Raw genomic sequence first — 69,509 nt, 5'->3', positions numbered from 1 at the left:
GGACTCAGGTTCAAAGCCAGTCTGGACAGAAAAGTCCATGAGACTCTTAGGGCCAGCTAGCCACCCCCAACACTGGAAGCGGAGCTGTGCTCAAGTGGTAAGTGGGTGAGAAAGCTCAGGGATAGGGCCTAGGTGCTGAGTTTAAGCCCCAGGACTGGCGCGTGCGCGCACGCACACACACACAGCATGAGATGGGGCCCTCTGGTCAGTCACGCTGAGGTAAGGCTCTTCGATTTGGCTTTCCGAGGTCATCCTGGACCTGCTTCCCCAGCCTCTGCTCCGGGAGCTTTTGCTTTCTCCCTCACGACCCAGTCGCTCTGTTAGGCCACTGCTCAGGGTCTCCAGCTTGAAGCCCACCTGTCCCCTGGTCCCCCACCATCTTCAAGACCCAGCTCCCTCCTGTGGAGGCGTTCTAGGACTGTCCAGCAGAGGGCGCCATTGCCCACAGCGCCTCTGCAGGGGTCCAGGCTTCCACCCCCTGGCTGCCTAATGCAGCAGTTAGAGGGGGCAGATAGGGAGCTGGGGGGGGGGCGGGGAGGGGGCTAGCCAGGACACTCTTGCAGGATCCGCTGACAGGTGACAATTGCCTGGACAATGCTGGGCTGGTGAAATGGAGACACTGATGTGTTTGAACTTCCTGATGGGATGACCAAGGAAACATGGAAGGAAGTTTCTAGCTGGGGGAAGTGTGGGGGGGGGGGGGGCTCTACCAGCACCAAACCTAAACTAGAGGCTCTGAGGTCCATGTGACTTCCTGGAAGACTTCAGTCCCTGCTGTTATAAATGGGGCGATTCTGATGCGGATTGTGTGAGAGGGAGTCACCACCTGGCCATTTTCAACAAGTCACCGCAGTTGTTGATGATGTCTGGTGAACAGATGGGCCGACACGGCAGAGAGGCCTCCCTGCCCCAGGCAGGACCCCCCTGCTTTTCACCTCTGTACCTCCAGAGTCTAGTACAGTGCCTGGCTACAGTAGCTGCTCACTAAATGTTTCTTGGCTCAGTGAGGGAACCATTTACCAGTTGCTTTCTCTACCTCTTCTGCCCACAGAGGCAGGATTGGGTCTTTGAAGGTATTCAAGCCCCTCCCTCTTCCCTTCCAGCTCTCTTCACCCACCCCAGCCCACTCCACCTAGACCAGCCCCGGACCCGTGCCTACCTTCATCTCCATCACCCAGTTGCTCGGCGATCTTAGAGTAGTCAGAGCCGCCCACCACACCAATCTGCACCCTACTTCGTAGCTTCTGCAGGAAGGCTGACACCTCAGGATCAATTTTCTGGGGGAAGAAAAGCACTCAGAGAGTGCTGCACGGGGCTCCGAATCCAGGGAGCCCTTGTTCAACCTGGAACTGTGGCAGGAATGGCCCACCGTCCAGTCTAAAAATCAGAAATGCAACCTCAAAAGCTTTCTGAACACTGACCCAAGGCTCCACAAATGGGAAATAACATATTTGACTCCATGGGATGGGATGTAATCAAAACAGACCTACAGGACTGGAGGTGTGGCTTCAATGGGAGAGTGTTTGCCTACCAAGGGTCCCAGCAAGAGTTCAAAACCCTGGTGCCACAAAACGAAACAAAACCACCGCACTCAGGGCATAGTCGGTCATACTTGTAACCCCAGTACTTGGGAGGCTGATGTAAGAGGATCAGAGTTTGAGGCCAGCCCCAGCTACACAGCAAAATCCTGTCTCAAACCGTCATAACAACCAGGTGCTAGTGGCTCATGCCTGTAATCCTAGCTACTTCAGGAGGCTGAGATCTGAAGAGTGAGGTTTGAAACCAGCCCATGCAGGAAAATCCATGAGACTCCTAGCTGCAATTTCATACCAAGAAATCTGCAGACAGAGCTGTGGTTCAATTGGGAGAGAACCAGCCTTGCATAAAAAAAGCTAAGGAACAGTGCCCAGGCCCTGAGTTTAAACCCCAGGACTGGCGCACATGCCAATCTACACAGGGTGTAGATTGATACTGCTGTTTTGAAGATCATTTGGTGAGATCCACTAAAACTTAAAATGCGAAGCCTTGAGTTGCTTCTCTTGCTTGGGCACATGGGAGGTTGTCTGGAGCTTCGGAACAGTGGGAAACTGCATGCCACTTCCCTGCTGTCAATGGCAGAATGATACCACCTTCCCTTCAGGCTCCCAAGACATGCTGTTTAACTGTCAAAAACGAGCTGCAGCGCTGGGAATGTGGCTTAGGGGTAGAGTGCTCGCCTAGCATGCATGAAGCCCTGGGTTCAATTCCTCAGTACCACAGAAACAGAAAAAGTTCGAAGTGGGGCTGGGAATATGGCCTAGTGGCAAGAGTGCTTGCATCCTATACATGAAGTCCTGAGTTCGATTCCTCAGCACCACATAGACAGAAAATGGCCAGAGGTGGCACTGTGGCTCAAGTGGTAGAGTGCTAGCCTTGAGCAAAAAGAAGCCAAGGACAGTGCTCAGGCCCTGAGTTTAAGCCCCAGGACTGGCCAAAACAAAACAAAACAAAAAAAACGCAAAACAAACAAACAAAAAGCTGGAAGTGGCACTGTGGCTCAAGTAGTAGAGTGCTAGCCTCGAGCAAAAAGAAACCAGGGACAGTGCTCAGGCCCTGAGTCTACGCCCCAGGACTGGCAACAGAAACAAAACAAACAGAAATAACCTCACAAAACAATGCCTCATATTCCCTTTGGTTAGACAGATCCGGATAAGTGGCTGGAAGGAAGCCACTCTATATAGGTGACCCCATTACTTGGGGAGGGGCTGGGCTTAGGAGCGCAAGGTGGCCAGAAAGGACTTTAGTCTGCTCTATTAAATGTTGCTTTTTTTTAAATAGAAATAACGGGCTCATGAACACTTATGTAATTAAAAATTAACTTTGAAAAGCCCTAGGCGCAGGGTCTGATGGTGGAAAGTTAACGGGGCATGGCAATTCAGCAGTGCAGTCACAGGAGGCCGCAGGCCATATAAAGCCATCAAAATTATTTGCTATATAACAAGACCAAGCTAGACAGTGGTGGTTCATGCCTGTGTCTAGCTACTCAGGAGGCTGAGATCTGAGGACGACAACTCAAAGCCGGCTTGTCTGGAAAGCCCACGACTCATCTCCAATTAACAACCAAAAAGCTGGAAGTGGAGCTGTAGCTCAAGTGGTACAACACCAGCTTTGAGTGAAAGCTAAGAGAGTGCCCGGGCTCTGAGTTCAAGCCCTAGTACTGGCATGTACGCGAACACACACACACACACACACAGAAGGAAAACAAGACACACACATGCTTCTTGTGGGCCATCCTCTGTCTGTCTGCCTCTATTGACAATTATGTACAGCTCTTGAATACTGTTATAAATACACAACCATATGGCTCTTGGAAGGAAAAAGGCTCCCTAACTGGGCACCCCCCTCTCTCCAGTTCTGTGGGCACTCCCAGGGTGGCTGCTCCTTTCCTGCTAAGGTAGGGCTCAAGATTGAGCAACTTCATCTTAGCAGAGGGGAGCGGCCCCCAGACGCTGAGACCTGGCTCCCATTCGCCTCTGCCGGGGAACCCAGCCCCACAGCCTCTGCTCTGGGGTGATCCTTGTGGCTCCCACACTGGAGTGTGTTACCCCACGGGATGTCCACGCACACGCACGAGGCCTGCCTGCTGATTCATGCACCCTGCTGGTGAGGGTGGGTGTGGGGCAGAGGTTTGGAGGTCCAGCCCTGGAAGGACCCTACACCCCCACTCTGGCTGTGCTTGGGTGTCTCCATCTTAAGCAGGCTAGGCCCGTGGGCCCTCTCCTCCAGGTGGGTGGAACCCCCAAACTCCTTAGAAACGGAGCTCTCCCCGCAGGGCCTTGTTGCCCCCAGCAGAGGGCGACTCGAACCCTCGGGTCGCGTCGAGCCCGCCGGGCGCCCACTTCGGACGCCAGCTCCGGACGACGGGTGCATCCCGGGGCTGACCGGGGGGTGGGAGCCCCGGCCGGCCGGCGAGGCGGGGGGCGTCACGGGGTGCGGCTCCGGGCCTCCATCACGCCTGGCGGCGGGGGTGGGGGGGGCTGCAGATGCCAGGACCCGTGCCGCTGCACCCCACGCCGGGCCCGGAGGCGGCCCCAACGCTTGCCCTGGGGTGACACTTCCGGCGAAAGCCTCGGAACGTCGGGGCCTTACCTGGCGAGCCGGCGTGAGGGTCCCGTCCACGTCGAACAGGCAGAGGATGCGCTCCTTCCTGCGGGCGCCCTCGGCGGTGACAGCCATGGCTGCAGCGCCGCGCGCCGGGCGGAGTCACGGGGGCGGCCGCCTGGCTCGCGCGGGATGCAGGCTGGGCGGGGCGGGGCCAGCTGCGCGCTACTTGGAGGGGGCGGGGCCACCTGCCCCAGAGGGGATAGGGATTGGTCCCCACGGGGAGGGGCGGGGGCGGGGCCTGGGCCGGCGTGGAAAGAGGATTCTGATTGGTTCTGACGGGAAGGGGCGTGGCGAAGGGCGGGGCCGAGCCCCGTGCGCTCGGTGGGTGCGCTGGGAACCAGACCCGGGGCCTGGCAGGCATGGAGGCGCCCGGCACGCCCGTCTCCGGCCGGTTGATCGGGATTGCAATCCCACGAGGGGGGGGGGGTGGGGTAGGGGGACGGGACGGGGCGGGGCGGGGACGCGACGAGGCCTCGCGCGCCCCGCAGGGCCGGGCAAGGTCAGGGCTCAGCCCAGCCGCGTCGGGCAATCCCTTTGCCCTACAATCTGGAGCTTTCCGAAAGCTCCTGCCGGCCTCTGCGCAGGCTTTGGACCTGGCCGGCCCGTCTTCCTTGACTCCTTCACTGCCGAGCTCACCCCGCCACCCTAGAACACCCAGCTCGGCAGTGGGTGCTGGCCTCGGGTGTGCCAAAGCCCCGGCTTCAGTCACCAGCACGGCAGAGCGCAAACAAACAAAAGTAAAGAGAAAAAAAAAGGTGCCTGTCATCCCGGGAGGTCTAAGCCAGCAGGATCGCAGTTTGAAGCCAAGCCTGGGCAGAAAATTTCCTGGGACTCCCTCCATCTTCACTTAATTAGGAAAACATCGAGCTGGAGGCATGCCCCAAGTGGTAGAGTGACTTCAGCCAGCAAGCCGGGTGTGAGTAGGAGGCCCTGAGTTCAAGCCCTGGTACTAAAAAAAAAAAAAAAAAAAAAAACTCTTCCCAGAGCTTGTGTTAAAGATTGACTTTGGAGTCAGTTTGGGTTGCCTCCACACCTCCTTCATTCTGCCGTCTTAGATCAGGTCGCCTCTCTGAAATGTGTGTCTCCATCTAGACGATGTGAAGAGTGTCACCTGATGTGTAGGGTTGCTTTGCACGTGAAAATAAATGCTAACTAGAGAAGAGCTCATGTAACAATCAGTGGGACAGGCCCACACCAAAGGAGAATCTAAGGATGGGCTGGAAGTTGCTGAAGCATAAACGTGGATTACTTGTGTTAAAAGCTTTATATTCAGATTCTTTGCGCCGGCTTCAACTTTTACAAAACAGGGAAAGATAAAATAGTAATTGAGTCCGGTGCGGGCAGATCACGCCTGTCATCCTAGCTATTCAGGAGGCTGTTTAAAGCCAGCTCAGATAGGGAAGTCTGTGGGACTCTTACCTCCAATTAATCACCAGAAAACTGGAAGTGGAGCCGTGGCTCGAAGTGGTAGAGCTCTAGCCTTGAGTGAAAAAGTTCAAGCACAGTGTCCAGGTCCTGAGTTCAAGCCCCACAACTGACTGAAAAAAATAAAAATTGGTTAATTTTTTATTTTATTATTTTGATTTTTTGGTTTGTTTTTAATTTTTGTCAACTTTTTAAATTTATTTTGAGACAAGAGTCTCTCTACAGAGCCCAAGCTGACTTCAATCTCAAGATCCTTCTGCCATACACTGGAGTATAGGTGTGTACCACAGTGCTTTGTGAAGTTTTTGTGTGTTCCAGTACTGGGACTTGAACTCAGGTTCTGGTCACTGTTCCTTAGGTTTTTTTCACTCTACCACTTGAACCATGCCTCTACCTTTTGCCTTTTTTATTTACTTGGAGGTAAGAATCTCTCAGACGGGTCTACCTGGGCTGGTACTGAACCTCAGTCCTCAGATCTCGGTCTCCTGAGTATCTTGGATTAAAGGTGTGAACCACAGGTATACAGCTTCCTGTAAAATTTCTAACGTCTGTCTATAATATGAAATACCATGAAGCCATGAAACTCTGCGTGGGAGCATGAACATGCAGAAGGCGCATGGTTCGTGTGTGTGTGTGTGTGTGTGTGTGTGTGTGTGTGTGTGTGTGTTGGACCTGGGGGCTTCAACTCAGGGTCTGAGTGCTATTCCTAAGCTTTTGTACACAAGGCTAGTGACCATTTGAGCCACAGTCCCCGTTCTGGCTTTTTGATGGTTAACTGGAGATAAGAATCTCACGGACTTTCTTGCCTGGGCTGGCTTAGAACCAGGATCCTCCGACCTCAGCCTCTTGAGTAGCGAGGACTACAGGTGGGAGCCACTAGTTCCCAGCAAGGGGCCCATTTTTGTAATCGAAAAGTAGCAGAATGTCTCAGGTTTCTTGGAATGGGGAGTTTCAAAGCTTCCCCCCCCGCCCCCCGCCTTGAAATGTGCCAGCTACAGCTTAGTCTCCATTTCTGCCTCCATGCGGGCCGAAGGCAAAGACCCTCCTTTGCTCCTGGCTCTCGGGTATTGCCCTTACCTGGGTGAGCCTTTTTGCTGTTTCTACCCTCCTAGCTTTTGACACTGTAAGGTCCTCTCCCTGAGGGCTACATGCAGATGCCCCCACCCATTAAGTCTCCACCCAGTAACCTGGGTAACCAGCAGACCTGGAGGCAGTTACCTCCCCCTTCCCTGAGGTCACATCCTGGCCACACCTCCCCATCTCTGCCCTACATAAGGCATCCCCCCCCCCACCCCCGTGGCTCGCTCTCTTGCCTACCTCATCCACCTTGAACTTGGAAGCAGGTCAATAGAATAAACTTTTCTCTCCTGCCTGAAGACCGCGTGGCGTTCTCACCTAACAGACACCTATGATGCACTTTGGCGATGTGAAATAAACATTCCGGAGAGCATGGTTTTGGACTAAGCCCCAGCAGGCCATGCTAAAGCTTGAAGGCTCAGAATGTAGGCCGGTGGTAGACTGCTTGCCTAACATGTACAAGGTCTCGGGTTCAATCCCCAGCATTGCAAAGCAATCAGTCAAAAGGGAATCACTCATCTTGGTTTCAGGTCACCAACATAAAACTAAAGTATTCATCAAAGCTTCCAAGAAGTGAAGATTAGAGAGATAAAAGCCAAATTTCCCAAATAGGTCAGTTTCAATTGGCATGAATAGAAAGAATAACCTGAAAAATAGTCTGATGTTAACCACTCCACTGTCTTTTATTCTGTCTCTCTGTCCCAATCTTTCAGGGAAACTTTGAAATGACTAACCTGTTTTTTGTTAGTTTTGTGTGTGTGTGAGTGTGTGTGTGTGTGTGTGTGTGTGTGTCTGTGTCCGTGTGTGCCTGTACTGGGGCTTGAATTCAAGGCTTGGCCTGCTGTCCTTGAACTGTCTTTGGGCCTTTTCTGCTTAAGGCTGGTGGTCTACCACTGGAACCACAGCTCTACTTCCAGCTTTTTGCAGGTTAAGTGGAGATAAGACTTCCCCTCTGGGGCTGACTTTGAATTGTGATAATCAGATCTCATCTTTCTGAGTAGCTTTCTTTGGTCCTTTCCTTTTTCCTTTCTTTCTTCCCCTCCCCTCCTTTCCCCTCCCCTCCTTTCCCCTCCCCTCCTCCCTTCCTTCCTCACTTTCTTTTTGTCCTGGGGTTTGGACTCGGGGCCTGAGCACTGTCCCTGAGCTTTTTGCTCAAGGCTAGCACTCTGCCACTTGAGCCACAGCGCCACTTCTGGCTTTTTCTGTGTATGTGGTGCTGAGGAATCGAACCCAGCATGCTTCCTGCATGCTAGGCAAGCACTGTACCGCCAAGCCACATTCCCAGCCCTCTTCTACCCTTTTCTGTCTCTAAAATAAACTTCCTGGAATCTATCTTGGGAGGGTAAGAGAGGCTGCAGGTTCCATTTCGAAGCAGATCTGAGCCTGCCTTAGACGCCATCAGCAAAGCTCACCAGCCCAAGCTAATAGCAAGTATGAAGACCTGGGGTGTAGCTCAGGAGCGAGCACTGGCCCGGCATGTGCCAGGCTCTGGATTTGATCTCTAGCACCACAAAAACAACAACAAAAATGAGGGTCTAGAAAGCAGCTCATGTGGCAAAGTACCTGCTTAGCAAACATGAGACCTTGAGTTCAAACCCCAGTGTCACCGGAAGTAGGTCCAAGAAAAATCTATGGAAAAGAAGTTATCCTTGAAATCAAAGGGTGGCAGACATGGCCAAGAAACAGTGAGCATTTGGTCTCTTTGTGAATCTTGTGATGGAAGAAGGAAAGGGGGAGATGGCATCTATGGGCAAGCATCTAGAACAACCCTGGAATGTGTAATATGGAGGTCAGATCTGGCCAGGGCCATCATTGGCTGTTGAGGGGTGTCAGATTGACTCCATCTCCGATTAGTTAAAGAGAGCAGAAGCCGACTCCATCTTCACTAAGATCTCCCCCGCCCTATCCAGGGAAGTTCCCCTTCCCTGGGAGAAGATTGTGTAAACTGGGCTGGGAATCTGGCCTAGTGGTAAAGTACTTGCCCCATATACATGAAGCCCTGGGTTCGATTCCTTAACACCACATATATAGAAAAGGCCAGAAGCGGGGCTGTGGCTCAAGTGGCAGAGTGCTAGCCTTGAGCAAAAAGAAGCCAGGGACAGTGCTCAGGCCCTGAGTCCAAGGCCCAGGACTGGCAAAAAAAAAAAAAAAAAAAAGATTGTGTCAGCTGCTAGACCACCTGAGTAGTGGAAGGTTCAAGGTTAAACCTGTGCCCTCCCGTGAGTAGGCGTATCCACCTGCATCATGGGAGCCCCGCCAAATCCATGCGCCAAGTCTAACTAGAATGATAGGTTGGTTCAAACAGTTGCTATGAAGCAGACTGTAACTCCATTGGCCACCTGCGTGTGACCTGGCGTGCGCTGTAAGTGTGGTAACCTCATTGGCCATCTGTGTGTGGCGGCTTCCCGAGTCTGGGCTGTGGTCCCGGCTGGCCAGCCTCCTTTTTACAGTTGGGGTTCCAGATCCCAAGTCTGGGCCGTGACCCTGGCCGGTCAGCATACTTTTTACTTCCCCAATAAATCCATCCTTTTATCATCTTTTTGCTGGAGACTGTCTCTGAGTGGTGGGCTTTTGGAGGGATGGGGGATCCCCCCCTCGGATCCCATTACATTGTGGTCCCCTCCCTTGGGGGGACCCCATTACAGAATGGTGGTAAGAGGAGGAAATAGGTAGAGTGCTGGTAATTCACACCTGCAATCCCAGCAATCCTAGCTGCTTAGGAAACTGAGATCTGAAGAAGAGCAGTTCAAAGCAGCTCAGGCATAACAATCTGAGAGGTTCTTATCTCTAGGTGAACAGCAAAAAATTAGAAGTAGAGGTGTGGTGGTAAAATGCCAATCTTGAGCAAAAAAGCCAAGCAAGAGAGCAAGGACCTGAATTCAAGCTCCAGTATCGGCACAAAAAGAAAAAAAAAAGGAAATAGTATCATCATGTTAGAAACCTTGGCACAAATTTAAATAATGGCTAGTAAGCGCAGAATTCTGTATCCCCTCTCCAAAGGGCTTGTTTTACTAATGAAATAAAAATAAGGTCATGTACATTTTCATATTAAACTTTTTGTTAAATAAAGAAAAATGTCCTCTGCTCAGCTCAGTGGAGCACTTGTTCTATTTTATGGAATGAAATGCTGCTCAATTCTAGAATAAAAATAAAGCCGATTAAGATCATTAAACTAAATTGCTGTAATTTTGTCCTCTGAACAGTTTTGGTCATGCAAGGACACACGGATCTATCTGCCTGTGGTGCTGCTCTGGCACACAATTCTTTTTATACTGTGCATAATCCTGGTTTTGTGAATATGAGGTGTTTTTTTTTTGTTGTTGTTAGTAATTGGGTCTAAATTCAGGGCTTCAAGTCTGTTAAGCAGGTGCTCTACTTCTGAGCCACATCTCCAGTCCCCCCCCCCCACCGTGTGTGTGTGTGTGTGTGTGTGTGTGTGTGTGTGTGTGTGTGTTAGTACATGAACTCAGGTCCTCACACTCTTGCTTAGCTTTTTTTTTTTTGGCCAGTCCTGGGGCTTGGACTCAGGGCCTGAGCACTGTCCCTGGCTTCTTTTTTGCTCAAGGCTAGCACTCTGCCACTTGAGCCACAGCGCCACTTCTGGCTGTTTTCTGTATATGTGGTGCCGGGGAATCGAACCCAGGGCCTCATGTATACGAGGCAAGCTCTCTTGCCACTAGGCCATATTCCCAGCCCCTTGCTTAGCTTTTTTTTCTGCTCAAGGCTGTCATTCTACCACTTGAGCCACACATTCTACCACCACCACTTCTTTGTCTTCATCTCCTCCTCCTCCTCCTCCTCCTCCTCCCCCTCCTCCCCCTCCTCCCCCTCCTCCTCCTCCTCCTCCTCCTCCTCCTCCTCCTCCTCCTCCTCCTCCTCCTCCTCCTCCTCCTCTCCTTTCTTTCTCCTTCTTTGCTCGTTTTTGCTAGTTGGAGATAAGAACTGGGATCCTCAGATCCCAGCCTCCTCAGTAGCTAGGATTGTGCGAGCACCAGCCACCATCACTTGGGTTGTGTGTAGGATTTTTTTGAGATAGCGTCTGACCATGAAGCCAGGGTATCCTCAAACTCACTATGTAGTCGAGGTTGGCTTTGGCCTCTCAATCCTCCTTTTTTTTTTGCCAGTCCTAGGACTTGAACTCAAGGCCTGAGCACTGTTACTGGCTTCTTTTTGATCAAGGCTACCACTCTACCACTTGAGGCACAGCGCCACTTCTGGCCTTTTCTATATATGTGGTGCTGAGGAATCGAACCCAGGGCTTCAGGTATAGGAGGCGAGCACCCTCAGCCCCCAGCCCCCTCTCAATCCTCTTACGCAGGTATTCTGAGTTTGAGGAATAGAGGTGTGTACCACCAGGCTCTCTGCACAATCCTTTCGATTGGCTTGCTTTTGTCTCTGACTAGGTAGCCATGGTGTCCTGAGACGATCACTGGAGAACTGCAGTGTGGGTCTGGCTAAGAAGGACACAGACAGGCCATCTTTCCTTGTTGGGCCTCAGTTGCACCATCTGTATAATGGGGATATAGGCTCACTTGATAAATATATGAAAAAGGTCTCAGTTCAAAGCCAGCCTACGCAGAAAAGTCTGAGAAACTCTTATCTCTTATCTTAATTAACAAAATGCTGGAATAGAGATGTGGCTCAAGTGGTAGAGCACCAGGCATGAGTAAGAAAGCTGAGTTAAGACAGGCAACAACAAATGCTGGCGGGGGTGCGGGGAAAGAGGAACCCTTCTCCATAGTTGGTGGGAGTGCAAATTAGTACAACCACGTTGGAGAACAGTATGGAGGCTTCTCAAAAAGCTCAGTATAGACCTACCCTATGACCCAGCCATACCACTCCTAGGCATCTATCCTGAACAGCAGGTCCCAAGATATTAAAAAGACATTTGTACTTCCATGTTCATCGCGGCACAATTCACAATAGCCAAAATATGGAAACAACCCAGATGCCCCTCCACAGATGAATGGATCCAAAAAATATGGTACCTATACACAATGGAATACTACATAGCGATTAGGAATGGTGAAATATTGGTATTCACAGGGAAATGGTCAAAACTTGAACAAATAATGTTGAGCGAGACAAGCATAGAACACAGAAAACAAAGGGGCATGATCTCCCTGATATATGACTGTTAAGATGGGGTGACGGAGAGACAGTAGAGACCAGGTCTGTGAAACCAAAAACTGCTTGTCAAATGGTATTTCCCACAGGATTGGGTCAGCGACCCAACATTATGTAACTAAAACCAAACAACTACTCAACATAGAAAGGTCAAAAATTGACCTCTCAGTGGATCACAATAGCTCAAAAGCTATGTATGTACGTTCATATAAGACTCCTGTCGACATTACATTTAAAGCCCTAGGTGAATTTTCTTGGGCTTGGCCACGTGGCTACTGTATATGTTTTTGGTACACTGTATATTGTATATATGTCTACCTGACCTAGGGAAGGGAAAGAAAAACAGGGTGTAAGATATCACAAGAAATGTACACAGGGCTGGGAATATGGCCTAGTGGCAAGAGTGCATGCCTTGTATACATGAAGCCCTGGGTTCGATTCCTCAGGACCACATATATAGAAAAAGCCAGAAGTGGCGCTGTGGCTCAAGAGGTAGAGTGCTAGCCTTGAGCAAAAAGAAGCCAGGAATAGTGCTCAGGCCCTGAGTTCAAGCCCCAGAACTGGCAAAAAAAAAAAAAAGGAAAAAAGAAATGTACACACTGCCCTACTATGTAACTGTACCCTTTTTGCACAACACCTTGTCAAAAAATTTGTGTTTAATAAATAAATTACAAAAGAGAGAAAAAATAGAATTATCAAGTTATCCTTTTTTATATTTTATCATCAAATGTATTCTGAGACTTAACCATGTTGTTTATTTTTCTTTGTCCCCCCCATGTTCTTTGATGTATCAAAAAATGTGGTTCTTTAAATTTCTGTATAAACATAAATTTATAAATTAAAAAAAAGAAAGCTGAGTTAGAGCTCTAGTTCCAGAGTTCTAGCCCTAGTACCAGCAGAAAGAGTATAAAGAAGGAGATAGTAATACCTGATATTTACTGATCCCTTCTTAGTGTGTAGCCAACGTACTGATCATGTGACCAAATACTTTCACACTTAGCAGTTGTGAGTGGTGCTAATATCTCTCCTTCCCTTACTGAAGAAAGGGAAAGGAATGTGCCTAGTATTTCTGGTTGGTTTTTTTTTTTTTTTTTTTTGCCAGTCCTGGGCCTTGAACTCAGGGCCTGAGCATTGTCCCTGGCTTCTTTTTGCTCAAGGCTAGCACTCTGCCACTTGAGCCACAGCACCACTTCTGGCCGTTTTCTATATATGTGGTGCTGAGGAATCGGACCCAGGACTTCATGTATACGAGAGGAGAGCAATTTACCACTTGGTTGAGACCAAGGTGAGCCACACAAAGTCGAAAGGCAAAGATAAGCTCCCTAGCCTGCAGCCAGTACACCCCTGCCTTAGACCTGCAGGAAACTGGCCTTACAAATACGAGGCCTACATCCTTCCCCAACCTGCCCAGAGACACAGCTAGGTGGGGCTGGCCCCAGTGTGTCCCTTTAAGACAAAGTCTGGTTCTAGGCAACGGTGGTGAAGAAAGAGACTCTGGAAAAGCCCTAGGGAAAGAAAGGATCCAGACTGGGGGAGGGGAGGCGTGGCCAGAGGGTGCATTTGAGATTCCCAGAGCCACCAGGTCCAAAGGCTGAGCCTGGCTGGGTCCTACCAGAAAGAGGACCTGGGCCACAAACAAGACAGACTGCCCATCATGTTCACTCTGCATGCTGTAGCTCCTGCCTCGGGCACGCTTTTGGCTTTTCCAGTCAAGTCTTTGAGGTGAGTACCCTTACCCTTGATTTCTAGAGCTCGGGGCCACGGAAGTGTGGTGATTCCGTTAGGGTTGGGCACACAGCCCCGTGAGCAGTGACAATTCCCACTCCATCCTGTTTCCCCTAATCCAAGGCTTTCTCTCATCGCCTCGCACGTCCCGGTGCTATCCACAGCATAGAGCGGCCAGCCACCTTCTCTAACGCGGAGTTGGCCTCTTTCATGGGACAGGATAGGTTTAAGGAGCAGCCTCCGTGTGGTGAGGTCCAGTGAGGCTGACAGTTCCTGGTGATGCTCTTTCATTGTATTTTATTTTTACTGGTCTTAGGGCTTAACCTCAGGTCCTGAGCACTGTCCCTAAACCTTTTTTATTTTTATTTTTATTTGCCAGTCCTGGGCCTTGGACTCAGGGCCTGAGCACTGTCCCTGGCTTCCTTTTGCTCAAGGCTCACACTCTGCCACTTGAGCCACAGGGCCACTTCCGGCCTTTTCTATGTATGTGGTGCTGAGGAATCGAACCCAGGGCTTCATGCATGCTAGGCAAGTAATCTACCTAGGCCACATTCCCAGCCCCCCCCCACCCCCAGCCTCTTTTTGATCAAGGCTCTCTATCATTTATCTCTGTCTATCCACCTCTGACTTTTTGGTGGTTTATTGGGAGATAAGATGTCTAGTGGACTTTGCTGCCCAGGCTGGTATCAAACCGTAGCCTCCTGAGTAGCTAGGATTCCAGGTGTGAGCCACCAGCACCAGGCTTCCTGGGGCTACTCTTTTTCCATCCCACCTAGATGTCCTTCATCTACAGACATCAGCACTGTCAGCTCCTAGCTATCAGGAAGATGGGAGGGACGGGAGAGGAGGTTTGTTTAATAAAGGAGAGGAGGTATGTTTAATAAAGAGGCCCTGTACAGGGGAAGGGAGGAGGCACACACCAGTGGAGGTTCCAAGCTTGTTTTCCTTTCAAAATCTCTGCAGTGATTACATTGTTTCACAATAAACAACTCCACTAATTTAAACAAGTCACTTCATGCCAAGTGCGCATGCTCAAAGACCATGTTTGTTGGCAGGTAGTAGAGGTTGTTTGGCTGACCTGGGTCTCCTTGGGGGCCTCCCTCAGCCAGTGGGGACAGATCCGAGATCTCTGGGGATTTGGGCTCCTCTCCAACCACTGGAAGAACTTGAGCACTGTTCCAGCCAGAGGACGGTATTGGGAGAGATCTGAGATCCATATTCACTTTTTTTTTTGGCCAGTCCTGGGGCTTGAATTCAGGGCCTGAGCACTGTCCCTGGCTTCTTTTTGCTCAAAGCTAGCACTCTGCCACTTGAGCCACAGCGCCACTTCTGGCCGTTTTCTGTCTATGTGGTGCTGGGGAATCGAACCCATGGCCTCATGTATATGAGGCAAGCACTCTTGCCACCAGGCCATATCCCCAGCCCCCCATATTCACTTTGCAGATGAAGAAAATGAGGTCGTGAGAGGGGAAGGCCCTGATCCAAGGTCTCAAAGTTAGAGGCTCACTCCAGGAGATCAGAATTCAGGTTCAGAGATTATTATTATTTGTCTAGTCCCAGGGACTGAACTCAGGGCCTGGGTGCTGTCCCTGAGCTTCTTTTGCTCAAGGCGAGCACTCTACCACTTGAGCCACTGTGTTCTTTCTGGCTTTTTCTGTGTCTGTGGTGATGAGGAATTGAACCCAGGGTGTCATGCATGCTAGGCAAGCGCTCTTCCACTAAGCCACCTTCCCAGCCCCGGTTGAGAGCTTTTATAAACCACTTACTCCAGCTGTGGTGCCTGGGGAGGGGTTCTGGCTTGGTGGGAAGATGGGGGGGGCACTCTCAGGAGCAAAGGCAGCAATTGGGGCCCCTAGTGTTGAGTGAAAGGCAGGATGGGAATCCAGCTAGTGGAGACATGAGCTGAGGGGTGCAGGTGGTAAAAACATCAGAGTGAAAAAGATGACACTAGATTTACAACATGGTGTGGGAGCTGGACCCAAGCGTCCAGGGACAAGTTAGAGAGGGCCTTTAGTGTGTGTGTTGGGGGGGGGGGTGTCCTGAGTCTTGAACTCAGGGCCTGAGTGCTGCCCTTGAGCTTTTGTGCTCAAGGCTAGCGTTCTACCACATAAGCCATAGCTCCACTTCTAAGAGGCTCACGGACTTTCCTGCAGGGCTGGCTTTGAACCGGGATCCTCAGCTCAGCCTCTGAGTAGCTAGGATTACAGGCGGAAGCCCCCAGCCTGGGCTCACTCCTGGAGAGTCTCAGGCCTTTCCTGCCCTGGCTGGCTTTGAGACAGAATCCTCAGATCTCAGCCTCTTGAGTAGCCAGGACTGCAGATGCATTAGCGCCAAGGCTGGCTGGAGAAGGAACTTTGCGTGTGAGGACAAGGATCCTGACTGTCACCCGTGGGTTGCGGTGGCCATGCAGTGACTGCGGTACCACGTTTGGAGGTGGACAGGGCCGTGGACATGCAGGTCCCCAGCACCGTCTGGTGCCCATGCCCCCGCAGGGTCCTTGGCTCGGTGGAGGGGACTGGCCCACGGTTTCTGCATGGTGCTGCCTCGCAGGTCTCCCCAGCACTGTGCCGGGTGCCTGGCACAGCACTTGACCTTCATTCTTTGTCACCACCCCGTGAGGTGGCCCCACTGACTTCCCATCTGGGCTGGCTTCAAACTGTGATCCTCAAACTCAGCCTCCTGACTAGCTAGGATGACAGGTGTGAGCCACTGGGGCCCAGCTAAAACAGGGTGTCAGTGATGGGGACTCAGAGGTGTGGCCTACATGCAAGGGGGACATCCCCGTAATTTGTGCCGTGTGAAATGGGAGCGATCCTGTCTCCTCAGTTGTGTGTGAATGCATCAGCCAGGTCAGCCCCAGGAAGGTGCTCACTGCACAGTCCCAGCCTGGCTGGCACATCAGAAGTAGAGGGAACCCTCAGAGAGCTGACCCCAGTCACTATTTCATGAGGCAACTGTAGCACGATAGAGCTGGGACTATCGGGCCAACTTACTGCCCGAGTGGAAGCTAGGTGAAGTCAGACAGCCTCCATGGCCGAGTTCTTCTCAGGGAAGACTTTAGAATCTGAAGCCATCTCACCACCAGGAGGTTAGCTGGAGCAAAAAGTATTCTCTCTGGGCCTTCCCTCCTATTTATATTATTAGTTTTGTCTGTCATGGGGCTTGAACTCAGAGCCTAGGCACCGTCCTTGAGCTTTCTTGTACAAGGCAAATGCTCTACCACTTTGAGCCGCAGTGCCATTTCTGTGGTTAATTAGCCATAAGATCTCACGGACTTTCCTACATGGGCTTGCTCTCAACCGTCCTCCTCAGATCTCAGCTTCCTGAGTAGTTAGGATTATAGGCGTGAGCTGCCAGTGCCAAGCTCCTTTCCTCATATTTCCAGGCCAATCGTGAAAGCCATGCATTCTTCCTTGCTGCCACCCTTGTCCACAAGGCTTTGCAAGCAAGCAGAGGCAGTGTGCTTCTAGATGCAGCAAGGCCAAGTTCAGAGGGAGACAAGATGGAGAAGCCTGGAAACAATCCTACCTGAGATTAAGCACCACACCAATGCAGCAGGCAGACATGAGTTTATTGCATTAGAAAAAAACACCAACCGAAACCAGCAAAGATCTCCATACACAATTATTAGTTTGACTTGAAGGACATCAAAGAATCTCAGAGGTTCAAGCTCTATGTCTTCTGGGGCCGAGTAAGCGGCCCCTCCTCCCCCGTCCCTCTAAACCAATGGGCATCTCCGCAGAGCCTCCCTTCCCACTCTGCTCGGCTCCGCACGCTCACGTGGAGTGCCCTGGTCACAAGCATGCTCCTGAGCTTCGGGACAGACAGAGGGAGGACGGGGCGGGGGCTCCGGGCCTGGGCACCCTGCATGGGGGAGGACAGCTTGCCTTTCTGCAGAGTTCGGGGGGAGACTTTGCCATGCTTCCGGGTCCCCACCAGCCCGAGGGCCCAGGCGTTGGCATGGACGGTTTGCTGGGTGTGAATAATAGTGACTCAACATCTCTCAGGGGAGTCACGCAGGTAAACATCTCGGAAGAGCCCTGGGGTTGAGGGCCACTGCTGGGAGGGCAAAAACCAGCTGAGCCTGGAGGGGGAAGCCCAGCACCTCTGGACCAAGATGAGAGGGAAAGCAGGGTGTAGGCCTGGACCAAGCTGTGTGCTCGTGGAGGAAACCCAGCCACTGACACCCATTCTCCAGGGCCCCAGTTGTGCCAGTCGGTCAGCAGCAACAGCCCCTGCTGGTTTCAGCTCTCATGTCTCATCGCCACACCCAGCAGTAAGCCAGGGCACCTTGAGAAGAATGAAAGCGTACAATCTTCTGCCCCTTGACCTCCCACCTAGACGTGCCTCTGGCTTGGCCCTGGGCACACACTTAGTCAGAATGACCTCTCTCCTCCAGTGGGACCCTGCTAATGCCAACCACCATGGCAAAGACAGCAGCAAAGGGGGCCAGGGCGAGCAGCGGGTTTTCAGGGAGGAAAAGTCCCTGTCCCAGGAAAGAGCAACTGAACTCAAGTTTTAGAAGAATCGGGGAGCCATGGCATGAGGGGTGGGGTGGGAGGCAGAGCTGAGACTCAGGCACCGGCAGCTCTGGGTCCCTTCTCCACATTCAACTCCTCAAAATAAATGCACAGGAGGTGAGCGTGAAAAAGGAATCAGAGACATCCTGTCTGCTCCCTGTCTGTGAACCCCTAGCAGCAAGTGATTAAGAAAATACCCACTCGTGCCCAACCACACCTAACGGAGATAATGGGTGCCCTCAAGGCATTTGGCATAAGACACAGTTCCTAGAGGAAACAACTCAATTTTCTTGTCACCTGGATTCTGCATCGCTGTTCTTTCCACATCAGGGCTATTTTCCTTGAGAAGATAGAACCTTGTCCTTAGCTGAGTAAGGTAAACCGTTGGCTGGTTCTACGGTGATAAACAACCTACATTGTTATTGTGGACAGGAGGCCTGGTCTGCGCCACTCCAGCCGGGACCTTCACCGCCTGTGACAGGCCAGCCGCACGGAGGAAGAGCAGCCTCATGGGCACGAAGCAAGGTGGGTTTTCCCAACATAATGGTGAAGGATTGGCAATCAGTCTCAGTAGAAAGAGGGATGGATGGCTTTATCCTGGTTTCTCTGGCCCGATCCTTGGCATCCCTCTCTGTGGGTCCTGAGGCTCAGCTGCTCCAGCCCTGGCCCCAGGGTCTCGCTTGTGAAATTGGGGGGAAGATGAGATAGGTGTGGCTAAGGAGTTCACTTAGGTTGGGGTTAGTCAGCCTATAACTGGTCCCGCGTGCACCAAATCCTTTGGTTCAGTGAATACTAGAAAGTAACGGCTTCCAGGTCCTGGGTGCTGTACGGCTCACCTGGGTCCCACAGGTGGGGTAAAACGGGCAGAGCGTGGGTGTTCCCTGCGAAGAGCTTCTAGGTTGGGGCTTCTCCAAATGGTGCCTCTTGCTTTCTGCTTAAACAAACCCCCCTCCCTTTCTCCAATGGAGGACGCTTAGGAAACAGCGTCAAAAGTGAACTCACAGACAAGACAGCCTTAATAAATTAGTATAATACTATTAGAAGGGATGGCATTTTGTTTCGTTTCTTAGCAGCATTGTCCTACATGCAGCCTGACGAGCTCCTTCCCTGGGAAATTTAAAAAGCCGTCCCTGGTTGTTAGCTCTGATGTAAAATTATAAAATAGAAATCTGGTAGGGTTTGTTTTGTTTAAAAAGGAAAAGCCCTGATGGAGAGGCAGGTGGGTTGGTGCCGTCCTGTTAGCTCTGGCCATTGGGTCTGCCCACGGTGCTCCCTCCAGGAGGCTGGATCTGGATGGAGTCCAGGAGGGGCCGAAGGGCCTGTCCGAAGGGCCTGTGGGGAAACACACGTGAGCGAGGAGAGCTCGTGCGTCTGGCCTGCCCACAGATGGCCAGCGGACACAGACCTGCCCATGGCAGTGCTCTACCGGGAAGGAAGATCCCCGTACCTTCCTTTTCTTATAGCCTCACACATCGGTATTTTTAGGGGGGCTATGGATGGCTTAAGTGTTCTCTAAAGCCCTGTGTGTTACAGACTCGATCCCCAGGCCGTGAACATTAGGGAGGTGGTAGAACCACTAAGGGGGTGGGGCTTGTGGGAGTCATTTGGTTACTGGGGGATCATAGGACCCCGGCACCTCTTCTGCCTCTGCTTCCTGGCCACCCTGTCCTAAGCAGTCCCGCTTCACTGTGCGCTCCCGGCCACAGGCCCAACCAAAGGTGACAGGGCCATGTGACCACGGACCAAAGCTTCTTAGTCACCATGAGCCACAATCAACTCTTCCTCTTTAGACACTGATATTCCTAGGTGTTTGGTACAGCTACAGAGCACCCCAACTAGCCTGTTCTGTCTTCACTCTCAGGGTCCACCCGCTGTGGATGCAACTTTCTTGTGGCTGACAACTCTGAGGCCCCATTTGCTGTGGCTTGGACACGCTAGCTACCTGCAGGGACATGAGCTTTCTGTATGCAGTGTGCTTCTTTTGTTCTTTAAGGTTACAGTGAGGAAGCTGAGGCAAAAGGAAAAGAGTATTATCACGTCAGGAGGTTGTGCACAGCTAGATTCACATAAGAAACCGAAGTCTTTCAGGCAGTATAGAGAATATTCAGCAAAAATAGTCCATGCCAGGTTTGTTAGAAGGTGTTAATGCCACTATGTAACTTAGCTGGGAAAATAACTACAAATACTGAAGTCTTGAGACTTTGCAAGATTAAAGCCCCCTTTAAGAAAGTGTCAGCAGGGGCTGGGGATATAGCCTAGTGGCAAGAGTGCCTGCCTCGGATACACGAGGCCCTAGGTTCGATTCCCCAGCACCACATATACAGAAAACGGCCAGAAGCGGCGCTGTGGCTCAAGTGGCAGAGTGCTAGCCTTGAGCGGGAAGAAGCCAGGGACAGTGCTCAGGCCCTGAGTCCAAGGCCCACTACTGGCCAAAAAAAAAAAAAAAAAAAAAAAAAAAAAAAAAAAGAAAGTGTCAGCAACACTTGTCAGGTGCGACCTTCTTTGGTGCATACTGGCAGCTTTGAAAATGATTCCTCACTTAAGGGATGAAGGACTCCAAAATGAAAACAGATGAAACCTAGACTCCAATTCAGACACGTCTAGGAACTCACCTATAAAACAGGTTGAGTTTGCTCACTGTTTCCTCACACAGACGCCTTTGGTAGGACTCTGACCTTTTTCTTTTTTTGGTGCTCATGCTTGTGCTTTAACTCAGGTCCTGGGTGCTATTCCTAAGTGTGCGTGCATGTGCACGCGCTCATGTGTGTGTGTGTTGATCCTGGGGCTTGAACTCAAGGGCTTGGGCACTGTACTTGAGCTTTTTCACTCAAGCTAGTATTCTGCCACCTCACCCACAGCTCTACTTTTGGCTTTTTGCCGGTTAATTGGAGATAAGAGCACTTCTGGAAATGATGTGCTTCATGCACCAGGCGCCAGGATGCTATGCAAACACTGAAGCCAGTGGAAAAGTGTCGAGTGGGTTTCTAGAAAGTTCTACAGTGGTACTCAGGCCAGGGTAAAGTTGGTCCAGCTCCGAGACAGGCGGTGGTCACCTGGGTACACACCAGTGGGTGGGGACCCGCCACCAGGACGGGTCCTCCTGGTCAGAAGTGTCCTGCTGCCATCAGGGCAGGAAGATGTTGGCCATGGGGGAGACACAGAGGATGAATGGGAATTTTCAAGGCTGACCAAGGCTGGGGCGGAGAGGGGGAACTTACGTGGAGAGAACTTCGGAGGGCAGGTCGGTGATGTAAGACGGGATCTTCCGCCCAGTCAGGAACTGAGCCACTTCATTGCTGAAGGTGTTACAGTTGTGTTCAAATAGGTTGTAGGCTTCACCTCTGTACATGCAACAAAAGGTTTAGAAACTAGATCCTACGTGGTAAGACTCTCACCAGGCAGGAGTGGGAGGGTGAGCATGGCAGGATGGGAGACTGCCACCCAGCCTTAGACACACCGGAGTGCTGGGTATGCCGTGCTTCACAAAAGGTGGACTGGAATGACAATAGATGGATCTAGAAATTCCTAAAGCAGAGCTATAGGGTTAGAGTGAAATCCACTGAAGTGTCCTTTGTGCCAGTCCTGGGGCAACTTGGACTTAGGGCCTGGGCCTTTTCACACAAGGCTAGCACTCTACCACTTTGAGCCACAGTGCTACTGCCAGCTTTTTCTGTTTATGTGGTACTGAGGAATGGAACCCAAGGCTTCATGTGTGCTAGGCAAGTACTCTATGTCTGGCTTTTTTGGGTAGTCAACTGGAAATAAATATTTCATGACTAAGTTACAGTAATACCTTTAAATATTGTGTCATCTATAAAAATAGAATAGTTGGGGGCTGGGAATGTGGCCTAGCGGTAGAGTGCTTGCCTAGCACACATGAAGCCCTGGGTTTGATTCCTCAGTACCACATACACAGAAAAGGCCAGAAGTGGCGCTGTGGCTCAAGTGATGAGTGCTAGCCTTGAGCAAAAAGAAGCCAGGGACAGTGTTCAGGCCCTGAGTTCAAGCCCTAGGACTGGCAAAAAAAAAAAAAAAAAAAAAAAAAAAAGAAAGAAAGAAAAGAAAAAAGAATAGTTGATATTAAATATTAAAAGTTGATTTTTTTGTTTTATTTTGCCAGTCCTGGGGCTTGGACTCAGGGCCTGGGCACTGTTCCTGGCTTCTTTTTGCTCAAGGCTAGCACTCTGCCACTTGAGCCACAGCGCCCCTTCTGGTTTTTTCTATATATGTGGTGCTGAGGAATCGAACCTAGGACTTCATGTATACAAGGCAAGCACTTTACCACTAGGTGATAATCCCAGCCCCAAAAGTTGATTTTTTGATTTTTTTTAATTGTAAAAAGAGTTTTATGAACTTTTCTGCCCAGGCTGGCTTCCAGCTGAGATCTGAGGATCACTGTGATCCTCAGATCTCAGCCTCCTGATTCGGTAGGATTACTGGCATGAGCCACCAAGTGTCTGGCTGATGTAAGCTCCTTAAGAGAAATCTGCCCAAGTTTGCATTTTATCCAAACCTGCCTTTGATGATCATGAGAAAGCACTGGGCCAGTAGAGGCTGCCTTTGCTGATTTTAATCGGAGGGAATGAATAGCTCTTCCCTGCTCTCAAATTGTCAGCAGAAAGCATGCTGGGATGGACTGTCTGCTGGGACAACTCTGGGCTCTCTGTAGCGTGGTGCCTTCTCTTTGTGTCCATTCAGCAAAGGCTAGGCCAGCTGAGTGCTCCAGGGACGGAACCTGTGCCGCCCTCCAAGGGTGAGCAGCTAGCCAGGGAGACAGACACAACCAGCCAACAGCTCTGTCCCCACTCACCGGAACAGAGACTCCCCCAGGGAGGAGAGGTACTCCAGAAAGATTTCTTCTGTGACTTCTGTGCTCCCCACATCAACCACAGAGTCTGGGGGTCCAAGCAGTGTTCCTCCCTAAAAAAAAGACAATCCAAGGAAGTCACTGAGTCACTGTCTCCACCGAACCCTTTGTTGTTGTTGTTGTTGTTCTTGTGCTGGGGATCAAACTCAGGGCCTCACTAATGAACTATACCTCCAGCCCCTCATTAATTTTTTTTTTTTGCCAGTCCTGAGACTTGAAGTCAGGGCCTGAGCACTGTCCCTGGCTTCCTTTTGCTCAAGGATAGCACTCTACCTCTTGAGCCACAGCGCTACTTCTGGCTTTTTCTGTTTAAGCGGTACTGAGGAATCCAAACCAGGGAGGGCTTCACGCATATTAGGCAAGGGCTCTACCACTAAGCCACATTCTCAGCCCCTCCCCTCATTAATTTTTTAATGTGTCACTCCACACAAGGCCAAAAATGCTCTGAACTTCATTTTTAACCTTCAGAGCACCCTGAGGAGATTCCTGTTTATAAGGTTTATAACTTCCAGGGGGACCTTCCACTGCCACAAGTCAGCAGCATATCTAAGAAGTTGCTGCTGGCAGGTTCAGAAAGCGGATTCTCTTGCAGGTCCAACTCCTCATGCTGCCTACTCCCCTTCAGCTGAGGAAAAGGTAGAAACCCAGATCCTGGTATCCCCTTTGGTCCAGAGCAGAAATAACCTGTGTTCAGGAGGCATGCCGCCAGTTTTGATTGTGATACTCTCGGTATCATTGGTAACAGAAAAGTGTGAAGGACCAGGAGACATCTGGCAGACTTAGCAAATTATTTCTAGAACTCAGGGCGTTTATTTTTCCTTTTTGTGCCAGTCCTGGGGCTTGAACTCAGGGCCTGATTGCTGTCCCTGAGCTTCTGAGCTAAAGGCTAGCACTTCACCACATGAACCACAGCCCTACTTCTGATTTTTTTGGTAGTTAATTGGAGATAAAGGTCTCGTAGACTTTCCTGCCTGGGCTGGCTTTGAACCATGATCCTCAGATGTCAGCCTCCTGAGTAGCTAGGATTAAAGGTGTGAGCCACTGGCTTAATTCAGTGCATTTTTGATCAGGGAGGCTAATCTACTGAAGGTGATAGGGCAGAGGAGCTGTTGGCCTGAGATGCCTACTTCAGTAAACCCAGGGCCATAGGCTGATAGATACCAGAGGAAACTAAAGGAGAGACCCAGTGTGGACACCCCTAAAGGAGCAGCAGCAGGAATGCGGAGCATGGCAGATGTGGGAACTCAAGATGTGAACTCAAGAGCAGAGCCGGCCACAGAGTACCTAGGTGGCGGACACTGTTGGAGGCATTGGGGACAGCATGGTGAGCAAGACAGGTTAGTATAACACACAGGAGACAAAGATCACCGTTGGAGCCTCACTATTCACTCATATGACAGGTATTTATTGAGAACTTACTATGTGCCGTGCCGTATGGTAGGCACTGGGGGTACGGTGTGCACAAAACAGATGAGATTCTTGCCCTCATGGAACTTAAAGTCTGGCAGGGAAGGCAGACAAAAAAAAAAAAATCTCATCAACCAAAGTGTAATCACAAGCTGCAATCAAAGTTGTGCTGCTGCCGGGTGCTAGGGGCTCATGCCTGCAATCTCAGGAAGTCCAGGGAGGCACGGAAGTTAGCCTGGCGGGAAAGTCCTTGAGACGCAGCATCAATTAATTACCAAAAAGCCAGAAATGGAGCTGTAGCTCAAGTGGTAGAGCACTAGCCTTGAGTAGAAAAAGCTAAGGGACAGTGCCCAGGTTCCTGAGTTCAAGTGTCAGAACTGGAACAAAACCAACCAAGTATATGGAAAAGAAAGATCATGCTGGAAAAGTAAAAAAAAAAAAAAAAGCCATTAGTGAAGGATAAAGGAGGTATATTGAGGTCAGAGTTCAGGGTTAACTGAGGTGTGCTCAAGGAATGAGGAGAGGAATGAGGTAGGGGTAGGTACAGCCTGAAAAGAGGTCAGCTTGAGAGGGAGACAGAGGCCAGATCAGAGGGGACATTAGAAGTCATGCTAAGAATTCTAGGTTTGTTCCGCCCACCCATCCATCCATCCATCCATCCATCCATCCATCCATCCACCCACCCACCCATCCATCCATCCATCCATCCATCCATCCATCCATCCATCCATCCATCCATCCATCCATCCATCCACCCATCCACCCATCCATCCATCCACCCACCCACCCACCCACCCACCCATCCATCCATCCATCCATCCATCCATCCATCCATCCACCCATCCATCCATCCATCCACCCACCCATCTATCCATCCATCCATCCATCCATCCACCCATCCACCCATCCATCCATCCACCCATCCATTCATCCATCCATCCACCCACCCACCCATCCATCTATCCATCCATCCATCCACCCATCCATCCATCTATCCATCTTTGTTGTGGTATTGGAGCTTGAACTTCCGGCCTTGCTCTCTCCTTTAGCGTTTTCCACTCAAGGCTGGTGCTTTACCACGTGAGCCACAGCTCCACTTTTAGCTTTCTACGAGTTACCTGGGAACGAGTTTCTTGGATTTGTCTACCCAGGCTGGCTTCAACTGCAGTCTTTAGATTTCAACCTCCTGAGTAGCTAGGATTACAGGGGTGCGCCATCAATACTTGGCTGCCTTCTGGGTTTTATTCCAAAAACAGTGGGGAAATCTTTTCAAAAGATCACTTTGCCTGCTGTGTGAAGGACAGAGGAGAAAGACCAGGCGGCCACTGTCCCAGGTGCAGGTTAGACATGAGGTGGTGTGGACCAAGGTGAGAGGTCTGGAGGAGTAGGAAGAGATGAGGGAGGGAGACCAATGACACATTTACAGGTAGAACTAACGAGGCTTAATGTGAAGGATTTGTCTCCCAATGGGCGAGGAAGAAATAAAAAAAATTCTTTCCCACATATGGCTCTGAAAATGGTTGCTTGGTCTTTGTGCACCTCCCATTACAACCTTTAGGTAGCTCTGACAGTAATGTTCTGGGAGCTGGGTATTGGTGGCTCATGCCTGTAATCCCAGCTACTCAGGAGGCTGAGATCTGAGGATCAAGGTTTGAAGCTAGCCTGGGCAGGAAAGTCCATGAGACTCGTATCTCCAATTAACCACCAGAAAACCAGAAGTGGCACTGTGGCTCAAGTGTTAGAGTGCTAGCCTTGAACTAAAGAGCTAAGTCCAGAGTTCAAGCCCCACAACTGACCAAAAGAAAAAAAAAATGTTCTGGAAGAGGACATGGCTTTAGAGTCGCAGAGACCGGAGTCTTAGGACTAATCCAGTCTCGGATGATGTAATTTTGAGCAACTCAGTCGTAGCTTGCAAGAAGCTTAGGCTCCACTCACTGTGGATTTACGCCACCATGCCCTGCTTAGTGTTGACACAGAGGGACCCGCAGGTGCACGGGAGCCAGAGACACTGGCTGGGTGTCTGGGAAAGGTGTACTTTTTTTTTTGGTGGTACTGCAGTTTGAACTCAGGGTATTGCATCTGCTGCACTGATGCTCTTGTGACACACCTCCAGCCCAACTTTTAGCCAGTTGTTTTGGAGATGGAGGCCATCGACCTAGGCTGGCCTTGATCTGTGACCCAGATCTCAGCCTCCTGAGTAGGTATGATTATAGGTCTTCGTCACTGATGTCTAGCTAGCGAGGTGTTCTTGAACGATTTTTCTTTTTTTATTGAAGGTGAGAGGATGTGGAGAATAGAACCCAGGAAATTAAACATGCCAGCACTCTATCACACCTGTAGCTCTCTTAAATGAATCAGTTTTTGTGGGTTTTTTTTTGGTCCAAGACTGGGACTCAAACTCTGTCCTTGACACTTTGGCGCATTGGTGTTCTACCAATTAAGCCATACTCTAACCCCAGGGCTGTTTTTTTTTTTTTTTTTTTTAATAAATCTTAAAAGTATTTATGAGGAACTATGTTATAGGCCTCTATATACCGGGCCAGAAGCCAGAGGCACACACAGAAGCAAAGATATTGGTCTAGAGAGGCCCAGGAAGCTGAGGTTGGGTGTAGGGGAGACACTTACCGGGGGACAGCTGGAGATGCCACCACTGCCAAAGAAGAACTCATCCTTGTGCACAACTATGGAGGTGTGCCTGCCACACAGAGAGACACAGTGAGCCAGAGATTAACACCGTTCCATGAAAACCAAACATCACAACGCAAATATGGAACCATGGCGCCCAGTCTTGGAATAACCAAATAAGGCCATGTAGCCATTCCTCAAATGGGGTGGGGTGGGGGGAATGGAGTGCTTCTAGATAACCCAAGAGATATTCAAATCTGCAGATGACCAAGTCTGTTATGAAATGGTATATAGTATTGGGGCTGGGAATATGGCCTAGTGGCAAGAGTGCTCACCTCGTGTACATGAAGCCCTGGGTTTGATTCCTCAGCACTACATATAAAGGCCAGAAATGGTGCTGTGGCTCAAGTGGCAGAGTGCTAGCCTTGAGCAAAAAGAAGCCAGGGACAGTGCTCAGGCCCTGAGTCCAAGCCCCAGGAATCCAGAAAAAAAGTATAGTATTTGCATAGAATCTATGCAATCTCCACGTACATTTTAAGTCACTTCAATACCCAAAATGACCTAAATGCTGTATAAATGATTGTTACACTCTATTGTTAAGCAAACAATGGTTGAGTCTGTTTGTTCATGTTCAATACAACTAATGTTTTTCCAAATTTTTTTGTGTGTGCTAGTCCTAGGGCTTGAACTCATGGCTTGGGAGCTGTCCCTTAGCTCTTTTACTCTACTACCTGAGCCACAGCTTCACTTTCAGCTTTTCAGTGGTTTATTGGAGATTAGTCCCATGGACTTTTCTGCTTGGGCTGGTTTCCAACCATGATCCTCAGATCTCAGCCTCCCAAAAGTAGCTAGGATTATAGGAGTGAGCCACTGAGCCTGGCTTCTGAATATTTTCATCACCTTGCATGATTGTACTCATGGATGTGGCACTAGTGATGTTCTTTTTTTCCCTCTGGTCCTGGGGCTTGAACTCAGGACCTGGGCTCTGTCCCTGAGCCTCACTGTGCTCAAGGCTAGCACTCTACTACACTTGAGCCATAGCGCCACTACCAGTCTCCGGTTTATGTGGTGCTGAGGAATTGAACCCAGGGCTTCATGCATGCTAGGCAAGCGCTCTACCACTAAGCTACATTTCCAGACACTAGTGATGTTCTTTGTAGATAGTCATTTGTGTGGGAGGCTATCCTGTGCATTATGGGATGTTGAGCAGCATCCCTAGCTGCCAGTAGCATCCTCCCACTGGTGGTAAGACATGTCTGTGGGCCGGCCAATCCCAAGATGGGGTGGAGGGACAAAAGGAGAGTGGTGAGGGCTGCTTTAGTACTTAGAGATCAGTAACAATGAGGCTCTGAGCTCAGATACACAGACTGCAGCGGAATTGTGTGGTGTTGCCTTATTTCATAAAGCAGTGAATGAAGAGTCCCAGCCCCACTTACCAGATGCCTTCCAGTTGTTTCCCTGTGGAGAGAAGAAGAGATTTAGCTACTGGGGATGAGACTAAGTGGCCCTCATCCTGAGTAGATTTAGAACATCACTCAAACCTCTTGGAGAACTGTACTCCAGAGATGCAGCTCTCCTCACGCAGGTAATAAGGGGGCATTATGTGAAGTTGAAAAGTAATCAGGAGGCAGGATAAAAACACTGGCGCAAATACACTGTGGGTATATGCCTGCTTCATTTCCCTTTGGTGTCTAATTAACTCTGCCTTTAAAAGTTTCTGTATAGAAGACTAGAGCTAAATGGTGAAAGCTGTTACTCATTTCTTCATTGAGGTGAAATCCCTCAAAAACAATAGAGATCTGCGAATGCTATAAAGTGCGTGTGTGTGTGTGTGTGTGTGTGTGTGTGTTACTGGTGGTACTAGGGCTCGACCTCAGGGCCTGGGTGCTGTCCTTGAGCTTTTTTTGCTTAAGGCTAGTGCTCTAACACTGAGCCGCAGCTCCACTTCAGGTTTTCTGGTGGTTAGTTGGACCTAAGAGTCTCATGGGCTTTCCTGCCTGGGCTGGCTTTGAACAGTGATCCTAAGACCTCAGTTTCCTGAGTAAGTAGGATTACAAGTGTGAGCCACCGGTGCCTGGCAGTTTTGTTTTTTTCTTTTTCTTTTTTTTTTTTTTTTGCCAGTCCTGGGCCTTGGACTCAGGGCCTGAGCACTGTCCCTGGCTTCTTCCCGCTCAAGGCTAGCACTCTGCAGCTTGAGCCACAGCACCGCTTCTGGCCGTTTTCTGTATATGTGGTGCTGGGGAATCGAACCTAGGGCCTCATGTATCCGAGGCAGGCACTCTTGCCACTAGGCCATATCCCCAGCCCGCAGTTTTGTTTTTTTGAGTCAGGGTTTCTCTATGCAGCCTGGGGTGGCTTCACACTGGAAAGCCTTCTGCTTCTTCCTTTGAAGTGCTGGGATTACAGGTGTTAACGTGTGGCCAGATAGTAGTTTTTTCACTTGCTCGAGGAGATCTTGGGTGAGTTTACCTCTCTAAAGCCTCGGTTTCTCTAATATGGATTTATGGCCAATAATCATGTTTATAAAACACCACAGTATGGAATGCATAAAGGTTTGAGAAACAGAGGGTATTATCAGGCCTAATGCTCTGTTTGTGGGGTTGTGGGGTTTTTTGCCAGTCCTGGGGCTTGTACTCAGGGCCTGAGCACTATATCCCTGGCTTCTTTTGCTCAAGGCTAGCACTCTGTTACTTGAGCCACAGCACCCCTTCTGGCCATTTTCTGTATAGGTGGTGCTGGGGAATTGAACCCATGGCTTTGTGTATATGAGGCAAGCACTCTTGCCACTATGCCATATCCCCAGCCCCCCGAATGCTCTGTATTTAAAAGGTAAAAAGTGGCAAATAAAATAAATTTTACTTCAGAATGGGTGGCTAAATCTAAGAACAGATTTCAGAATCTAGGGAATGATTCTGAAATGCTTAGACTAAATGATCAGACTAAATGAAATGAGAGAAAAATGAAATGCAGCAGAGTTCTTTCTGCTGTCTTCTGCCTCCCAAGGCCAGCTTCCCTTTCTCTAAGACACACGTTGCTCTGGCCCACAAGATCACAGGTGGAAGAGAGACGCTGGCTGGGGGCTTCTGGTGAAGGCCCCTAGGGAAGGAGCAGCTGACTTTGCCTTTATCCAAATTGAGCTGAAATCTGGAGGATGATCAGACCCAGACTGAATGCTGGTATGTGTGTGTGTAATCCATTTAGAATTTGTATCTTCAGTTGCTGGCTCTACCTGTTTCTATGATCAATGGAGCTGCAGTTGGCCGTCTTCCTAACTCTGGAAACAGCAGGAAGTTTCCTGTTTAGAGGGAAGACTAACACTGTTTTATCTTTCCTGGTGCTAGGGATCAAACCCACATGCCAAGCAAGTATCCTACTAGTTTTAACAGTAAGGCACATCCCCCGCTCTAATGCAATGTTTAAATAGAGCTGGTGTATGCTCCCAGGCTGCTTTCATAAAAATAGATGCTCTCTAAATGGCAGTGCTTTATTTCTTTAAAGACATAAAATGATTTGTGAAAGTGAGCAGATGAGGAATACTTGCTTTCTTTCTCCTGCCTGTTCATTCCAAGTGAAGCTTCTCTCACTCACGTTGGGGGAAAAAAAAAAAAAAGGAAGTGGCACTGTGGCTCAACTGGTAGAGCACTAGCTTTGAATTGAAGAGCTCAGGGAGAGCTTCCAGGCCCAGAGTTCAAGCCCCATGACCACCACCACCACCACCAACAAAAGCTTTCACTTTGGAAAAACACTACACTACACTCACTAAGAGAAAGAGCATAATGAGTAAAAATGTGGGTTCTGGTGAAGGCTGGCCAGTTATAAATTCTATTAGTTTAATCAGTGAGACAGTGACTGTTATATTTTAGATATTGATTTTGGCCCTAGGAATACATCAGTTAACAAGGAGACGAAACTCCTTTCATGATACAGGGTGAGGGGAGGGGATCATCGATAATATTGATAACAATAACAGTAACAGTGTCAAAGCATGTAACAACAATGAAGGGGCAGAAAAAAAACAAGAGCAGGTAAGGGAAGTTGGGAGTTTAGGAAGGGGCAGGATGGACAGGCCTGTTTGCACAGGTGACATTGAGCAAAGGCTTGAAGGGGTTAAGAACCCTGGACGGGTGGAGCCTGTAGGAGGTATTGAAGGAACTAGAAAGAAGCCAGAGTGGCTAGAGGAAAAGTGGGGACTAGCAGAGGTAATGGTCAGACCACATAGAGCATTGTGGAGGCTGACAACCAAAGTCCGCCTGAGCTAGCTAGGAGAGTAGTCATCACAACTAAATTCAATAAATTCAGCCTAATTGCATTTCAAGTTCCTCAGAGGCCTGTGTAGGTAGTGCCTACTGAGTCTAGAACAATTTCCATTACTGTAGATACTTCTATTGGGCAGTGCTGTTGAAACCTTATTTCCCCATTTTTTTTTAAGACACAATAATGATGCCTGCTTTCCAATATTACTATGGTTAAAAGAGAGACATAGGCTGGGAATATGGCTTAGTGGTAGAGTGCTCACCTAGCATGCATGAAGCCCTGTGTTCGATTCCCCAGCACCAAATACACAGAAAAAGCTGGAAGTGGTGCTATGGCTCAAGTAGTAGAGTGTTAGTTAGCCTTGAGAAAAGAAGCCAGGGAAGGTGCTCAGGCCCTGAGTCCAAGCCCCAGGACTGGCAAAAGAAAAAAAAAAGAAAGAGATGGGCTGGGGATATGGCCTAGTGGCAAGAGTGCTTGCCTCGTATACATGAGGCCCTGGGTTCGATTCCCCAGCACCACATATACAGAAAACGGCCGGAAGTGGCGCTGTGGCTCAAGTGGCAGAGTGCTAGCCTTGAGCAAAAGGAAGCCAGGGACAGTGCTCAGGCCCTGAGTCCAAGGCCCAGGACTGGCCAAAAAAAAAAAAAGAAAGAGATGACGTGTGGCCAAGCAAGAACTTGGCAAAGCTGGAGGTCACAAGACAGCCAGAAGACTTTGGGCTGAAGGCCACGACAAATTTGAAGATAAGTCTCAGGCCCTGCCTGACCAATATTATGCATATACACACATATAATCACAGAATATTTATAAGCACACATGGAACCATATGAAAATACATATTATATATTTCTCTCGATATTTCTATAAGATATATTACAATATGTAATATAACATAAATATAGGAATATTTCTATAGTAAATATTCAGCATGTATGTAGACTATAATATAGAAGTAGATATATATGTATATATTATATATGACAGAAGTTTGAAGTTTTCTCATGTACATATGTAGCTCTATTTAGCAAGTTGGGTACTGAAATGTTGAGTAGAGAGGCGGCCATTCAGACACCTCATTAAGTAACTATCTTCACATACAAGTACAACATATATTTCTAATAAATAATCATAAAACTATATTGGTTTACTAACATATATATTTTAAATGCTTTATTTAGTAAAACCTTGTGTGGGTAGTGAATGGACAAAAATTGTGCAAGGTTAAAAGGTGAGGTGGGTGGTGGGGAGTTTATATCACAAGTGGGACCTGACTCAGAGAAGGGTTGTGGTAACTAACCAGATTTGGGAGTCAGGGGTGGATAGTTCTTTGGTAATTTATTATCTGTCCTTCCAGGCCTGAGGAGAGGCCTGATCAGAAGGGTGAGGCCATCCCTACAAGGTTAGGGAAGCCAGAAGTGGCAGCTGCAGCGGGAACTGCTGGGACGGGCCCAGCTGGTGACTGCAAAGGCAGAGCTATATGCGGCCTTTGCATTGGGCCCACAGCTAGCTCCAGCTTGGAGATGGCCACGGTGAAGAAAGATCCAGAAACTCAAAGCACCATTTGGCTCCATTAAAACAGGTGAGCAAGGCCAACAGTAGAATGTATTGGGGTGGGGTGGGGCAGGGAGTCTCTACCATCTTGGTCCAATTGTCAAGTGGGTTTAGAAAGATTATCCTTCCCCATAAGAGCAGACAAAAGCAAACCCAAACCCAAAGTGTATTAAGAGCCAGCATGCAAGGTGCTAAGAGAGTCATCTCTTGGTGTCTCTGGCTCAGAGGCCAGTGGAGCTCTCTCACTCCTCCATTCTGGTCAGACGTAATTCTTGGTGGGATACTCAGAGGGCCGGCGAGGTGGGGAGTGTGGGCCCGATGTAGAATAGCGGGCCATGTAATGGCTGGAACCTCGGGACCCGCCAGAGGGGCAAGTGCAGCACAGGAGCCCCCTACTAACATATAGTTAAACATATGAAATGACAGGAGAAATATAGCCTGGCATCTACTACATGCCCAATAAAGGCCGTGTGTGTGTGTGTGTGTGTGTGTGTGTGTTAGAACTCAGAGCCTTGCACTAGATGAAAGCCCCACCACTTGAGCCATGACCTGAGCTTTTTGTTTTAGTTATTTTTCAGCTAGGGTCTTATGCTTTTTTTTTTTTTTTTTACGGATGTGCACCACCATGCCTAACTTGTTCTTTGAAACAAAGCCACTTGTAGCATTCACTCTCCAGTCTGGTATTGGTAGTTATTTTGGAAATGGAGTCTCAAGGACTTTTCTGCTAAGGCTGGCTTCAAATAGAGATCCTCCAGACCTCAGCCTCCTAAATAGTGGGATTACAGCAGTTTCTTAGACACCTCTGTAACTCCAGCAGCCATGAGAGTACCTGGGTCAGATGCAGTGTGAACATCTGTTGAGATCTATTTGTTTAGTCAGTCCTGTTGCTTGACACAAAGAGCTACTGAGGTCAAAGTTCTTACTCCTAATCTCACTTTCCTTCCCTGATTACTCAAGTGATTGCAATCCTGGCATACGGGGATCTGCCTGGGTTTTGCCTCTTGTGCACCCACACTCTATAACAAAGTGAGTCAGCTGGCAGGTACAGATGGATCCATTCAAATACACATATATAAAAATAATTTGTACAGGGGCCTCAGAGATCATCCTGTCATTTACTTTAAATCTATAAATTGACTCAAAATGTACAGGAAACAACCTTACTTTAGTCTCCTTTATTTTTTATTTATTTTTTTGTTGCCAGTCCTGGGGCTTGAACTCAGGGCCTGAGCACTGTCCCTTTTTGCTCAAGGCTAGCACTCTGCCTCTTGAGCCACAGCACCACTTCTGGCTTTTTCTATATATGTGGTGCTTGGGGAATCGAACCCAGGGCTTCATGTATACGAGGTGAGGACTTTCCCACTAGGCCATATTCCCAGCCCTTTAGTCTCCTTTATATTCTCGCCATTAACCACTAATTAGCGTATATAAGATGAGGTCATGCTTCCATACATCAAGGTGCAATTGAGACTTCATCCACCCAGTCGGAGATGGTGGTATGGCCTCTAGTCCCAGTGACCCAGGGAGCTGAGGCTGAGGATTGCTTGACCCCAAGAGTTTGATACCAGCCTAGGCAACATAATGAAACTCTCAAAACCACCACCAACCACCACTACTTATAGAATTGTGATAGGAAATTACAGAGGAAAAATAAGTTCTTTTTGGGGCTGGGAATATGGCCTAGTGGTTGAGTGCTTGCCTCCCATACATGAAGCCCTGTGTTTGATTCCTCAGCACCACATATATAGAAAAAGCCAGAAGTGGTGCTGTGGCTCAAGTGGCAGAGTGCTAGCCTTGAGCAAAAGGAAGCCAGGGACAGTGCTCAGTTCCTGAGTTCAAGCCCCAGGACTGACCAAAAAAAAAAAATTCTTTTTGTCATTCTTTTATTTATTCCTCTAAAGATCTTCACAGGTATTCTCATTCTCATAATGTTTTTATTGGTAGGGTAGGAAAAAGGCTTATTCACATCATTTAACAAGGAGGTAAAGATTTATGATTGTGAAGTATAAAAACAAGATAGAGCGGTACATGAAGATAAACTTGTTGGAGAAGCTTAGGCAGAGATATCAGGCCTAGCTGGGCACCAGTGACTCACACCTGTAATCTCAGCTACCTGGGTGGCTGAGATCTGAGGATTACACTTCGAAGCCAGCCTAGGCAGAAAAAGTCTATGAGACTCATCTCCAATTTACCACAAAAGGTTGGAAGTGGTGCTGTGGCTCAGTGGTAAAGAGCTAGCCTTGAGCAAAAAAGAGCTCAGGGACAGTACCCAGGTCCCAAGTTCAAGTCCCAGTACTGGAGCGCGCGCGCATGCGCGCGCGCACACACCCCCCCCCCCCTCAGGCCTGCTATCGGGAAACCTGCTCTCGGTGGGAAAAGAACATGACCTCCTTGACACCACGATGGGCATTGCAAAATGGAACTGGACTCGACCGAGTTTTTTTTTTTGAGTCCTGGGCCTTGGACTCAGGGCCTGAGCACTGTCCCTGGCTTCTTCCCGCTCAAGGCTAGCACTCTGCCACTTGAGCCACAGCGCCGCTTCTGGCCGTTTTCTGTATATGTGGTGCTGGGGAACCGAACCTAGGGCCTCATGTATCCGAGGCAGGCACTCTTGCCACTAGGCTATATCCCCAGCCCTCGACCGAGTTTTAATTTAATTCTTATTACTATTTTACCAGACTAAGGTGGAAGTGAGAAGAGGGGAATAGTTTTGAGACAGAAGTAGGGCACAGGTCATGTGGGGACCAGAGTTAGGCTCAATGGCATTAGCACAGTGTAGAAGCGGATTATTTCCCATTAGGCTTTCCTCAGCCAGCTGGGGACTGGGTGATCATGTGGCCGCAGGTCTCCAAGCTTGTGGGCAGGAGCAATGCATTCATCTTCAGGGAGGGCTCAGAAAAATAATAACAGGTGGGCGCTGGTAGCTCACGCCTGTAATCCTAGCTACTTAAGAGGCTGAGATCTGAGGATAACAGTTCAAAGCCAGACAGGGCAGGAAGGTCTGTGAGACTCTTATCTCCAATTAATCACCAGAAAACCGGAAGTGGCCCTGTGGCTCAGAGTGGTAGTGCACTAGCCTTGAGCTGAAGATCAGCTCAGAGACAGAACCCAGGCCCAGAGTTCAAGCCCCACGACTGACAATAACAACAACAACTCAAAACTCCTCAAAACAAAAAATAAGAGAAAAAACCCCCCACAAGGGAAGTAGGTTTTACTTAATACTCTAGTACAGGAACTCACTGGAGTCAGTGCAGGATTTTTTTCCTACAGTAAACATAACACTTCAGTTCTTTTCCTCAGTACTGAGAGTCACAGCTTAACTATGCCTGTTTGGTATCCACCAGGCCTTGGAGTACTACCTGAGGATCCCACCAGTCACCTACTTAGTGATCACTGAATGCTAAACTGCTACAGACACTAGGCACCCCGTTCTTACCCCAAGGAGCTTCCGGTCTAGCTGGAGGGAGAGGAAGGGTATGGGGACACAGATAAGAAAATGAGCAATTCTAGAAGAGGATGAGGAATGCTGCTAAAGGGGTATATGGGATGTAAGAGGGGCACCTGAGCAAGATCTGGAGCTGGGGGGGTCAGAGGTGAGATGGTGAAGATGAATGGAAGTTGGCACGTGGAGGGATGGGGAAAGAAAGTAACCCCAGCAGGGGACACTGTCTTTGGAAAGCTAAGGTGACAAGAGGCCTGGAGGCATCCTGTTCTGTTAGGTGTGGGCCCTTCACTGCTGTGGTTCTGCAAGTGAAGTCCTAACCCTCTCACTCTGAGGGACCTATGGGGAGAACTGAGGAAATTGTCAGGCAAACTATTTTTTTCTAGGATTGAACTTTTTTTATGGGACCGTGAAAGAGAGGTTGGTGCTAAGTGTGCGAAGCATGAAGAGGTGACAGGTGAGGTCATGGAGGAGGAGCAGATATGAGAACACTCAGGGCCCTGTAAGCTAACATGCCTTCATTTTGCCAGAAAGAAACTGCAGGATTCCAAAACTCATTCACTCAGTGGCTATCAAACTGTTGACACAATGAACAAGAAAAATCTAAAACAAAGCACAATAGATGACATTAAAATATAAAAATAAAACCACCCTCAGATTTGAATAAATTCTACTTAATCTTCAAGCTTGGATTCAAGCCACAATCATTTCTATAATCAATACTTACTAGGGCTGAGGGTATAATTCAGCGAGGCCCCGGCTTTCATCCCCAGTAACACACACACACACACACACCCCTTCCTGGCCACTTGTTCCGACAAGCCACTGGGGACAAAGGCAGGAATGAGAGAGTCTCTGCTTCCAGGAGCTTGTGGCTTTTGTTGAAATGACGAAAAGTTTGAAAGCTGCTATCTATCTATCTATCTATCTATCTGTCTGTCTGTCTGTCTGTCTATCTATCTATCTATCTATCTTTTTTCCCCCCTTCTGGTTCTGGGACTTGAAATCAAGACCTGGGTACTTTTTCTTGTTTATTTGTTTTGTTTTTGCTGCCAGTCCTGGGGCATGGACTCAGGGCCTGAGCACTGTCCCTGGCTTCTTTTTGCTCAAGTCTAGCACTCTGCCACTTGAGCCACAGCGCCACTTCTGGCCATTTTCTATATATGTGGTGCTGGGGAATCGAACCCAGGGCTTCATGACTATGAGTCAAGCCATCTTGCCACTAGGCCACATTCCCAGCCCCATGGGTACTTTTTTTTCGCTTAAGGCTACTGCTTTATCACTTGAGCCACAGCTCCACTTCTGAATTTTTGGTGGTTAACTGGAGATAAAAGTCTAAGAGTCTCACAGACTTTTCTGCCCTGGCTGCTTTGAACTGTGATTCTCAGATCTCAGCCTCCTGAGAAGCTAAGATTACAGGCATGAGCCATCAGTGCACCGCTGATATTTCACTTTTATGGTATTTTTTAATACTGTTGGCTAATTTTATATGTGCATAATATTCTTTTTAGAAAAATTAACTCCTACAGAAGAGTTTCCATTATTATATGCACTACAGAGTTAAGTAAGAAACTGAAGGAAGAATAAAATCTCAAATATTCACGAGCTTGCATTCTGGTAAGAATGCGCTGGTACTGGGCTTGGATTTAGGGCCAGGACTCTCTTAAATTTTCAACCATGGCTGATGCTGTACCACTTTAGTCATGCCTCTACTTCTGGCCTTTTTTGGGTAGTTAATTGGAGATGAATACTATGGATTTTTCTGTCTGGGCTGGCTTTGAACCTGGTCCTCCTATCTCAGACTCCCTAGAAAGCTAGAATTCTAGATGTGAGCCACTGGCATCTGGCATGGAACCAGGACTCTGATACCATCCTGGGCAACATAATAAGACCACCACTACATCACCTTACCTACCAATAGAACTGTGTATTTGTCTGCCTGGGCTGGCTTAAAACCATTATCTTCAGATCTCAGCCTCCTAAATATGTAAGTGAGCCACCAAAGCTTGGTTAACATATAGTATTATTATTATCATCATTGTCCTTATTAGTGCCAGTCCTGGGACTTGAACTCAGGGCTTGGGTGCTGTCCCTGAGCTTCTGTGCTCAAGGCTAGTACTTTACCACACTGAGCCACACCATACTGCCTCTGGTTTTGAGGTGGTTAACTGGAAATAAGAGTTTCACAGATTTTCTGCTTGAGCTAGCTAGCTTCAAACTGTGATCCTCAGATCTCAGCCTCCTAAGTAGTTAAGATTATAGGCAAGAGTCACCAGTGCCCTGCTTTCCCTGAGCTTTTATGCTTAAGTCTAGCATTCATGATTGTCACTCTACCACTTGAGACACGCCCCTAGTCCAGCATTATGCTGGGTAATTTGATTTTGTTTATTTGTTTTGTTTTTGTTGCCAGTCCTGGGGCATGAACTCAGGGCCTGAGCACTGTCCCTGGCTTCTTTTTGCTCAAAGCTAGCACTCTACTACTTGAGCCACAGTGTCACTTCTGGCCTTTTTCTATATATGTGGTGGTGAGGAATAGAACCCCAGGCTTCATGTATACAAGGCAAGCACTTTACCACTAGGCTATATTCCCAGCCACTATGCTGGTTAATTTGAGATGGAACCTCTGCAGGATTTTCTGCCCAGGATGGTTTCAAAACGCACTCCTCTAGGTGTCAGTCTCCTAAGTAGCTATGATTGCAGGTGGGAGCAATCCAGCTCTGAGAATAGTTTTGAGATGAGCTTGTAAAGAAAAACATATGTGATGCAGATCAAACAATAACAATTATGAAGAACCATTTAACACAATTGAAAAACAAACCACTTCCAGCACTCAGGAGACTGAAGCAAGAAAATTGAGAATTCAGGACTAGCCTGGGCTAGTGAAACCTTCCTCAAATTACCTGAGGGGTGGAGAGAGAAAAACCAAACTCATGCATTTATTTCTATATACTGTGGCACAAAAAGAGGTCAAAAATTTTAAAGAACAGCTAAAATTATTAGAAGCATAAATTGAAGGTCAATTATAATAGCTAATTATATTAACCAAGTGGTAATAGGGGAAGACAAGATACTGTCAGGCCATCTGCTCAGTTTTAATACTAAGGATAATGAGGAACTGTGTAACAGAAATACCTTCCTGAGGGGCCATTCTGAAAGACTGAAAACAGGATGGGGGGGGGGGAGGGTCTGAATAATCTACGTGCTTTCAGGGGAACAGTTGAAGTCCATCCATGGATTATTCTATTAGAATTGGAACAGGTCTTGTCGTAGGAAATGAACACCACCACAGTGCGGCAGGATACTGCTGTTGAGGTCACCTGAATTTACTTTGGGAAAAGGGAGGATAAGCCAGGAACTGGTGGCTCATGCCTATAATTCCAGCTGTTCAGGAGGCTGAGACCTAGAGGACTGTAATTTGAAGCAAGCAAAACTCCCTCCCTCTCCAATTAGTCAGCAGAATGCTGGACTAGAGGCATGGCTCAACTGGTAGAGTGATACAGCCATGAGCAAAAAGCTAAAGAGAGCACAAGGCCCTGAGTACAAGCCCTACCTAGTATCAACGATGGGCTTGTGGGCACTCGCGCACGCGTGCGCACACACACACACACACGAGATGATCAGAACTCTAGATGATAAATGGCATATACATACGAAACCCAGGCTTTTTTTTCCCCCTTCAAACTTGAGACATTGGTAAGAATGCTTTTAAACACCAACATTTTATCTGCTTTGCATCAATCATAAGGGATAGCAATCCACAGGAGAAAAAAAAAAACAGAATAGAAGCTCTGGAAGTCAGACTGCCTGTTTATTTTTGTTTGTTTGTTTTGTTTTGTTTACCTTTTCTTTTTTGGTACTGGGGATCTAACCCAGGATGTTGCACTTGCTAGGCAAGCGCTGTGCCACTGAGCTACATCCCAGCCCCAGACTGCCTGTTTATAACCAGGCTGTCACTACTTGCTATGTGACTTGGGCAGATATCTTAACTTTGTCTCAGGTTCCTCAACTGAAAAATGGAGGTAATGACACAACCCATTCTACAAAGATTCTTTTTTTCTACAAGGATTCTTTTTTTCTTTTTTGTTGGTCATAGGGCTTAACCTCTGGGTCTGGGAGCTGTCCCCGAGCTCTCTTGCTCAAGGCTGGTTCTCTACCTCTTTTGAGTCACAGCTGCGCTTCCAGTTTTCTGGTGCTTAAGTGGAGATAAGAGTTTCCAGGAGTTTCCTGACAGGGCTGGCTTAGAACCATGATCCACAGATCTCAGCTTTCTGATAGGACTGCAGGTGTGAGCCACCAGTGCCTGGCGCAAATTAATTCTTTGTTTTTCATTTTTATTTTTATTTTTTGCTAGTCCTGAGGCTTGAACTCAGGGCCTGAGCACTGTCCCGGAGCTTCTTTTGCTCAAGGCTAGCACTCTACCACTTGAGCGACAGCACCACTTCCAGCTTTTTCTGTTTATGTGGTACTGAGGAATTGAACACAGGGCTTCATGAATGCTAGGCAAGCACTCTACCACTAAGCCACGTTCCCAGCCTGCAAATTAATTCTGTAAAGGTTCAAATATACCAAGGAATGCAAAGTCAATACACAGAAACTAATAGAACTGGGATGCAGCAACTCTAAGGTATTGTTCACTTGCAACTCTAGAAAGTAATGGCTATTAATTCTGCTAAAAGCATAAAAGCAACATGGGAAAAAGAGAGATTTGTAGGCAAGGTATGTCCCTCAGAAACACCACTGCAATCGAATGTACCAAACTGGTGAAATTTCCATGTTTGTTTTGAAGCCTGCCAGGGTTTCACATCTTTAAGGAGGCATGAGTATTACATCATTTTCATTTGTGGTACTTTACCACTCCATCTACTATTTTCTACAAAGGCCTGCTTTCAGTCCCAGGAGCAACCAGATCCTTCTTGTCTCAAGCCCTCAGTAGGCTCAGCCGTCTCCTATTTGGAATGGTTACTCCCTCATCACCTTCTGGTGTCTGCTGCTTCTTCATTATAACTTTCACTTGAAAAGACACTGTTAGGTGACTTTTTTTAATATATGTTTATGTGCTGGGACTGGAGCTTGAACTCAGGGACCTCTCAGTCCTACTTGACTTTTTGCTCAAGGCTGGTGCTCTAGCACTTGAGCCACACCTTCAGTTACAGCTTTATGTTGGTGAATTGAGGACAGGAATGTCATGGACTTTTCTGCCCATGCTGAACTGTGATATTCCAATCTCAGCCCTTTGAGTAACTAGGATTATAGGTGTGAGCCAACAGCACCTGGCTTCAGATAGTCTCATTTAAAGCCTCTCTCTCTCTCTCTCTCTCTCTCTCTCTCTCCCTCCCCCTTTCCCTCCCTCTCTCTCTCCCTCCCCCTTTCCCTCCCTCTCTCTCTCTCCCTCCCTCCCTCCTTCCCTCTTCCTCCCTCTCTTTCCCTCTCCCTCCTCTTCCTTCTACTCCTCCTCCTCCTCCTCTTCCCTCTCTCTCTCCCTCCCTCCCTCCCTCCCTAGTGTTAGGGATCAAGCTCAGAGCCTTGTGTTTGTTAGGCAAACATTCTACCACTTGATCTAGCATTTGAGATACGCCTTCAGCCCACTCTTGTTATTTTCTTAGTACCCAGTTTGCTTCTTGCACAATATATTCTTTCATTTGCATATATATTTATCTTGCAATACCTCTCACACTCCAGAGCTCCAAGATGGCAAATAATATTTTTCTTCATTCTATCATCCTTAGTTAAGCTTCACTCATTCACTAGTACCTATTAGGTACTCAAATATCTGTTGAATGAATGAAACGATTATACCTAAGACCTCTTTCAGCCACAAAGTCATTGCCAGGTAACAGAATACAAATTAGCCAGTGTAAAGGGGAAGCTTTTATTTATGGTCTTAGGAAATATCTAAGTAAAATCTCACTACGATCAAACTAAACAAATGGCTCCATTCCAAGGCATTTTGTTAGAACTTGACTGATGTAATCTATTAATAATTACTACCTATAAACAATGACTTTGTAAGTTTTGCTTTCAAGTTTGTCTGACTGGTGTCTTTTTCCCCCCTAGTGCTGGAAATTTGGACAGAGGGTTTTGTTCATGCTAAGCAAGTGTTCTCTACAACTGGGCTATACTATATCTCTAGCCTTATCTCACTCATATAGGAATCTCCTCTCCAGTAATGGATTGGCTACAGAAGAATGATCTAAGGGGCTGGGAATGTGGGTTAGTGGTAGAGTGCTTGCCTAGCATGCCTGAAGCCCTGGGTTTGAGTCCTCAGCATCACATAAACAGAAAAAGCCACAAGTGGCGCTGTGGCTCAAGTGGCATAGAGCTAGCCTTGAGTAAAAAGAAGCCAGGGACAGTGCTCGGGCCCTAATTCCAAGCCTCAGCAGGCAAAAAAAAAAAAAAAAAAAAAAGAATCAAGCAGCTGATTAAAAACACAGATTTACAGAATTCTGATTGAGCATTTACAAAGTATGTCCCTAGACTTTATATGTTTAAGACGTATCTTATTTTGAATAGCTAATGTGTACATAATCCGCTATTTGAACAGTAAGAAAAAAATTCACAGCAAAGTTTCCTTTCACTCCTGTCTGGTTCTCAATGCATCCAGCTCTCCTTTCAATAAGGGTTGCCTATTTCTTGTGTATTCTTCCAGATAATTATTCACCTAAGAAAGTCTGTCTGTCTGTACATACATATATGTTTGAGTACTCCTTTAACATACACACACACAAACACATACAGATAGATATTGGTTGTGGGGCTTGAACTCAGGGCCTGAGCACTGTCCCTGAGCTCTTTTGCTCAAGGCTAGCATTTTACTACTTTGAGCCTCAGCTCCATTTCTAGTGTTTGAGTGGATAATTGGACTTATGTGGACTTTTCTGCCCCGGCTGGCTTCGAACCATGATCCTCAGATCAGGAGGATTACAGCCATGAGCCACCAGTACCAAAACTACTCACTGGGTGCAGAGTTGAAGAATTAAGTTCAACTGGGTTCAATTTAGAAACTCAAAGACCCTGAAAAGACACCTTCAAAAGGAGCTTTGCTTCCTTGAGTTCTGCCCTCTTGTTTCCCAGAGATGAACTAAACTTAAACATCACCTCTAGTCTCCATGGAATCCAGGAAACACTAGGCATTCAAATGTTGCCAATGCTCTTTAAACTTCAATTCCTTAGGCCCTTCCCTGCCTAGTATTACCTGAAATGACAAACCTATATGGCACTAGACATTGACACTTGAGCTGGAAACCAGATTGGAGCTACACTGATTTTTCTCACCCACAATGAGAGTAGTTGAATGGGGCACAACGAAAAGACACCTCTTATTAATCTTCACTGACACATCAGCATCCAGTCCTCTGGAATTGCTTTCTTAAGCTCTTGGCAAAAAGCAGCTCTGATTTAGAAATGTCGAGCGGAGAAGAATGCATTGTCAGGCCGAACTTGGTGAATTCCGAAGTTCTGGCTGGGGCTCACCTGACTTGCCCTCTACCTGGGGGTGTGGTGGGGGTCGGGGTGTGCGGGGGGGTGGGGTGGGCGATGGCGGGGAGGCCTCTGGGCAGCTTCTAGCTCTTTCTCCTCAGCTACCCTGGAGACTACAAAGGGAGTTTCCTCCGCGTGGAGCGAGGGCTCTTTGGGGGCCAGGGGCGAGTGCATCGCGCGGGAGAGAAGCCCCTCCCCGGGGTCGCCTCCTCCACCGAGTCTGGAAAGGGGGTGTGGAGGGCCCCTCAGGCCCGCCGCGACCCCCGGTCCCGGCTGAAGGGGGCCGGGAGGACCGGTCCTCCCCCGGGGTGCCGCGCGGGGGGAGGGCGTGACCCCTCGGAGCCCTCCTCCCGGGACCCAAGCGGGGCTCCCAGGCCCCGCGCCCCTCTCCTCCATCCGGCCTGCCTTCCACCCTCTGGGCCCCCCCCCCCCCCCGAGCCCTGAGCCCTCCGGCACCCTCGGGCCCGCCCGGCTCACGCCCTCCTTCCCACTCGACCCCGGCCTCCTCACCCAGCATGATGGGGCTGAGCCGCCGGGCCAGGCCCTTGGACAGGTCGTACACGTAGAGTTTCACCGGGTAGAGGTTGGGCGGCTCCATGGGGACCCGTGGCGGCGGCCACCAAGGCCCTGGGGCACCCGGCAGCGGCGAGGACCAACCAGCACCAGACGGGGTGGGGAGAGGAGGGAGCAGGGGAGGGGGGAACCGAGCCCGGCTCGGCCTGAGGGACGGGGAAGCGGCCGCCCCACGCGGCAGGCGACCCGGCACCGGCTACCGGCAACGACTACTGTGAGGTGACAGAAAGGGGACGGGGAGGGTCCACACGGAAGAGGCGGTGGGGGCGGAGACGCACTTTCGCGCATGTGCGCGCCGTCCTGACGGGAGGCGGGGGCGGGGTTTCGGCGGAGGGGCGGGGCTTTCGCTAATGGCGTTGGCTTCAGGTAGGGACGTTTGTGGAGGCTGGGGGCGGAGGGAGTGAGGGAGTGGGCGTGCCCGACGAACGTACGTTGCGCGTGATGACGCGGCAGACGTTGATTGGGTGGTGCGAGTGCGGGCCTCCGTGCGGACTCGGTGCGCGCCTTGTGCGAGTGGGTCCCTTGCCTGCCGCGGAGGTAGGCTGCTGTCCGTGCGCCTGGCTCGCGGGACGCGAGTCGGGGGGCTTCGCCGCGCTTGTCCACCCGGTCTCGGGTGTCTCCTGAGCTGGCCGCGGGAGGCGTCGTGTTCGTTAGGAGGGTGGAGACCGCCCTCGGATCCCGCTCCTTCTCCTGGGGGAGGCGGCGTCGGGCCTTCCGAGGCCTACTTGGGTTTGAGACCTCCTCGAGCCTGGTTGGCCGAGAGGTTTGGGCGTCGCGGGTGGTTTGGCTACCGGCACGGGCAACCGGGCTGGCAGGGCTGGGTGGCCCGGCCCCCACGCCCATCGGGACGCCCACCCAGAGCCACTGTAAGCAAAGACTTCCAGTAGCGAGAGTGCGAGGGAAGACCCGAAAGGCGAACTCCACAGACAACAGGCTTTATTCGGTATAAAAACCTGGGACGGGTACCAAGTCGCCTTCAGTCCTGCTGGAGGAAAAAAAAAAATGGCACCCCTTCCTTACAACGCGGGCGCCTCTATGAGGCAGAACAAGTGAGGTCAGGCGGGGCAGATGAGGCGGGGTGGGAGAGCAATCTTATCCTGAGTGGGAAGTTTCAAGGTTCTCCACAGCATTTGTGTCCTCCAGGGGGACATCAGCGCCAGACGTTGGTCCTGTTGGCTCTGTTTCGAGATCGGGGTGCATTTGTTCAGGGGGAGTGGGAGGGGAGATGATTCAGTGGGGTCTGCAGGAAGGACAGTTGTGTGGCTGTCAGCGTGAAGGAGGGTGCTTTTAGGCTGTTTTACAGTCAGCCACGATTGGCCCTGATGATTGGAATGATTCCCCAGGCTCCTTTACCTCTGCACTCCAACGGCTGGGAGTTCCTCACGTTCCACGTTCCTCACCAGTAACCCTGAGCATGTAGAAAAACCTAAGTGGAACTGTGGCACAGTGGTAGAAAAAGCTAGAGCATGGAAGGCCCTGAGTTCCAGCCCCAGTGCTGGCGTGTGTACACGTGTACATACACACACACACACACACACACAGCATGGTGCCAGAGGCTCATAACTATAATCCTAGCTACTCAGAAGGCTGAGATCTGTGGATTGTGGTTCAAAGCCAGCCTAGACAGGGAAGTCTGTGAGAGACTTCAATTAACCACACACACATACACACGCTGGAAGTGGAAGTAGTAGAGTGCCAACCTTGAGTGGAAAAGTTAAGTGACAGCAACCTGAGTTCACACCTCAGTATGACCCCACATACACACACACACACACACACAAAGGAGTCTTGAAATGGATTTTTAAAAAATATTTATTTATTTTTGCTAGTCCTGGGGCTTGGACTCAAGGCCTGAGCACTGTCCCTGGCTTCCTTTTGCTCAAGGCTAGCATTCTAACCACTTGAGCCACAGCACCACTTCTGGCTTTTTTTCTGTTTATGTGGTGCTGAGGAACCAAACCCAGGGCTTCATGCATGCAAGCCCTTAGCACTCTACCGCTAAGCCATATTCCCAGCACCCTGAAATGGATTTTTTTTTAAAATTTAAATTTGTTGCTCATCTTAATTTCTTTCACCTAGTGAGCAGAAATCAACATGTCAGAGTGGGAGTCTTACTACAAAACTGAGGGCAAGGAAGAGGAAGAAGAGGATGAGGACGAGATCCCTGATGGAATTGGTAGGCAACTGACTGTCGTACTGTCCTGTGTGCAGAAGAAAACTAAAATCTTGTCTATAATTGAGTTTTGCAGAGTTGGTCTAGGTTCTTTTATTGAGATCCTACTATCATCTTTAGGACATGTCTAGCCTTAATTTTTTGCTGATTGCACCATTTTGGGTTGTTTTCTTTTGCTCAAAGATGGATACTTTTTAGCTCCAATAAATGATCCCTGGCTATCTTTTATCATCTTCATTGACTCAGGGAAGATCCTTCCTCACCTGAGAAGGTAGTTTTACTCATTCCTGTTCCTCTGTGTAAAAATTAATGTAGTAATTGAAGAGTAAGTATTAGCCACACACTTACAGGGTGGTAATTTCATGATAGCCTTCAGGTTCTGGGAGAATATGTTCAGCAACATGGTAACACATAGGGCAAGGAAATGAAGGGTACATGTAATCTTTAATCTATATATTGGTTGATGTAACTCTTGGGTAGAAAAATTTAAATCTCTGTGTATGTGTATTTTGTTGGTACTGTTTTGTTTTGTGTCCCTCCCCCCCCCCCCGCCCCCTGCGATTGTGGGGCTTGATCTCTGGGCCTGGGTGCTGGTGCTCTACCACTTGAGCCACAGTGCCACTTCCGCTTTTCTGGTAGTGGGTTAATTGGAGATAAGAATCTCACAGACTTTCCCGCCCAGGCTGACTTTGGATCTCTATCCTCAGATCTCAGCTTTCTGAATAGCTAGGATTACAGGCATGAGCCACTGCTGGTACTGGGGTTTGAACTCAGGGTTTCAAACTTGTTAAGCAGATGCTCTACCACTTGAGCCACCCCTCCAGTCTTTTATGTATCTTTCAGTCCATATTTTCTAGCTATTATATGTGTTTTTGTTTGTGAGCATGAGCAATTGTATGTGTATATTTCTTTTTTTTTTTTTTAATACTGTATGTATGTTGTAATCATGCATGTACGTTTTTCCCTTCTAATTTATTTGGCTTCAAAGAATTGTAGGCATACATAATTTTCTGTTTTGCCTTGTTATATCTTTCCACTTAAATACTTATATGCGATTTTTATAACTTGGTTTAAATGTACTATAGCTTATTCATCCTATTTTCAGTTGGAAATAGAAACATAAGTAGGTGGATTACAGTCAGAGCCAGAACCAAGCATAAACATGAGACTGTGTCTCAAAAATAACTAAAGCATAAAGAGCTTGGGGAATTGCTCAAATGGTCATGGCAGGTCACACTTGCCTAGCAAGTGTAAGACCTTGATTTCGAGCCCAGCTCCCTCCAAGATTCAGAACTATTAATTGGGCTGTGAGTTTGAAGCTAGCCTTGGAAACCTAGTGAAACGTCATAAGAAAAATAAGGGGATCCAGGCTTGGTGCCTTACGCCTGTACTCATAGCTGTTTAGAAAGTGGAGATTGGAGGATCCTGGTTCGAAGCCAGCCTGGGCAAAAAGTGAGCAAAGTCTCATCTCACCGCATAGAAGGGCATGATGGCAACTGCCTGTGGACACACCTATGTGGGAAGCATAAATAGTGTCACAGTCCAGTCTGGCCTGGGAAAAACACTAGACCCTACCTAAAAACTAACACATAAAGGGCTGGAGGCCTGGCTCAAGTGGTAGGGCACCTACCTAGCAAGTATGAGGCCCTGAGTTCAAATCCTAATACTGCCTACCATCCAAAAGGAGGTCTGGGGGCTGGGAATATGGCCTAGTGGTAAAGTGCTTGTCTCATATACATGAAGCCCTGGGTTCGATTCCTCAGCACCATGTATATAGAAAAAGCGGGAAGGGGCACTGTGGCTCAAGTGGCAGAGTGCTAGCCTTCAGCAAAAAGAAGCCAGGAACAGTGCTCAGGCCTTGGGTTCAAGCCCCAGGACTAGCAACAAAAACAAAAACAAAAGGAGGGATGGGATGTAGTTTAGCAGTAGAGTGCTTGTCTAGTGTATACAAAACCTTACAAACTTCAAAAGAAAAGAAAAATGGTTACTTGAGGGTAGAGACCAGAGAGGGAAAATGAGAGAGAATGAAAAAAGTGACATTAACCAAGAAGCATTGTGCTCATAACCTGACTTACGGAATTATAACCCTTTTGCACAGCTACTCAATAATAATAATAAAAGAAAAATAGGGGCTAGAAGTGTAACTCAGTGGCAGAGCAACCCCAGCTCTAACCAGTGGGTTAGAGGTGAGGCTTCAGTAGGAGAGTGGCTGCTTAGTAAGTATTGTAGGGAGTAACAGCTGACCCCATTTTGATTAGGCAAACATGGTAGGAAATGTTGGGGGGAATAGAGCTGACTCCATCTTGATTATTAGGTCAACCTGATCCCAAAATTCTGCTTCTGTAAATGGCTTGCTTAACTTGTTATTTGCTCTACCCCCTGCGTCAAGCCCCTACAGATGTGCTACGTGTTTACCTTTATAAACCCCAATTTGATGACTGCTCGGGGTCACGGTGTCAGTGCCCGAGTCTGCACTGTGTCCCTGGCCAGTCAGCCCACTTTTCACTGTCGCAGTTTCAGCTCCCAAGTCTGTGCTGTGTCCCTGGCCGGTCAGCTCGCTTTTTGCTTCCCCAGTAAATCCATCTTTTTGCTGGAGACTGTCTCTGAGTGGTGGACTCTTGGAGGGACGGGGACTCCCCTCCCTGGAACCCCATAACATTTCTTACCCTGTATCAAGTATGAGGCCCTGAGTTAAAAATCCCAGTATTAACCCCCCTCTCTCCCAAAAAAGGAAAGAAAAATTCAAAACCAGTATTTAGCGTTTTACACTTGGAAGAATCCAGGTATGTATTTTGTTGCTGGGAATTGAACTCGAACTCAGTTCCTTGCACCTACTAAGCACACTACCAGTGAGTTACATGTTTACCAATTAAAGCTATAAAGACAAATGAGGAAGTGATTGTCAAAAGTCAGGATAGAAGTTACTGTTGGGGAGACATGGGCATTATAGTTGAGAGAGAATATAGGAAGGACTTCCGGGATGATTGGCAAGACTCAATTTCCTGACCCTGGAGTGGTTTTAAGTGTGCTCACCTCCTTTCCATTTCTTTCCCCATAGGAGAATATCAGTATTCAGGAAGAGACAGTTTGATTTTTTTGGTAGATGCCTCCAGGGCCATGTTTGAATCTTACAGTGAAGGCGAATTGACCCCTTTTGATATGAGCATCCAGGTAAGACTGTTTTGGGTTTTTTTTTTTTTTTTTGCTGGTCCTGGGGCTTGAACTCAGTGACTGGGGCACTGTCCCTGTGCTCAAGGCTAGCGTTCTACCACTTGAGCCACTTCCACTTCCGGCTTTTTCTGTTTATGTGGTCCTGAGGAATCGAACCCAGGGCTTCTCGCATGCTAGGCAAGCACTCTACCACTAAACCACATTTCCAGCCCAAGACTGTCTTTTTATGTAAGTAAAATGAAGGTAGTGGCCGCCCAGTGGCTCATGCCTGTAATCCTAGTTACTCAGGAGGCTGAGATCTGAGCATCCTGGTTTGAAGCCAGCTGTGGCCGAAAAGTTCCCATGAGACTCTTATCTCCAGTTAAACCACTCAAAAGCCGGAAGTAGAAGTGGAGCTGTGGCTCAAGTGATAGAGCACTAGCCTTAAGCAAAAGACCTCAGGGACAGTGTTCAGGTCCTGAGTTCAAGGCCCATAACCAGCCGAAAAAAAGACTAAAATTATAAGCAAACCAACAAGTAAATGTAGGGAAAAATCTGTGGAGCAAACATGGGAAGGTAAGGTGCAGAACTCCAGACTTCTTGGCTGCTGACTTGAACCTGTAGCACCCATACTAGTCAGAGAAGTATCCAGGCTTCTTTCTCAACAACAAGCCTCAGGCAAGGACCCAAATCTATATTCCCCCCAACCCACTCCTCTTGTAGTGCCAGTGATGGAACCAAGGGTTTTATACCGGGTAGGCAAGTGATCTGTCATTGAGTTGCATTCCCAAGTCTCTGCTCTGAGCTTCCTCTTTGGAATCATTATTTGTTTTAGTATTGGTCCTGGGCTTGAACTCAGGGCCTGAGCACCATCCCTGAGCTTTTGTGCTCAAGGCTAGTGCTCTATCACTTGAGCCACAGCTCCACTTCCAGCTTTTTGATAGTTACCTAGGAATAAGGATCTCATAGACTTTCCTGCTCAAGCTGGCTTTGAAGCTCAATGCTCAGAACTCAGCCTCCTGAGTAGCTAGGATTATAGGTGTGAACTACAAGTGCTTGGCTGGAATCATTGTATAAAAGAAAGTTAGAGTTGGGGTGGTGGTGCACTCCTATAATCCCAGTACTCAGTCTTCCTACTTCAGCCTCCCAAGCACTGGAATTACAGGTTTGCTCTCCCACATCTGACTTGAATGCATCTGACTTGATTCTCTGGGATCTTATCTTAATTTCTGTTAAATATAGACTGCCCTTTGTGTTGTATTTCAGATATCAATCTATCTCCAATTTATATATACTTATATATAGTTATATAATTTATAATGTATAATATGCAATTTATAATTTGTTAGATATAATGTGTAATTTTTTTTTTTTGCCAGTCCTGGGCCTTGGACTCAGGGCCTGAGCACTGTCCCTGGCTTCCTTTTGCTCAAGGCTAGCACTCTGCCACTTGAGCCACAGCGCCACTTCTGGCCGTTTTCTGTATATGTGGTGCTGGGGAATTGAACCCAGGGCCTCATGTATACAAGGCAAGCTCTCTTGCCACTAGGCCATATCCCCAGCCCATAATGTGTAATTTATATGTTTATATAGTGTGTATATAGTATATATCTGCCCTCCATGTCCTGTTTCAGGAGTTTTCTGAAGGCAGAGGTCATTTCCTCTCCTAGTGCTGTGCTAAAATTAGGTGCTTTGTATTGAGCACATACTAGACGCCTATGGAACTATAATGCTGTGTATCTACTTCTTTGCTTTATTTTTGCAGTGTATTGTGAGTGTGTACACCAGTAAGATCATAAGCAGTAATCGTGACCTCTTGGCAGTGGTGTTCTATGGCACAGAGAAAGACAAAAATTCAGTAAATTTCAAAAATATTTACGTCTTACAAGAGTTGGATAATCCAGGTCAGTAATATTCTAAAAATCAGTGTTTTCGCTTATCCAAGAATGCCACTTCCCGAACAAAGAGGGCTGTGGATGAGGAATCTGCCTTTGTGTTGTCTAGGCGCGTGCTCTCCTGCATGCGTAAATACTGTTGACTTAACAGAGGGCCCTCTGTTAGCCTGTAGTGAGGATGCGACTGATGTTGTTCTCGTTTCTCTGCCCATTTGACTCCTGCCTCTGACCAGGTGCCAAACGAGTGCTAGAACTTGACCGCTTTAAGGGACAGCTGGGGAAAACCCATTTCCAAGAGCTAATTGGCCACGGATCTGACTACTCGTTGAGTGAAGTGCTGTGGGTCTGTGCCAACCTCTTCAGTGACGTCCAGGTCAAGATGAGCCATAAGAGGATCATGATGTTCACCAATGAAGATGACCCCCATCGCAGTGACAGCGCCAAAGCCAGCCGGGCCAGGACCAAAGCCGGTGACCTCCGTGACACAGGTGGGCCTTTTCCCTGTCCTTTTTTTTTTTTTTTTTTTTGACCAGTCATGGGCCTCGGACTCAGGGCCTGAGCACTGTCCCTGGCTTCTTCCAGCTCAAGGCTAGCACTCTGCCACCTGAGCCACAGCGCCCCTTCTGGCCGTTTTCCATATATGTGGTGCTGGGGAATCGAACCGAGAGCCTCATGTGTAGGAGGCAAGCACTCTTGCCACTAGGCCATATTCCCAGCCCTTCCCTGTCCTTTTTAATTGGCACTTAATTTTATTTCTTACTTTGTCCCTGGTGTCAAGGTTTGCTTTTTATTATCCAGAGTAAAAATGAAAGAATAAAATGGGCTGGGTGCTGGTGGCTCATGTCTGTAAATCCTAGCTCCTCAGGAGGCTGAAATCTAAGGATTGAGGTTCAAAGCCAGACTGGGCAGGAAAGTCAGTAAGACTCTTTTTTTTTTTTTTGGCCAGTCCTGGGCCTTGGACTCAGGGCCTGAGCACTGTCCCTGGCTTCTTTTTGCTCAAGGCTAGCACTCTGCCACTGGAGTCACAGCGCCACCTCTGGCCATTTTCTGTATATGTGGTGCTGGGGAATGGAACCCAGGGCTTCATGTATGCAAGGCAAGCGCTCTTGCCACTAGGCCATATCCCCAGCCCCAGTAAGACTCTTATTTCCAATTAACCATCAGAAAACCAGAAGTAGCGCTGTGGCTCCAAACGCTAGAGTGCTATCCTTGAGTGAGAAAGCTCAGGGACAGCACCTAGGCCTTGAGTTTGAGCACTATGACCAACAACAACAACAACAACAAAAAGAATAAAATGTTAGGGAAGTGAACGTGTGGTTCTGATGGTAGAGCACAAGACTTGAGTGAAAAAGCTAAGGAACAGTGCCCAGGCCCCAGTATTAGACACACACACACACAGAGGTTAGGCTGGGCATTGGTGATTTATGCCCGTAATTCTCACTACTCAAGAGGCTGAGATCTTAGGATCATGGCTCAAACCTGGTCCAAGACAGGAAAGTCTGATCTCCAATTTGTCATCAAAAAGCTTGAAGTAGAGCTGTAGCCCAAGTGGTAAAAGGACCAGCATTGAGTAAGAAAGCTAAGGGACAGCATCTAGGCCCTGAGTTCAAGCAAGCCCCAGTAATGGCAAAGAAAAACAAAACAAAAACAGAATAAAGTGAAAGCAGGGGGAAGACTTAACCTGTTTGACATTAGCATTGAAAGTGCCTTTGTCATACTGTCTCTAGAGGCCTCTACCAGAGCAAGTTCGTCTTTGTGTAAGTGCATGTGTGTGTTTTGCTCAAACGCAGGGCCTTGTGTTCTCACTTGGCTTTTCAAAAGCTCAAGGCTGGTGTTCTGCCACTTAAGCCATACTTGAACCAGCATTTCTGCTGGCTGGAGACAGGAGTCTCCGGAATTGCCTGGGCTCTCTTTGATCTGTGATCCTCAGACCTCCATCTCCTGAGTCGCTGGGAGTGAATGAGCCATCGGCACCTCAGTGCAAGCTTATCTTGACTTCAATGCTGTCATGTATAATTACTTTAATACATTGTCTATACTACTATAATAGCCCAATTTATATTTTCTCAATATCACACAAGGAACGCTAGATACTTGGAGCTCATTTATTAATTCATTTTTTTTGTTTTGTTTTTGCTGGTTTGAACTCAGGGCCTGGCCACTGTCTTTGAACTTCTCTGTGCTCAAGGTTAGCGCTCTATCGCTTGAGGCACAGCACCACTTCCAGTTTTTTCAGTGTAGTTTATTGGAGATAGGAGTTTCATGGACTTTCCTGCCCAGGTGTGCTTTAAACCATGATCCTCAGGTCTCAGCCTCCTGGGTAGCTAGGATTAGCTGGTGCCATGAGCCACCAGCACTCGACTTTTTTTGTGTTTTTATATGTTTTTTGAGACAAGGCCTGCTTTGTAGCACAAGCTGTCTTTGAACTCATGATCCTTTTGCTTCAGTCTCCCCAAGTGCTGGAATTCCATGTGTATGACACCAGCCCCAGTCTTTTATTCCCCCCACCCCAGTCTTTTTTTTTTTGTTTTTGGCCAGTCCTGGGCCTTGGACTCAGGGCCTGAGCACTGTCCCTGGCTTCTTCCCGCTCAAGGGTAGCACTCTGCCACTTGAGCCACAGCGCCGCTTCTGGCCATTTTCTGTATATGTGGTGCTGGGGAATCGAACCTAGGGCCTCGTGTATCCGAGGCAGGCACTCTTGCCACTGGGCTATATCCCCAGCCGCCCCACCCCAGTCTTAAGAAGCTTTAAAAGCCCATTTGGCTGCGTACCAGTGCCTCATGCCTGTAATCCTAGGTACTTAGGAGGCTGAGACTGAAGATTGTGGTTTGAAGCCAGCCCAAGCAGAAAAGTTTATACAACTCTTTATTATCAATTAACCACCAAAAAGCCAGAAGGGGACTTGTAGCTCAAGTGGTAGAGTGCTGTCCTTGAGAAAAAAGCTCAGGTACAGTGCCTAGGCCCTGAGTTCAAGTCCCAGGACCAGCACACATATACACACAGCATATTTAACTCAAAAAACAATTTCTTGAGTAGTATCATATGTTTCCAATTCCAGTGATTCGGGAGGCTGAGGTAGAAGGATTGATTGATCGAGCCCATGAGTTCAAGGCAAGCCAGGACAACATAGTGTGACCCCATGTCATGTGTGGAAAATGTTTTCCCCCGCTCACTTTGTACTTCTCCTTATTATATCCTTGTACCAGGTATCTTTCTCGACTTGATGCACCTGAAGAAACCGGGAGGCTTTGACATATCCCTGTTCTACAGAGATATCATCAGCATGGCGGAGGATGAGGATATCGGGGTTCACTTTGAGGAGTCGAGCAAGCTGGATGATCTCTTGAGGAAGGTTCGTGCCAAGGAGACCAAGAAGCGTGTGCTTTCCAGGTGTGTACTGAGCCTGAGTCCCCTGCCTAATCCCAAACAGTGCATTGCTCTGCCTTCCCCAGGCTGTGCTCCTCCCTCGCTGGCCTCCTCCAGAATACCCACTCTGTTTCTGGGTGGCCCCGCTACTGGTTTTTCTTTCTCTTGAAGAGCTGGTGAGGTATTTCTCTAGAGTAACATGGCCTCCGTTGCCTTGTGCTCCAGAACATTGTTTACTGTCGTTTTTTCTCTGTGTGGGGTAACATCACCAGTCTCATAGCAGCTTATTATGAGGAATAAATGAAGAAAAAAATAAATAAGAACATATAGAACAAAGGCTTAGTGCATTTTAGTTATAATCATTGTTAAGATTATATCATCCTGGGCTGGGTGCCAGTGGCTCAGGCCTGTCATCCTAACCACTCAGCAAGCTATCTGAGGATTGAGGTTCAAAGCCAGCCTAGGCAGGAAAGTCTGAGACTCTTACCTGAAAAATTAATCACTCAAAAGCCAGGAGACAGTTGTGGTTCTAGTGGCAGAACATGAGCCTTGAGCAAAAAAGCTAAGGGACAACACACAAGCCCTGATTTCAAGCCTCAGCACTAACTAGCACACACACACAATTGTCTTGATCTGTTTTTTTTTTTTGTTGTTGTTTTTTGTTTTTACCAACAGGAACCAGAATTTAGATTATCCTCTTTCCACCCCCCCCCCCCCAGGGGTGGAGGGTATGTCTTGCTCTATACAAGTGCTAGCTGGCTTTGAACAAACAATGTTGTCTTACCCTCCCTAGTGCTGGGATTACAGGCGGACACCATCAGGCTTGATTGCATTCTATTTATGTTCTTTTTTTTGGCCAGTCCTGGGCCTTGAACTCAGGGTCTGAGCACTGTCCCTGGCTTCTTTTTGCTCAAGGTTAGCACTCTGCCACTTGAGCCACAGCACCACTTCTGGCTATTTTCTATATATGTGGTGCTGAGGAATCGAACACAGGGCTTCATGTATACGAGGCAAGCACTCTTGCCACTAGGCCATATTCCCAGCCCCAACATTCTATTTATATTCTAAGAGCTTCCTTCCATTGAAACTGGGTGCCATGAAGGAGTCTGATGAGAAAATATATGTAATTTTTCAGTCTGTATTTTTGTATTGTCTTCTTCTTCCCCAGGTTAAAGTTTAAGCTCAGTAAAGATATAGTGCTCACTGTGGGCATTTATAATTTGGTCCAGAAGGCTATGAAGCCTTTTCCGGTAAGGCTCTATCGGGAAACAAATGAACCACTGAAGACCAAATCCAGAGTATTCAATGTAAACACAGGCAGCTTGCTCCTACCCAGTGACACCAAGAGGTCTCAGGTAGGTAGATGTCACTTGTGGTGGGAGGTCCTCCCGCTGAAGCAAGCGATTGCAGGGGCAGACACACTGACTTGGCTTCCACATTACACACATAGGGATTTCTCTTTGGAACTGTGGCTTCTGAACAAGTGTTACCCTAAAGCGGAGCAAGTTAGACAGGGCCAGCGTGTGTAAGAGCTGTAGCATGCTCAGTCCTTGCTTGAGCAGTGGCAGAAGGTGTTCACTAGTTAGCCAAGACACATTGTGATGTGAAGTGGGGATCATTGCGCTTTGCTAACCAAGGCAAATTTTTTCTGTGTTTTGAAATGACACACATCGGCTCTTCTGACCTGAAGGGCAATAGATAGGCTATTCTCCTCCTCCTTCCTCTCACTCCAGTTCCATCCAGGGAAGAATTTGAGTTGGAATTTAAATCAAATGAGTCATCCTTTTTAATTATGCAACCTGTGGAAGAGAATCAGATTTTTTTACTTCACTGCAGGACCTAAAAGGGATGACTAAAATTAAATATTATTTTGGTTCAACCCCTGAGATGTTTTTTTTGGAGCACATATTTCAACCAGAGAATTTTGCCCTACTTTTCTGGAAGACAAGCTAAGAAATGTTTCATTCTATTTTGGAAGTAACTAGTTTTTGGTGTCTGTTTATTTACATACAACAGCTCTTTAGGCCGCTGAGTTTTCAGGGCCTGGGCTCTGTCATTTGTTTTTTCACCCGAGGCGGGTGTTCTACCACTTGGTAGAGTAGCTAGGATTAAAGGTGTGAGCCACCAGCACCTGGGTACTGTAAATTTATATCATGATCCTAAAGCTTAAGGGATTTAAGAATTTTTAAAAATTGTTATTATGAAGGTGCTGTACAAAGAGGTTGTAGTTACATAAGTCAGGCATAGAGTACATTTCTTTTTTTTTTTGGCCAGTCCTGGGGCTTGGACTCAGGGCCTGAGCACTGTCCCTGGCTTCTTGCTCAAGGCTAGCACTCTGCCACTTGAGCCACAGTGCCACTTCTGGCCATTTTCTGTATATGTGGTGCTGGGGAATCGAACCCAGGGCCTCATGTATACGAGGCAAGCACTCTTACCACTAGGCCATATCCCCAGCCCCATAGAGTACATTTCTCACCCTTCTTTTCCTCTTCCAATTTTTCCCTCCCATCTCCACCCTTAATTGTATAGTTCATCTTCAGCTTAGTGTCCAGTGAGTACTGTGCTGCATTTGTTCACCCTTTGTTTTTGTGTGTACTGGTCTTGGGTCTTGAACTTAAGGCCTAGGCATTGTCCCTGAGCTTTTTTTTGCTCAAGACTGGCATTCTGTCACTTGGAGCCACAACTCTGCTTCCAGCTTTTGGGGGCAGTTAACTGGAGATAAGAATATCATAGACTTTCCTGCCCAGGCTGGCTTCAAACCTTGATCCTCAGATCTCAACCACCTGAGTAGCTAGGATTACCAGCATGAACCACTGATGCCTACTTATTGGTCATAAGACCTGAGTTTGACTCTGCTACTAAATCTGGACACTAATCACTCTGGGATTAGGATACTAACAAGTATTGAAATGACTACTTAGGAATATTCATTCTGCATTCATAGGAATATTCATTGCTGCATTCCGTAGCAAGCAGGGTTTGGGTATCTTTTGAGCATGAGGGGTGGGGCTGGGAGATTAGCACAAGTTAAAGGAAAAGTAGAACCTGGAGTGAATTGCCCAATCGTTGGCACTCATTTATTAAAATTATATAAAAAAAAATGTGGGAGTGCTGGGGTGAACCCAGGGTCTTGCATGTCCCTTGCCAGTAGGCATTCTGCACTGAGCCATCTGCAGACCTAGCTCTCGCCCTGTTGTGTTTCATTTTGAGATAGGGTTTCACTCTGCAGCTCAGGCAAGCTTGAACTCCCTGTGTAGCTGGGCTGTCTGCCTTAGTTTTTCTGAGTGCTAGGATTACAGACATGTACTACCATCTCCCTCATTGCCTCCCTTTATTTTGTTTTTTGAGACACAGTCTGACTGTAACCCAGATTAGCCACAGGTTCACATCCTCCTAGATCTGGCATGGATCCCACACTCAGTGTTTTTTTTGTTTTTTTTTTTTTTGTTTGTTTGGATCATGAGGCTTGAACTCTGGGCCTGGGCGCTGTCCCTGAGCTCTTCGGCTCAAGGCTGCCACTCTACCACTTTGAGCAAGTGTCACTTCCAGGTTTTGAGTGGTTAATTGGAGATAAGAGTCTCACGGACTTTCCTGCTGGTCTGGCTTTGAACCGCAATCCTCAGATCTCAGCCTCCAGAGCAGCTAGGATGACAGGCGTGAGCCACCGGCGCCCTGCCACACTCAGCTTTTCTATTAGTTTTTAAAACATCTAACAAGATAAATTAGATGACAGGTATAAAATGCACAGCAATTGCACAAAATATGTTCATTCTCTCTTGGAGGAGGAGGAGGCCGTTGGTGAGCCATCTTCCTGCTCCTTAAAGAGAGCTGGGCTTCACTTGCTCGTGTCTGGTGGGCACCATTTCTCCTTTCCACATAGCTTCTACATGGCCCTCATTGTTCCCCTCCTAGATCTATGGGAGTCGGCCCATCATCCTAGAGAAAGAGGAAACCGAAGACCTGAAGCGGTTTGAGGACCCAGGTTTGGTTCTCATTGGCTTCAAGCCCTTGGCCGTGCTGAAGAAGCACCACTACCTGAGGCCTTCCCAGTTTGTGTACCCTGAGGAGTCCCTGGTACACGGTAAGTGGCGCAGAGCCAGGATGGATGAAGGACTCTTAAAGCAGGACGTGAGCTGCGGTTCCCACGGGTCCTGCCTAGACATTGTACAGGAGATGCTAATGGGTTCTTACAGTGTTTTCTGCTCAACTTTTGGAAATGTAAGGTGAAACCAAGTTAGAGATCTCTTCAGGACCCTTACTATGCTGATATATATAATGATAGGAAAATCAAGGAGGAGGTGTGGATGTTAGGATTCGTAAGATGTTTCCTAACTGGAAGAAGGTGGTGCACACCTGTAACCTAGCTACTCAGGAGGCTGAGAGGAGATTCGCTCCTCAGTGCTAGCCAGGGAGGAAAGTCCACGAAACACTTAATTCTGACCAGCAAAAAGCTGGAAATGGAGGTGTCACTCAAGTGGTAGAGTACCAGCTTTGAGCAAAAAGCTAAGGGACAGTGTCTAGGCCCTGAGTTCAAGCTCTAGTACTGTCCCCCAAAACAAAACAAAACTTGTCTTGTGAAATTGAGGCATCAGATAAGAAAAAAAAAAAAAGTAGAACCACCCAGTCTTTTCTCTAGTTTTGGCAAAAACGCTGAGGTGTGAGCACTGTTGTGTGTGCTTGTACTGGTCATAAGGAGCCACGCCCCTCTCCTCGCCCGCAGTTGTTAGCCCCGTGTCATTAAGTGAACTGACATTAATAATTAGTACTCCTAATTTGAGTTTTTCTTTCGCTTCTTTCTTTGCTTTTGCTATCCCTACTTTTCCCTCAGCTTTGGGTCTTTTACCCTTTCTTTCCCTATTGAGGTACTATAGCTCTTTAAAGAAGGGCATGGTGGCTCATGCCTGTGATTCTAGCTACTTGGGAGGCAGAAATAGGAAATTACATTTTAAGTCTAGCCTAGGCAAAAAGTCTTAGACACCCTATCTCAAAGAACAAGCCGGGCATGGTGGTTGGTTCACACTGATAATACTAGCTATATGGGAAGCAGAGATAGGAAGATGGCAGTCTAAGGCTGGCCTGGGCAAAAGTGTGAGATCCTATCTTTAAAAATGAAAAAGGATCAGGGGGCATGGTTCACATGGAAGCATGTGAGAGTTCAAACCTCAGTACAGCTAGGAAGAAGAAAATGAAGAGGAACTGTAGGTTTTTATGATGGTCCAAGGAGGAAAGGAAAACTCGTGGGGATGCTAACCACTGCATCGTTTGCCTTTTAGGGAGCTCCACGCTGTTCAATGCTCTGCTCATCAAGTGTCTGGAGCGGAAGGTCATTGCGGTGTGTAGGTACACAGCCCACAGGAACAGTCCCCCTTGCTTTGTGGCATTGATGCCACAAGAAGAGGAGCTGGATGACCAGAAAATTCAGGTGACTCCTCCAGGTGTGTGGCTTTTTTGGGGGGAGACCAGGTCTTGCTTTTTAGATCAGTGGGCCTCAAACTCGTGATCTTCCCTCTTCAGCCTCACAAGTCCTGGGATTAAGGACTACCATGCCCAGTTTTGTTTTTGTCTTATGCTCCTATGTCTGCAAGCTGTTTGTTTCAGACTCATCTCTGTCACTTGTTAGCTGGCCACAGAGATAGGAATTCTGGAACATCTTCCCCTCCAGGCTGTTTTGCATTTGAGATGCGTTAATGTGCTTGTGGCCAGTCTCTAGGCATGCTAGTAAAAATTAACATCTTTATAAAGCTACCTTTTAGGCCAGGCACTGGTGGATCACACCTTTAATCCTAGCTACTCAGAGGACTGAGACCTGATGATTGAGTTGGAAGCGAGCCTGGGCAAGAAAGTCTGTGAGGCTCTTTATTAACCACTAGAAAAGCAAAAGTGGAGCTGTGGCTCAAAGTGGTAGAGCACTAGGGACAAGCCCAGGTGCTGAGTTTAAGCCCCAACACTGACTAAATAAAGCAAGCAAGCTATCCATTAGAGATGTATTTTCAGCTCTGGTCATCAGTGCTCACAAACAACTCAGTCATTAAACATATATCCCTCAGCTGTGCCTCACCTGTCACGCTTCTGTGCTGTTTGGCCTGCGACCACCCCAGTCAGCTGGCTCTCAGGCTATGTGAAGCACTGTAGGGAGGCTGGAGGACAGAGGAGAGGTCAGGGATTGGTCTTTCCTCCTTGCTCAACCCCTTCAGCATTGCCAGCAAGGGTTTACACCTGGTGGCAGTCATTGATTGTGGTGTATCAATTGTTCACTCCTAAAACCAGCCAATAACTGGCTCTCGATCTGCCTGGTAGCACTTACCTCCTTCCATTTTGACCTGTGCTGGAGAGTGAAAGGGGAGAGGTCAAAGGTCTGAGGAGGGCAGTGGAGCTGGGACTTGACTTAACCCAGTGGGAGGAGACACTGTCCACTGTCGCTTCTAGATGGGCCCCCGAGTCTACAAGGCATCTGCCAGGCCCAGGCCCTCAGGTGTCAGCAAGCCCCCGCCCTAGCCCTGCACCAGAGGACGGGGAAGGGTAGGTTTGGAGAGGCAAACGGCTGTGATAGCTGAAATCAAATCTCAGAAAATGTCTCTCCCTTCTTCAGGCTTCCAGCTTGTCTTCCTCCCCTTCGCTGATGATAAGCGCAGGGTGCCCCTCACTGAGAAGGTCGTGGCCAACCCAGACCAGATAGACAGGATGAAGGCCATTGTTCAGAGGCTCCGCTTCAAGTACAGGTGAGTACTGGGTCACCCTCGTGCTTTTCTCTGGAGCTGCCTTCCAAGTGGAGTCCAGCTAGAGGTGCAGAGGTGATCACAGGCCGGGAAGAAGGTGGTGGAAGCTGGGTATGGGAATGGGAACCTGTAATCCCACTTTCAGGAGGCACAGGCAGGAGGATGAGGGAACTGAGGCCAGCGGTGGGTTCCCTAGTGAGTTACCGTCTTAAATTGAAGTGTAACGAGATTGGCAACTCTTTTTTCTCAGCCTGACCTTGGACCTTTGGCATCTAAGCTGGGTGTACTTAGTGTTGTCGTTTAGTTGTTAACTTCCCTACATCTTAGTTTTATTGTTTTTTAACAGAAGCGACAGCTTTGAGAACCCAGTGCTACAGCAACACTTCCGGAACCTGGAGGCTCTGGCTTTGGACTTGATGGAGCCCGAAGCAGCAGTCGACCTGACAAGTAAGAAGCTTGAGCCAAGTTCAGACAGTTTCTCCTAGTTTTCCTTTTTGACCCTGGGGATGAAACCCAGGCCTTTATATATCAGAGCAACAGCTCTATTACTGAGCTATGTCCCCAGCCTGAGAAATTCTTTTTTGTTTTTGTTTTGTCTTAAGGCTTTAACTTGGGGCCTGGATGCTGTCCCTGAGCTCCTTTGTTCAAGGCTAGTGTTGTTCCACTTTAAGCCATAGCACCACTTCCAGTTTTGGGGGGGTTAACTTGAAGTGAGAGTCTCACAGACTTTCCTGCTCAGCCTGGCTTTGATCCATCCTCAGATCTCAGCCTCCTGAGGAGCTAGGATTCCAAGCTCACCCTTCCAGTGCCTGGCTTGAGAAATTCTTCTTTTTTTTTTTTTTTTTTTAGCCATTATTGAAGCTTCAACTCAGGGACTCTTGCTTGCTCAGCCCAGATTTTTGTTGGCTATTTTGGAGATATAGTCTTGAAAACTTTTCTGCCTGGGTTGGCTTCAAATCAGGATACTTCAAATCTCAGCCACCTGTGTTGCTACGATGGGCTTCAGCTACCAGGACCCAGTGAGAAGTTCTCCATAAAGAAGGCTGCTGTTGGGATCGGTGGCTCAGCCCTATAACCCTAGCAATTCAAGGGGCTGATGTCTGAAGATAGAGGACTGAAGTCAGCTAGGGAGGACAAACTGGACAGACTCTTAGCTCTCACTAATCAGCAAAGAACAAAAGCTGAGTTGGAGGTGCGCCTCACATGGCAAAGTACCAGCCTTAAGCAAAGGAAATCAATGAACTCAAGGCCCTGAGTTCAAGCCTAAGTACTGGCACAAAAAAGGCTATCTTCTTTTTCATTTCACACTCACCAGTTTATGCATTTCCTAGCCCTCCTAAAAGCTAAACCTCATTGTCCAGACTATCTCTGCATCAGAGATTTTTCTAGACTGCCTGGAAGTTGACTTGGCTAATTCTGCAGTGAGGAGGAGAGAGAGGGCCAGGTTCCTGGGACCTGCCTCTGCACTGGGCCGCCCTGCGCTTACACATCTGTGAACAATGTTGAGTGTCTGCAGTATGCCAGGCACTGTTGGTCCTGTGCATCAACTCAATTAATCGGTCTGTGAGCTGGGGGTCATCACTGTCCTGAATCTGCAAAGAAGGGAAGGATTTACCCAGGGTACAGGTATGAAACAGTAGTGGATCAGGGTTAGAATCCAGCGGCTCCTGCGTAGAGGCCTTGCCTGAACCACTGCACTTCCTGCATCTCCAATACGCCGTGTGCTCTGCGCTGAGCAAAGTCCCCTCATCACGCAGTGTGGGGAGCTTCTGGCTTCCCAGGCCAGGCATCTCTGGCCTTGCTGTAGTCTTTTCGATTGGGAGTCTTTTACATTCTCATAAGAGGACACACGTAGTTCAGTGACAGAAGTATCGACTGGGAAGCAGATTCGGTTTAATGAAGAGCCTTACAAAGGTTAGAAAAATCAGAATCATTCATTTGACAGGCTTCACTTCCAAGTTATACTACAAGGGAGAGTAGATGTGTATTATAGGTATTATAGAAGGTAGTGGGTGCTCTACTGCCAAGCCTGGCAGAAGAGAAATGCTTGAGTTAAACAGCCCCTTGCTTTAAGGCATTAGGTTAAATTGTGAAGTGCTGACTCCAGATTCTTGGAATCTATACCCACAGGTTCACCCAAGCTGATTAAAAAATATTGGAAAAACACTGCATCTGCATTGAACGAGCTGCCTTTGGGGGAGGGCTCATTCCCTAGAAGATACAGTGCAACATCTATTTCCATAGCATTCCCATTGTATATTGGGTATTAAGTAATAATCTAAAGGTGATTTAAAGTATGGTGATTTAAAGTAGATGCAAATGCCTTGCTGCTTTTAAGAAGGGGCTTCAGTGTGGAGGATTTCGGTATCCTTGGGGACCCGGAAGCAGTCCTCACAGACCCAGGGACGTATGTGGGAAGATGCCGGAAGGACTGTATTGAATGGTTTCTGGTGATCAGGTCAGCTGCCTTCTAGCAGGCCCTTCTCCTGATCTCACTCCAGCTCCTGCATCCCACAGAGCTGGCTTTGGACAGCTCCAGCCTATCTACCACTTACCTGGCCACACTTCTGTGTTTGGATTTTCTAGTGCCCAAGGTTGAAGCAATGAATGAAAGACTGGGCCCCCTGGTCGATGAGTTTAAAGAGCTTGTCTATCCACCAGACTACAATCCAGAGGGAAAACTGAACAAGCGGAAACGAGGTGAGGAGCTGGGTGTGGAGTGCACTGAGCTCTCGTACAGAGTGGCTCAAGTCTACAAGTGTCAGGATCTGGGGATCAAAGCCAGCAGAAGCATAACAAGTGGCTGAGACTCCATCTTGGTCAATGGCCGGAGTGTGGAAGCTTGCACCTGTCATCCCAGCAGTAGGTAAGCAGAAGGCTGGTGTATACTTGTTATTCCCAGTAACACAGGGTGCGCAAGCAGGAGGATCACAGCCCAGGCTGGCCCAAGCATAAAGCAAGACCCGATTTCTGAAATAACCAAGATGAAAGGGGCTGCCGGCATAGCTCAAGTGGTAGAGTAGCTGCCGTGCGAGTGCTAGGCCTTGAGCTCAATCTCCAGTCTAAGTGCAGGTACGGGCAAAAATCACCAGTGCAGGACAGAGATGGAGGCGTGGATCAGCAGTAGAGCTCCTGCCTCGCAGGTAAGAGGCTCTCAAGTGCAAACCCCGGTACCAAGACCAAAACATAAAAACAGGGCTGGGGATATGGCCTAGTGGCAAAAGAGAGCTTGCCTCGTATACATGAGGCCCTGGGTTCAATTCCCCAGCACCACATATACAGAAAATGGCCAGAAGTGGCGCTGTGGCTCAAGTGGCAGAGTGCTAGCCTTGAGCAAGAAGAAGCCAGGGACAGTGCTCAGGCCCTGAGTCCAAGCCCCAGGACTGGCAAAAAAAAAAAACACCAAAAAAACCATAAAAACACAAGTGCGCATTTAAATCCCAAACAAGAGAAAATGAGCCAGGTGCTGGTGGCACACACCTGTAGTCTTAGTTATTCAGGAGAGGCAGGAAAGTCTACAAGGTTCTTTATCCCCTACTAGCCACGAAAAGCTGCAAGTAGAAGTGTGGCTCACAGTGGTAGAGTGCTAACCTTGAGCTCAGGATACAGCACTCGGGCCCCGAGTTCACGCCCCATGACTGACAAAAAAAAGAAGCTTCACTGACTTCAAACTATGATCATCCGACCTCAGCCTCTGGAGTAGCTAGGGTTATGGGCATGAGCCACTGGTGTCCAGATGTTTATTTTTTTGTGCCAGTACTGGGGTTTGAACTCAGAGGCTTGGCTTTTCCATTCAAGGCTAATGCTCTACCACTTGCCTCTACTTCTAGATTTTTGATGATTATGGACATGAGTTCCATGGGCTTTCCTGCCTAAGCTAGCTTTGAACCATGACCCCCAGAGCCTCCTGAGTAGGATGACAGCTGTGAGCCACCAGCACCTAGCTCTCTTATTTTAAACATAAAGCTGCTTTGTGACACACGTCTTCCCCACAGGGCCTAGGCATTGCGGTCACATAGGACATGGTCAGCCACAACTCAGTGGGCCTATGACGCTGGTAGATTCCCGGTCATTCCTTCCTGTTCTTTTCTCCTCAGATGATGATGCGTCTCTCAGCAAAAGGCCCAAGTTATCTGCAGAGGAGCTGAAGGACCACATCGTCAAGGGCACACTGCACAAACTCAATGTGGCCACACTGAAGGAGGCATGCAGGGCGTATGGGCTGAAGTGCGAGCTGAAGAAACAGAAGCTGCTGGACGCCCTCACCAAGCACTTCCAGGACTGACCAGAGACCGCGCAGCCGCCTTCCACACCACAGCCTGGTGTTTTGCTCTTTATGTGTTATGCTCTTCTGCAGGTCCTGGGGCTTGAAGTCATGGCCCGGGAGCTGTCTCTGAGTTTCTTTTGCTCACTGGAGTCACAGCTCCAATTCTAGCTTTGTTTTTTTTTTTTTAAGTCGTTTATTGGAAATAAGCCTTGCATGGACTTTCCCGTCTAGGCTGACTCTGAACCACGATCCTTACATCTCAGCCTCCTGAGTAGCTAGGATTACGGGCGTGAGCCATTGGTACCTGGCTGTCAAGTTTTCTGTTTTCTTTTTTTCACCAAGTTAACAAGTGTTCCTCTTGAGCTGCAGAGAGCTGCCTGACAAGCCCAGGGGATTTACATTTCTGAGATCCGCTGGCGTAAAGGCAGTGCAGCCCTGCTTTGCTGTGCCTTACTGCGCCATGTGAATGAAGACATCTAACTTTGTACTGTATACTGTTTAGAATAAAAGGTGTGTCTGCCTCACATCCACACATCACGTAGTTCTCTCTCCCACTGGAAACTCATCATTACAATGGAAACACAACATTGTTCCAACTAGATCCTCCGCTCTAGGAGTGAGCCACCAGTGCCCAGCTTTTTTGTTTCTGAGACATTCTAGCTGCCCTTAAACTCACAGATCCTCCTGCCTTACCGGACAGACATGTACCTCTATGTGTTCTTTTCTGGGTCTTTCCTTGTCAGGACAAGAAGGAAGACAATCCACTGGACATTGCTGTGGCTCATGCCTGCAACCCTAACTACTTGGAGGCTGAAATCAGAAGTCTGAGGTTCAAGTTTCATCTCAATAAAAAAAGCTGGGTTGGGGCTGGGAATGTGGCTTAGTGATAGAGTGCTTGCCTTGCATGCACGAAGCCCTGGGTTCAATTCCTCAGCACCACATACACAGAAAAAGTGAAGTGGCCCTGTGGCTCAAGTGGTAGAGTGCTAGCCTGAAGCAAAAGGAAGCAAGGGACAGTGCTCAGGCCCTGAGTTGAAGCCCCAGGGCTGGAAAGAAAATAAAAAGCTGGGTGTGTTAGTATACCCCTGCCACACTGGTTGCTCATGGAAGTGTAAAATGAGTGGGTTCTAGAAAAAGTGAGGGGCTGGGAATATGGCCTAGCGGCAAGAGTGCTTGCCTGGTATACATGAAGCCTTGGCTTCAATTCCTCAGCACCATACAAACAGAAAAGGCTGGAAGTGGTGCTGTGGCTCAAGAGGTAGACTGCTAGCCTTGAGCAGAAAGAAGCCAGGGACAGTGCTCAGGCCAAGCTCCAGGACTGACCAAAAAAAAAAAGAGAAAAAGTGAGTCTTAAATAGTTAAGGTAACAAAGGGCTAGAGGCATGGCTCAGTGGTAGAGTGCCTGCCTGCTTCAAACTCAACCCTAGTATTGTAAAAATTATTCCAACTCATTCACCTTTTGGAAAAATTAGACCACCCACCATTCTTTTTTTTTTTTTTTTTTTTGGCCAGTCCTGGGCCTTGGACTCAGGTCCTGAGCACAGTCCCTGGCTTCTTTTTGCTCAAGGCTAGCACTCTGCCACTTGAGCCACAGCGCCACTTCTGGCCATTTTCTGTCTATGTGGTGTTGGGGAATCGAACCCAGGGCCTCATGTATATGAGGCAAGCACTCTTGCCACTAGGCCAAATCCCCAGCTCCATCACCCACCATTCTTAAATGAAGTGTGATTGGAACCTCTGGATTCTAGATCAATCCACAAAGAGATTAATGGTGGTAGTCACAGCCATTCATCTATATGTAGGAGAGCAAGAAAGTACCATCACTGAGTCCCTGGTAAAGCACCAGGGTGTTCTGTGGCGTGACAAGGGGCCCTTTTGTGCATTTGTCTGGCTGGCTTTTTTTTTTTTTTGTCAGTCTTGGAGCTTGAACTCAAAGAGCCTGGGTACTGTCGGCCTCTTTCTTGCTCAAAGCTAGCATTCTACTACTTGGAGCCACAGCTCCACTTGCAGTTTTCTGGTGGTTAGAGATCAGTCTCTCATGGACTTTTCTGCCTGGGCTGGTTTGAACCACAATTCTTCTATTTTAGCCTTCATGAGCCACCAGCGCCCTGCTCAGTCTGGCTTTTGTTTTGTGGCTCCTGAATGACTTCATCCAACTCTAGGTATCGTTTCTTTCTCCTGTTTTCAAAATTGGAAGAATTAAAGTTTCAAAGGGAAAACAATATGAGAGCCAAACAGGCATAGGAATGACATTAGAAAAGTAGCCACTGAGGTTTGTGGGAAATGCTTGATGTGTTTCTTTGTAAACTGCTTAACTGCTTGCTTAGCATAAATAAAAGCAGCGAACTACACACTACACACAACTCAGCGCTGCGATGATGCTCGGATCCGCCAGGTGGCGCTGTCACAAGACCTGGTTAGACTTGGGCCTGTGCATGAGCGCCATGGGCCTGGCAGCAGCTAATCTGCCAGGGGAGGGTGGCTCCAAGGTGTGCGGCAGGCCCAGGCTGCCATGACAGCAGCAGAACACTGCAGAAACCCTACTAAACTCAGGGGACATAGGGAAGAGCAGCCTCCTATCACTATGTGCCCTTCCATGATGTCGTCTGTACAAATACTAAGAAAAGCCAAGGCAGGAGCTCTGGGAGCAATGAATCATCCACCTTCTGCCTGTCACGGGGAGATTCTCTCCCCAGATCACACAAGCTCCCTGCAACGGGAGCTAGGGGGAGTATGGCTTTTCAAGTTTGAGTCCTTGAAACCTCGACTGCAGCTTATATAAAAACCAATTCTACAAGGCCTTTACTCTGGCCTGTGCTAGCCAGCTCATTCCAGCGTGGATCAGGTGGTGAGCAGGCTGCCTCAGGGTCTCATGGGTAATACTGATTCGTGACTTCACAATTATTTCCTTTCACAAGAGTAAGTGATTATCCAGTAGATAAATCTGCTAAAGCTATATAAGCACACACTTGGCTTTTCAAAGTGTAACCCAGACAACACTGAGGGAATACAAAGTCTCAAAACAGTTTTTCTCCTTGCCCATCCATGATGTATTCTTTGGTGGCGCTGGGAGTGGAACACAGGGCCCTCTACCACTTAAGCCTTGATCCCAGCCCTCCAATGTCTCTCAAACCAGGGATGCAAGCAAGCAATACACAGGGCAGCCCCTTCCACAAATTAACCAGTCCAAAATATGAGTAGGACTAGTAAGGAGTTCTAAGAATAACTGGGTAAGGAGAGGTATTTTTGAACTGCCAAAACCTGCTCAGTGGTAGCTTGCCACCTGCAGATGTGCAGGTCAAAAAATAGAAAAAAGTGTCTCTCAGATTATCAGTCTAAATCAGGCACTGCCACTCTTCATTTAAAATGGAATATGAATATACTTTTTATTAGGTGTCCAAGAATGAATGACACATCAGTTTTCATGTAATATAACTGAAGAAATCCCCATTGACCCCCACCCCCACAAGTTTTCTGACTCAACCATCTCTGTTGTATCTACCATGTAACTATGATTTTTCCCAGAATTCCCAGAATCCCCCATTCCAGCATCAATTGACCCTTCTGTCCTTGCTACTCCTCAGTCTTCAAAGCCCACGTTGACCCCCAAACACCATTCACCCAGCCTGCCTTCAAATCCGACAGGCTTCCCCTTTGGTATATTGCTGTTCTACCACCCTCAGAGGCACGCGTGAGGCGAGAATACAGCATCACATCCAAAGCTCCAGGA

General features: G+C 48.2%; 4 protein-coding genes and 1 pseudogene across 5 annotated transcripts in view; 2 read left to right on the top strand and 3 right to left on the bottom strand.

Moving 5' to 3' along the window:
- The window catches only part of Pmm1 (phosphomannomutase 1), a 9,279-nt gene extending 5,005 nt beyond the window's left edge, over nt 1-4,274 (bottom strand). Inside the window, exons 1-2 of the mRNA XM_048354718.1 lie at nt 4,129-4,274; nt 1,160-1,277 (exon numbers count right to left, since the gene is read on the bottom strand). Of these exons, the coding sequence (XP_048210675.1) occupies nt 1,160-1,277; nt 4,129-4,215 (205 nt within the window). The 5' untranslated portion in view covers nt 4,216-4,274. The remainder of the gene's footprint in view (nt 1-1,159; nt 1,278-4,128) is intronic.
- A 14,165-nt stretch (nt 4,275-18,439) lies between these two features.
- Desi1 (desumoylating isopeptidase 1) lies at nt 18,440-44,481 on the bottom strand. Its single transcript, XM_048354719.1, has 6 exons — nt 44,150-44,481; nt 28,353-28,374; nt 26,917-26,986; nt 22,828-22,937; nt 21,236-21,358; nt 18,440-19,349 (listed from the first exon to the last, which is right to left on the bottom strand). The coding sequence occupies exons 1-6, from the start codon at nt 44,235-44,237 to the stop codon at nt 19,256-19,258; spliced, it is 507 nt and encodes a 168-aa protein (XP_048210676.1). The 5' UTR covers nt 44,238-44,481; the 3' UTR covers nt 18,440-19,255.
- A 207-nt stretch (nt 44,482-44,688) lies between these two features.
- On the top strand, nt 44,689-65,953 carry Xrcc6 (X-ray repair cross complementing 6). Its single transcript, XM_048354713.1, has 13 exons — nt 44,689-44,749; nt 46,292-46,388; nt 49,444-49,556; nt 51,301-51,439; nt 51,664-51,918; nt 54,637-54,820; nt 55,965-56,151; nt 58,709-58,877; nt 60,070-60,231; nt 61,386-61,515; nt 61,859-61,959; nt 64,099-64,212; nt 65,610-65,953. The coding sequence occupies exons 2-13, from the start codon at nt 46,307-46,309 to the stop codon at nt 65,795-65,797; spliced, it is 1,824 nt and encodes a 607-aa protein (XP_048210670.1). The 5' UTR covers nt 44,689-44,749; nt 46,292-46,306; the 3' UTR covers nt 65,798-65,953.
- A 1,534-nt stretch (nt 65,954-67,487) lies between these two features.
- LOC125357713 overlaps nt 67,488-69,509 on the top strand; it is a 6,319-nt pseudogene continuing 4,297 nt past the window's right edge.
- Snu13 (small nuclear ribonucleoprotein 13) overlaps nt 69,140-69,509 on the bottom strand; it is a 9,876-nt gene continuing 9,506 nt past the window's right edge. For both annotated transcript variants that reach the window (XM_048354689.1, XM_048354685.1), the window contains exon 3: nt 69,140-69,509. This exon is cut by the window's right edge and continues 763 nt beyond it. The gene's annotated coding sequence lies outside the window, so the exon portion shown is untranslated.

The sequence above is a fragment of the Perognathus longimembris genome, chromosome 1, assembly GCF_023159225.1.
Source record: "Perognathus longimembris pacificus isolate PPM17 chromosome 1, ASM2315922v1, whole genome shotgun sequence".
Lineage (NCBI taxonomy): Eukaryota > Metazoa > Chordata > Mammalia > Rodentia > Heteromyidae > Perognathus > Perognathus longimembris.
This window is presented reverse-complemented; position numbering and strand designations above follow the sequence as displayed.

Bases quoted from the DNA above. Each gene is read 5' to 3' on its own strand.
- Desi1 (XM_048354719.1), bottom strand. From the start codon at position 44,237: ATGGAGCCGCCCAACCTCTACCCGGTGAAACTCTACGTGTACGACCTG. The intron at 28,375-44,149 runs GTGAGGAGGCCG...TTCTCTCCACAG, and splicing joins GCTCAGCCCCATCATGCTGG to GGAAACAACTGGAAGGCATC. The intron at 19,350-21,235 runs GTAAGTTCCCCC...GTTTCCCCACAG, and splicing joins CCCTCCGAAGTTCTCTCCAC to GCCCTTCGGACAGGCCCTTC.
- Xrcc6 (XM_048354713.1), top strand. From the start codon at position 46,307: ATGTCAGAGTGGGAGTCTTACTACAAAACTGAGGGCAAGGAAGAGGAA. The intron at 51,919-54,636 runs GTGGGCCTTTTC...TCCTTGTACCAG, and splicing joins CGGTGACCTCCGTGACACAG to GTATCTTTCTCGACTTGATG. The intron at 54,821-55,964 runs GTGTGTACTGAG...CTTCTTCCCCAG, and splicing joins AAGAAGCGTGTGCTTTCCAG to GTTAAAGTTTAAGCTCAGTA.